Here is a 65,737-nt window from a genome sequence, read left to right as displayed (position 1 = left end):
CCGTTAAGTTAGATTGGCGCCAACTTTCGGAGTTCAGACGCATCAGTGGCGTTCTCTTTCTGTTCGGCGGTCGGCCACCCTCCACTGGTATTCTTTCTATCTCTCTCCATTGATCTATACATGGGTTCTCTTCTATGGGTATGGATATTTGGTTTGGGTATTTAGTGTTTGGCTCTGGGTGTTGCTTTAATATTGGGTGTGAAATCATACAGCAATCCAAGATCCATCTAGTTAAGGAGTGGTGATTTTGTAGGTTGGGAGCTGGAGAGGGAGAGAGAGGGGAGGGGAACAATTTTTGGGATGATGTTGTTAATAGCTGGAAGTTTTGCTTGGCTAGGACCGAATAGAGGGGAGGGGAACAATTTTTTTAGGTGTCATTCATTTTGAAGATTTTGGTTGTGGAAGGGCCGAATTGGGGTGATGGTTATTGATCAATTTTTTTTTTTTTTGAAATCTCTGGGTTTGCTATGGCCGAATGGGTTTATGGAGTAATATGTTTGTGATTTTTTATTATTATTATCTGTTTCGTTTGCTAGAAACTTTTGTTGGGATTGTAATGTTTTATGAGGTTTTTGGATGTTTATTGGATGAGTTGGTCTGTTTTTTGCTATTGAAATATAATGGTATTTTGTTGAAAAAAAAAACAAAGGTTTATTAAATGCAAATCACCAAGACTCAAAACAACAAGAAAAATCAATGTATGGTGCAGTCTACACACCCTAAGAGCACTTGTAATGAACTCACCAAAGTTTAGTCAGATTTTGGCTAAAAAGTGCACTTTGGTTATTTTAGCTACCCACTTTTCAAAGACATCAAATATCAAACTCTCTAAATATTCTCTACTTTAAATAAATACTTTTTTTTTTTATTGGTTTTAAAACAACCACTTTTAACTACCATGAAACCAAAAATTATTAGAAATTCAACGTCCATACAGCTCCAACGTCCATCTAGCTTGTGCATAAATGACAATAAAAGCTACCAATTAATGAAAATCATCTCTAAATGACAATTGATGCTCCAACGGGCAACGCCCATATATGTTCCAACGTCATTTTGTGAATTAATGACAATTGATGAGTATAGCTCTAACGCTCATATATGCTTCAACGCTCATTTTGCTCTTAAAGACAATTGATGATCAGTACAAAAACCAACGCCCATTTTATGCTAAGAATTAATGGAAGTGGTTGGGTGTTTGGCTCTTAATGACAATTAATGAGTTCAAAAATGAAAAACCAAAGCCCATACATGCTCCAAGCACATCATCAACAATATAGGCAATATATAGGGAAAAGAGGAAATCAACAAGAAGCAAAAAAATCCCTATCTAGATCAACCAAACTAGATGAGTAAACCTGCAAGTGGACAACACTGATTACATAGTCTATAAGAGATGAAAAAATCTCATATCATTTTTCTCCTATCTCTAAATCATCCACTTCTCTTCTAAAAAAATGTAAACTTTCAAAATTGCAACAGATATTGATAAACATCCACCATCAGCCATGAACAAAATAAATCACACTTAAGTTTACTAGATTCAAATAAAGTCAAGGCCAAAAATTGTAGAAAAGCTAAAGGTTGGCAATGATATCTCCATAAACAATCTGATGTACTAAACAGCAAGCAAGAGATTGGACACCCAAAGAAGTAAAAACTGATACCCAAAGCCAAAGAAAAAAAAATTAATAAGAAAGGAGTAAGGCCACAACTTGAGAAATAACATGAAGCAACAAGATTGAATCATATGAAGCCCTCAACTCCACACCCCCCAGGAAAAACAACAGATCCTTGGAAGACAATATTATCATTATATTTCAACTCCACAAAATGATCCAACTTCAAATTATATTTCAAAGCAATTACATGAATCAGTCTACCCATTTGGAGGTCTGTTATATCCCTACAAGCCCTTATCACAGAAAGCATTGTATAATTATCCAGCCACACCCCACACCGAATAATCTCCCTAAATGTCCCAAAACAGGTCATAATCACCAACTTTAGCAAACCCACCAACCATTACACTATTACTAGCTGGGTTTCTCTTTCTCATCCCACCAAATAAGGCGTATGCATCACCCAAAACCCAAATGTAACCAACCAACATATCAAATACAACCCACATCAAATCAAATAATGGCATAAACACACAATATTTCGCAAGTGGCACTATTCAGCAATCAAAATCATATATCGGGCTTTCAGTTCATTTGCAAGTGCTAAAATTCCAACTACTGATAAATCCAATGCAAATTAATCTTCCAAACGCCACAAAGATTTTCAAGATTCACGCCCTGAGATCGAAAACAGTCAAACCAAACAAAAAACCCACAAGATTACTCACAAAAAAACCATCCATACCCATGAAATTCCTATAATCTTTGAAAACGTAAAGACCCACGAATTTATGTTTATAGTAATCAAAATCACAAAGACTCACAAAAGAAACCCAATAAAAAGAAGAGCTTAACATACACAGAGTCAGCCACAGATTCAGTTTCTCAGATTTTGTCAAGATCTCTGCCTACTTATCACGCAAGTCGGCCACAGAGAAGAGGAAGAGAGATTCAAAACCCACAAACCAAAAGCAAAATACGAGATTCATAATCAAAATGCATAAACCAAATCATATTTGTGATTCAAAATAAAAACCCATAAACTAAATCAAACCTAGGATTTAGAAGGTCGCAAGAGGTGATCTGTGAGAAGAGGCACGAAGGAGCTCAACTTTTTCGGTTCAGGAGATTGAGAACGCGGGAAGGCTAATAAACAAATGGAAAATATGAAGAGACGAGAGGAAGATGCTTCAACAGACCAGACGAGCGATTTAGCTACTCAACAAATTTACTGTAGCACTGACGAATTTGTTAAAGACACAATTTTGATGAAACTCGTTTGATTTTGATGATTTCGTATGTTTGACGACTTCACTACAAATGCTCTAAGTAGGCTTGTCAACAAACTGAAGCATAAAATTTTTATTTTTATTGTTATTTTTAAGAAAAAAGTATCCATCAAACATCTATAGGAATCTGCAAGAGAAGTTAATTGAATATTTCTCAAAAGATGGACGAGTGATAGTTGTTTCCTACATTATCATAGTTTGTATAAATTTTTGTCTATCACTATAAACCATTAATTTGTGCATCTGTTTGTGCCTTTTTGGTTAACTAAGTAGATATTACTTCATCTGCTTTGATTTTTACTTTGCGAATCGCTGCTTTATTATGAGCTACTACAGCAATACTTACACTGATGGTGAAAAGTAGGATGCTATAAATTTGTACTTAATTCTCCCTGTTATACTTTCTTTCTCAATTTTTTGGAATACTATTTTTCCCCCTTTTTCCAGCTAATGAGATTTCTGAAGTTTTGAATTGTCATTCTGTGGCTGCTATCTTTGGTTATAATAACCTAGTATCTTTGGAAAGCTGTGTTGCTTTAGTTTTGCTGACACTAGCATTTTTAAATTCCTAGTTTATCTATCTTAACATTGTTTTGTTTCATATTATGTTCTTTTTCTTTTCTTTTTCTTTAACATCTTCTCAAACTATCATCTTTTTGTGCACTTGCCAGATTTTTGGGTTACTTCCAACCAAGAGTTTTTTTTTTTCTCTGCCCCAGCAAAGCGCACCCTGTTCCTATGACAGGGATAGGCAAAAGCGCTCCCTCTACTAATTTATTTTATTGCACACTTGCCTGAGTTTTTGCATAGTCTGATTCTTCCTCAACCATTTTAAACACTTCATTACTATGTTCCTGAAATTGTGTTGCAATTCCAACAGCTGCAACACGATCTTCAAAACTGATTGGAAGATCTGCGCTGCAGAGGAAGTGTGTCACTAGTGAAATGAAAAGAGAATCAAGGATAGGTAACTCATTCGATTAGTGAAAAATAAGGTTTTTACCTCAAATTAATTGCAATACGACCTAGTAAGTGCTCACATACAGCACCCTCTTCTGGGTTATAAGTAGCAATAAGAAATGGCTTGCATGGGTGCCTAAAGCTGATTCCCTCTCTTTGCATTTTGTTATACAACCCAAAGATTTTCACCCTAAACACCATACCAAGCCAACCATAAATTTCCCCTCTCAATCATCAATAAATCATTCCATGAATCACTTCCATATCCCCAAATCAAAAGCCAACCAAACACCCAGAGCACAACAAAATGAATCATAGCACCATAATTATCAAGAAAATATATTCCAACAACTTGCCACAAGTGCATGGTGGGATCACCAAAATTACACTTTGATCCCATTTCCTTCATACTAACAAAATTACATTTTGATCCCATCAATAAATACAATACACCTAAAATCTACACATGTACATTACAACATGTCAACAACAAGTACAATACATCATTTACAGGCCAATCGCATGGAATTGATGACATGTATCAGACGATAAATACTTAAGAGCTCATCACTAATAAATGTAGGTAAGCACCACATATGGTTGAGCATGTTATACACTTGATCGAATATGAGTCATACATGCACATGCATTGCAATCATCGAGTCTGTTGGGATTATGGCATTAGCTACGTCTATCATCCAAGCAAGTTTTTGAACTAGGTCGTTATTGATATTACACACTAATTGCTGCAAAAGATATAGTAGTACTTCTTGGTTCAAAGGGAGAGGAACCATTGACAATAGCCACCGTAGATCAACCTGAAAATAATAAAAAATACCACACAAGTTCAAAACCCTAAAATTGTTACAACCAAAATTCTCATCCACAACATTTGTGAGGGTAAGTAAAGCACATCTAAATGATCATATCACATCTATTTACCTTCTAAATAGCAAATGATCATCTAGTTGCTCCTATATCGTGTAAAACGTTGAACAATAACAATGAGAAGTAAAATAACTACAAATTTACCTGGGAGCATAGCCAAGACACAATTGACACATAATTTCTTTGTAGAGCTGCAGTGAAAGCCTCCTCATATTTGTGTTCAAATAGCAATGGTGATAACTCATATGTTCGATCTACAGGCACTCCAACCTAATGAACATACCCATTGTAATTAGTATAACCAAAATTCGTTAGGATTGAACGGATGATTGAAATTTAAGAAAAATTGAAAGATGAATACATTGAATTGACATTTTTTCAAGTTTATGAATATGATAGCAAAAATAATGAAAAAAAGAAAAGAAAAAAAGAGGTGAGGAATGAAATTTTTCGTAATTTTAACTATTTGCAACATCAATTTCCCGTCTCTCCAATATATAGAGAAGGTATTTGAAAAGAATAATGCTGTAGATAGAAGACAATAGAGGATGGTAATTGATTGCGCAAGAATTTTGGAGGGTACCATCAATCCATAGGCTAGCTGCCAAGGTTGATTAAGTCCACAAAGGCAACCTTACGTAGTCTAAGCAAACTGACTTTTTCCAAAAAAACAGAAAAAGTCTAATTATTATATAAAATAGAACTGTGAAATAAAATAAAGATTCTGTCAAAAATTTGGTGAAATCTGATAATAAAATCAGTATTAAAACAAGAAAATAAATATTTTTTAAAATAGTAAAAGAAACAAAAATCTTAAAATAGAGATTCATAGGAAAAAAATAATGAATTTTGGGTCTGAAAATGGCTTATTGGCGTTGATTTTTTTTTTTTTTTTTTTTTATCAAAATATTATGCCGCCATTATTTTATTTTATTTTATTTTTTTTTAATTTTTTTGACGCAGCATATATATATATATATATATATATATATATATAAGTCGATTGCATCACCTCGGAAAGCACCATTAAATTAAAGGACAAAAAAATTTAATGAAGCTGTCGTGGACCAGGGAAGGCATGGCAACTCGGGACAGATGCTTATTTGGCGTTTTAGCTTCTTCCAATCTGAAGATGATGAGATTCAGCGTTACATCGTATAAGTAGAATATATCCTGTGGATACAGATTGCTTCCTTTTTCATGTAATGTGGAAGTTGATTGATTTTCCCTGCTAACCCTACATTTCCCACTAATACCATAGAGTACAGTCATATAGAGTCCCTTTAGCTTTGACCGTTTCAGATAAAGATGTCCTCAACATTCGTAAGTCTAGCTTGCATGGTTCAAAAATATATATTGTCACTAAACTTGAGGTAAAACATATAGAAACTCACTTATAGAGTATTTCTTAATGAAAATCATTGAATAATTAAATACAATTGCTGCTATAATCGTCCATAATAAATATTTTAGTAACTAGACTCTTAAACCTGATAAATGACTTAAACAATGTCAGTTTGTTAAACTGCTGCTACTGGTCCGGACGAGGATGTGATGAGGCTAAAGAAAACCCTAAAAATTAATACTCATTCACACGAGACTCCAATCGAACTAGTGAATGACATCTTCTAGTTCATACACGGGTTCTGACCAGATCCGTTTGGAAAACGGTACAGGTTTGTTTATCCACAATATTGGTTCTGCATTTATCTCTTCTCCACGTCACTCTTTTATTCTTAAACAATTACTTCATGTTCCATTTATTTGAAAAAATCTGCTATCTGTCGGTCAATTTGCTCATGATAATTCTATATTTTTTGGGTTTCGCTCATTTTTTGTTATTAATGACTGCTGAACCAAGTCAATCATCCATTAGAGTCTTCTTAAGAATGGCCTTTATTAGCTGCTGCCTTCTCCAACCTCTTCTTCGTCTTCTCCATACTCTCTTGTTGGTGAAAGGATTTTCACTGATCAATGGCACAAACACTTGGGTCATGCACACTGCTCTACGCACCGTTAAGCAAATGATTTCCAAGTTTTCCCTTCCTGTTTTCTCCAAGAAGCCGATTGCTTCCAATGTTTCCTGCTAGCAAGCTAAAGCTCACCAACTTCCTTTCTGGCATCTACTTATGTTTTTAATTGTCCTTTAGAACTACTTTTTTCATATGTATGGTGTCCTTCCCATGTAGTTTCATATCATCTAATGGAAATAAGTACTATGCTAGATTTCGTACTTGCCTCTTTTTTTTTATCTTTTCCTCTCTCTATTGGGCGGCAAAGTGCTTCTTGTAATTGCCGGTGTTCAAATGATGTTGTTTAGTGTGGACCAAGAGGTCTCTTTGTTTTTAATGGATTTACAAAAAATCAATTAATAAAACAAAAATTTTATGGAGTAATTTTATATGTTTCTCTTGTGTTTTTCAAAATATGAGGTACATTTTGATCAAATTCAATAGTGATCAATAACATATCCAATGATAATTTTAAAAGATATATCATTATTAAAGAGATACAAGAGTAACTTTTAATATTACACAAGTTTATGTTATGATATTGCTAGACATAATGATAAAAGATTGTAATTATGCAAAACAAGAGGAGAATTTCAATGTATCATGTTTGGGTTTTAACTGGGAATAGTATATATAAGTTATAATTATATTCTTTTTTGACATAGTAAAATTAGTTACTCGTTCCTGTGAGCGTAGACATAGCGGCAAACCACTTGAATTCTCTTTGTGTTATTCTCTCCTTTTTCTCTTTTCGTTTCACTAAATCGCATGGTCTCAACAATTCTAATATTAGATATGAATAAGGACACTAAATCATTGATGATAGAATGTGAAATGTGAAGTGGATCAGACTGCCTATAAATCTATGCCTAAGGTTTGCTTTTTAAAGCTTCTATCATATCTAGGATAAGTACCAACATGATGTAGCGATCAACTTTAATGTGTCTTGAGTGTAAATTTTTAAAATAAAATATAAATAGAAAAAGTAAAAAAATAAAAAAAAATAAATAAATAAAAAGAATGACAAGAAAATTTTGAGATGGTTCAGCATTAACTAGCTAGACATCTACATCTACCCTTAAGAATTGCCAGGAAGGCTATAATAATTTTTACAATACAAATAACCTCGATCGATTTATAGGGAAACCATGGCGGTTTGGTAGAGAGATTAATCAATACAAGAATAATACTCAAATCTCTAAGATTTTATTACAATCAAAGCTAAATGGAAATCAAATCGAACCTAAATATGGAAAGTTTCCATTTTTTTTTATTTTTTATTTTTTATTTTTATTTTTTTTATAGATACTTGCTAAACAGATTACATAAAAAAGAAAAATACAAAATAAAACACGATTGGGCTGGGCAACCCAAAAACAAAGCTAAGAATAAAAGTACGCGGGGGCAATGCTTCCGAAGATGCGAGCCCTTTGGCTTGAGGCACGGATGCCACAAAGCCTGGGTCACCAGTAAAGGTGATTTGAAGAGTGTATTGAGTCACAAGGACCCAAACACCTCGATTACAGGGGTAAACATGAGAAAAGTAGAACAAGTAAGCCCAAAAAAACAAGAAAATAAAAACAAACACAACAGAAGAGCAGAAACAGAAGGCAGAATGGGAGCTGTCCCTGACGGCGCGTGAGAAACACGCGCCGCGAAGGGAGAGCCTCTCAGCGGCCAGAAACGCCGGCGAAGCCATGAAACACCGGTGGAGGAGGCGGTTGAAAGCGGGGAGGCCGAACATGGCAGCCACGCGCCGAAGAGAGCAGAAAACCCTCTGGAGCGTGAGCACCACGCACGGCCCTGCGAAAGGCGGTGGAATGAACGGAGACTGGCGGTAGATGACGGAGACGCCGAGGAAGCCGGTGGTGAGGAGCGTGTCATGTAGAGGTCGGGGAAAGAGCACAAATCTAGAACGGAAAAATTGAAACAAAACTCGATCCCAAAAATTACAGTAAACACGGTGGAAGATAGAGGACGTGGGCTGCTGCTGCGAAGACACAAACCAAGACAAGACAAAGCAAGAGCTGGAAAGTTTCCATATTCTAACACTGAACGAAGCCAACTTTGATATGAAATCAAGAGAAACAACTCTCTATCTCTAATATACGTCTGTTAGGGTTGATTTCTTCACAACTTGCTTGTCGCATAATTTCTTGAATCAGCAGTGTCATGTCTTTGTGAGAAGATCCCCCATCTTCAACTGCACTCTTTGCCATCTCCCCGAGCTCTCTTGCTCTTTTCCTCCTCTCTTCTCTTTCCTCTCCTTCATCCATTAGCATGTCTATGGCCGCCTTAACATTTTCCTTCTCCACCAACACCCCAGTCTTCTCCTCCTCACCCCACTTTACAGTATCCTCCACCCCAACTCTCACACCAATTTTTCGCACCTGTACTACTAATTTCTCATTCATAAACTGGTCTCCAAAGAGCGGCCATGTCAGCATCGGCACCCCGGCACATATTGCTTCAATGGTTGAATTCCAGCCGCAATGCGTTAAGAACCCTCCAACTGAAGGATGAGATAATATGAGCAATTGTGGAGCCCAACCCCGAATCAAAAGGCCTCTCCCTTTGATCCTTTCTTCAAATCTGTCTTCTGAAATCCACTTTTCCAATTCTTGTGAGCTTTTTGCTGATCCCCTTATGACCCAAATGAATGGTTTCTTTGACGCTTCTAAGCCCAATCCCAGCTCTATCAACTGTGAAGTTATAAGATTACACAGGCTTCCAAGGCAGGCATAGAGAACAGAGCAGGGTTCCCGAGCATCAAGCCACTTCAAGCATTCGTTTTCTTCAATGGAGGCTTTGTTACCTCTCTCAGCCTTATCTAAATTGTCCACGTTACAAAGCGAAACAGGGCCAATACACCAGACTTTATCTTCTCTCGCCTTCCTATATTCTTTGACATACTCTGGCTCCAACTCCTGGAAAGTATTAACCAGAACCCCGTATGAGGCAAGGTCAGCTTCTACCGTTTGGTTGCCAAATTTTTCTATTTCTGGATCGGCCGATAAAGCTAGTTGCGATTTGGTGAATTCAATATGATCAGGCAAGCCGGGCAGGACAAAGTATTCAGACTCCGAGGATATGGCCTCGTGAGGTTTGTGACCACGTAAACTGTGCCAGCACAAGAGACAGAAGCAGCCTACTCCGAGGAATGAAAATCTTGGGATGTGAAACTTGCGAGCAACATCAGCTGTCCACGGCAAGCACATGTCGGAGATTATGCAGCTTGGTCGTGGTGCCATCTTCTCAAACAAATTCTCCACCGGCTTTTGTAGCATGGTAGTTGAAGTGAAGAAATTCATGGCTAATTGTAGTGAAGGAAGCTTGTCGAGATTGTCGCACCCTTCTGGTATTCCTGCTTCTTCACATGGAAGATGAAGTGGGATAACTTGGATTTGTAGACCAGACTGAATTGCACGAGCAATGCTTTGTTCGAAACGGGCAGCATTATGTGTTGTGGTGACTACGGTGACAACCACACCACGCTGCGCCAGCAATTTGGCAATGTCCATCATTGGAATCATGTGGCCTTGGGCCATCAATGGAAACAAGACAAAGTGAAGCTGCTGAGCTTCAGAAGCCATGGCAACTGGTGGGAGGCAAAGAGACTGAGATAACAAGATTTAAAGGACTCTCCACCCGTTGAACTTTTGCAGGTGATGTAAGAGCTTAGATAAGAATATTTCTTTATTCGGAGATGATGTGGTTCACATAATCACATGCAGGGATATAATCGAGCCGAGTCGAGTTTGAAGATTTCAAGACTGGTTCATTTATGAGTTGAGCCTAAATAGTCGAGCTTGAATTCGAGCCGAGCTATAAATTGCATGTTCAAGCTCGGCTCGTTTAAAACTCGGGCGAGCTCAAGCTCGAGTTCGTTGAAAATGACATTCGAGCCGAGCCGGGTTACTGGATAAGCTCGGCTCAATTAGAGCTCGATGTAGACTATTAAATTTTTCAATGAGTAATCAAAGCAGAATTCAAACCCAAGTTTATGAACAACCTCTATACATTTATTAATAACAAAAATATATAATATGTAACTATATAAGGCATATTATAAAATATAGGACATAACTATAGTTTATAAGTAACAAATTAACAATATGTTATTATATATAAGTAGAGAGTATAAACTATGGTATATGTATAACGTGAACAAATAGTAAGTCTAATATATTCTATATAACTAAGTAACTAAAATATAAGTATAATATATAACTATTGTTAACCATGTGTAGTGTGATATATGTGTTTATATATATATATATGCTAACTATTTAATATTGTTATATTGTTATATACTAACTATTAATAACTTAATATGTTAATTTAAAATACTAAATATTGTTATCAAAGTATTATAATTAATATGTAATACTATATATATTATACTATATTTACTATTTACTAATATATATGTAAGATATGAACGAGCTAACGAGTCGGGCGAGCGATCCGGTCGAGCTTTAAACGAGCTAAGCTCGCGAGCCCCTATCGAGTTTTGTCGAGCGAGTCGGGTATGTATCACTTACAAATCGAGCGGGTTTCTACAGTAACGATCGAGTTTCTACAATATCGAGCTCGAGTTTGGATCGGGCTAAACCGAGCTGGTATCGAGCGGGCTGTCGAACGGACTGATTTATTTACATCCCTAATCACATGGCCACAGGCAGAAAGTTTGAATGTTGCGGATAATTTTCACTTTTCCAAACACACTTTTTAAACTTTAAAATGTATCAATTTAACGTATTCATTTTTTATTTTTATTTTTATTTTTTTAATTTCATTCTTTCATTAAAATTTTTGAAAATTATATTTCATTAAAAAAAATTATATTTTAAGAATTTTTACTCTAGGATTTTACATATGATTGAAATTTAAAAAAAAAAAAAATTGAAAGATAGATACACTAAATTAACACTTTTTCAAGTTTATGGATATGAATAAAAAAATAATGAAAAATAAAAGGTGAGAAATGAAAATTCCCTAATTTTAACTATTTACAACATCAAATCGCCGTCTCTCCAATATATACAGAAGGTACGTATTTCGAATATCGACATGCTTGAATATACACAGATAGCTTGAATCACCTGGAACTCCCGATGGTTTTCAGTCCCACCATTAACCAAAAATCCCTCTCCTTATAAGCAAAGAAACTTCAAAAACTCAAGAGAAAAAAAAACGATTTTTTAATGAAAGGGAACAAACCGGACTGATCCTGCATTTCTTTTAAGAACTTCATCCCCTCAACCAGACTTGTTTTTGCCCCACTAATCAACCCTCCAGCTCTGATTTTCTCTTCAACAGAACCCATCAGTTCGCATCAAAGCACGCGGACCGAAGCATGAGTGGCCCTCCTCTGCATTATGGCCTTGTTTGCCAAGCATGTGCAGTCCAATCGGGCACAAAAGCATATCCGAGCGAGTCCCCACTCCCCAAGAATCCAAAATCAAGGAACAAAAACTGCAAAAACGGACTGCAAATCTTAGAGGTGGGGCTTCGGGGCACAAAGAAAAGGAAAGAAAAAAAACCCATCAGTATGCATCAAATGACGCGGACCGAAGCATGAGTGGCCTTCCTCTGCATTATGGCCCAGTTTGCCCAGCACCGGAACGTAACACTGTAATGCAATATACTGTTTATGTTTTCTTTTTCTTTCTTTTTTTCTTTTTTTTTTTTTTTACTTTTTTATATTTTTTAATACTAATCAACATCAAAACATTCTCACATTCTTATTTTTTATATCACATCAATAATTTTTTATTACTATTCAAATAAAAATTTACTACAATACAAAATTTTTGTACTTTTCTATATAAATTCTTTATATTTTATATTACATCATTACTTTTTACTAATTTCAAAATTAACAATTCACTACTCTGTTCTGTACATGTCTTTACCAAACAAATCCTATAATCAAGTGCTTGAATTGTTTTGTTTATGAGAAATGGACATGAACGTTGCAAACCATCCTCAAACTGGCGTCAAGTTTGCTTGTTTTACTGTGTTTTAGAAAAATAAATTTAGACCCACCATTTTTTTATGGCATATATGTTGTAATTTTAACTACAGCACTGAAGCCGAATCATTTGAAAAAATTAATGCTATAGATCGCAGACAGTAGAGGATGGTAATTGATTGCTCGTGCGCTCTGAATGAATTTTGGAGGGTACCATTAATCCATAGGCTAGCTGCCAAGGTTGGCACAAAATGATTTCTATCAAATAAATAAAAAGTTATGTTGAACTTTCGTGTAAGGATAGTTACACTTGGATTATTATTTTAAAATGATTAATTAAATTATAATTAGAGTTCCGTACAATTATTTATAAAGTTTAATCTTACATGACATAAGTCTATTTTATAATCCACTCACCTAATATAATCATCTTTTCAATATAGAATTGAGACGTTACACTTCACAAAAATCCAATCAAGTATAGAGATTAATTATTATCCAAAACTCAACCCATAATTTGTTTCCACGTTTGGTGGTTTAAGAAATATAATGCAGCCAAGATAAGAATTTTAAAATGCATGCTTGAATGAAAAAGAAGAGTAGCAACATAAAGATGTAACCTTCATAGATAAAAAAAAAAAAAAAAAAAAAAAAAAAAAAAAAAAAAAAAAAATCAATATATAATATAATGCTATAAATTATATTTTTACCTAATAATTATTATACAATATTGACATGGATAATCGCAATTAACCTTTGAATTAATCGTCGTTAATATAGTGGATCATACTTTTTTAAAAATCCATAAACAATATGTTTCCTCGGTCAGTTTCTATTAGCTAAAAGTAATGGAAACCCATGTAAATTGAATTTGAGATCATGGGATCTCGCGACGCCGATTACAGTAGGATTGTTCTCACGTGTTATAATGGACTAAAAAATAACGGATAAAAGAGAAATACCATCACCTTAAAGAAAAGAAAATTACTCTGAAAATTCAAATTATTATTCTCAAAAATGATGTTTTGATTAAGTCCACAAAGCCACCTTACATAGTCTAAGCAAACTGACTTTTCCAAAAAACAGAAAAAAGTCTAATTATTATATAAAACAGAACTGTAAAATAAAATAAAGATTCTGTAAATTTTTTTTTTACAGAATTTAATAATAAAATCAGTATTAAAACGAGGAAAGAAATATTTTTTAAAATAGTAAAGAAAAAAAAGAGTAAATGTATAATAAATCTCTGAACCGACGCGTTATTTGAAAATAGTCTCTTACTTTTTAATTTTTAAACATTTACTTCGTAACTTTTTCGTATTTTTGAATTAACTCATTTCGTCCATTTTCTATCCAATTTTGTTAACTCTGTTTGGCTGAGTCACCGTTTGACCACGTCAGCATCGACAACTAAGCCTAAAAACGAAATCGTTTCAATATTATCTTTCTTTTTCTTTTTTCTTTTTTTTTTTTAATAATTTTACTTAAAAATAATAAAAAAAATTGAAAAAAAAGAAAAAAAGAAAAAAAAAAAGGGGGTGGGTCAGGTCACCATAGGAGTGGTTCGGCCACCCCATGGCCAAACCTTAGCCAAAATGGGGGTGGCCATGGTGGCCAAGAGCCAACCCCTTCTTTTTCTTTTTTCTTTATTTTTTTATTTTTTTTATTTTTTATTATTTGTAAATAAATTTTTTTAAAAAATAAGAAAATATTGAAATGGCGTCGTTTCAGGCTCAGTTGTCGATGCTAACGTGGCCAAACAGAATTAACAAAATTGGATAGAAAATAAACGGAATGACCTAATTTATAAACTCAAAAAAGTTACGGAATAAATGTTTAAAATTAAAAAGTGAGACCATTTTCAAATCGTACATCGACTCAAAAATTTATTATATATTTACCAAAAAAAAAAAAAAATCTTAAAATTGAGATTTATAGGAAAAAATAATGAATTTTGAGTCTGAAAATGATGCTGATGATCTGGTATAACTTTTTGAATTAAGATCATATATGCCATTCTTATACTCCTAACAAAAGTTAAGATCATAACTTTTTGAATTAAGATCATAACTTTTCGAGGTTATGCCATTCTGATCGAAAAGCACCATTAAAAGACATAAAATGTAATAAAGCTTTCGTGGGCCAGGGAAGGCATGGCAACTTGGGATTGATGCACATTTCACGTGGAGAAATGATTAAATTACAATTTTTACATAATTATTTTAAAATCACAAGATATATTGGGTGTGATGTACATGTGAAACCCACATACATAGAGCAATTATACTCTTACAATCCCTCTCACCCAATTCTCACACAACCCTCTCATATTGTGTGGATCTCATGTATGTGAGTCCCACATGTAGAACCCATACAAGGTGAGAGAGGAGTTGTGGGGGAGTTAGGTGAGGGTTGTGAATAAAACATTTTTCACGTATATAAGTTCCACCCGATGTATCTTTAATTAGTTGTGAGATAGTTGTGCAATATGGGTTGTGCATGAATCACTTTCCTTTGACGTTTTGGATTCTTCCGAAGGCCTTTTTGTTGGAGATGTCAGAGCCCACCACGTAGCATGTTTTTGGGTTTATCTGAAGATCGATGATGAGATTCAGTGATACAAGTTGAATATATCTTGTGGATACAGATTGCCCCGTTTGAAAATTCTTCAATCCTCTCTTTAAGAATTTTTTTTAATGATGAGAAAATAGGATTAATGTAATATAAAATTGAAATAATTTATATGAAAAAATAAAAATAAAAAATTATATTGTAGTGAGTTTTTTATTTAAAAAGTAATAAAAAAATGTTAATGTAATATAAAAAATAAAAAAAGTTAAGAATATTTTGAAGTTGATATTTTTTAGGAGAAATAAAAATAGAAATAGAAATAAAGAAAAGAGAAAAAAAAAAAAAAAAAAAAAAAAAAGTACATTTCAAACTGAACGAATGGGGTTGTCCAATGTGTACCTATGCTAAACCCTACATTTCCCACCACTACTATAGAGTATAGTCGTACTATAGACTCCCTTTCACTGTTTCAGATGAAGATGTCCTCAAAGATTCATAAGTCTAGCTTGCATGGTTCAAAAATATTGTCACTAAACTTGTGGTAAAACATATAGAAAATCACTCAAATGACTCAAAGCGGACTATCATATCACTTTAAGCGGGTTGTTAAAGTTTAGACCTATCTCCGAACACCACCCTAATTAAACAGGGCTCACTGAACCCCTCTCGTTCAGACGTATTTCAATCATCACTTTGAATGAAGCCTTCTGAAGCCTTTTTGTAAGTCTTCCTAAGAAGCTAGTTCAGACGAGTTTGAGACCTCATCCGAACGCCAATGTCAATACATGTGTTCTTCATAAATTTGAATGCAGTTCGGTCTACATTACTCTCTCTTCGTCTTCTTCTTCTTTTTCTTCTTTTTTTTTTTTTCATCTTGGGATAAGTCACAAGCCATTATTATCTCTTTCAACAAATTGGAAGCTACTGCTATTGCTCTTACGTGAATTAATTTCTTTGTGATTGTGCTGGTTGTCATACAAAGTCACAAAATCTTGTAATTAAACGAGACAAAAGAAGCAACTTTACATATGTAATGAAGAAAATTCCCTCTTACTCTTAACATACATACGTGCATGCAATATTACTTCTGATTTCCGCCACTAGCTTGCTTGTTCCATGATATCTTGGATTAGTAATTTCATGTTGAGGTCAGAAGATCCCCCTTCTTCCACAGCTCCCTTTGCCATCTCACTGAGCTCTCTACTTCTTTTTTGTCTTTCTTCTCTTTCCACTCCTCCCTCCATCAGCCTGTCTATGGCCCTCTTAACATCTTCCTTCTTCACCAACACTCCAATCTTCTCCTCCTCTCCCAACTTTACAGGATCCTCTACCCCAATCCTAACACCAATTTTCAGCACTTGCACAACAAGTTTCTCATTCAAAAACTGATCTGCAAATAGCGGCCAAGTAACCAAAGGAATGCCTGCACATATCCCTTCTATTGTTGAATTCCAGCCACAATGTGTTAAGAACCCTCCAATTGCAGGGTGTGATAGTATAAGTACCTGGGGAGCCCAACCCCAGTTTAAGAGGCCTCTCCCTTTGATCCTTTCCTCAAATCCATCTCCTTTAATCCACTTTTCCAATTCTTCTAACTTATCTCCTCCCCTTATAACCCAAATGAATGGTCTTTTTGATGCTTCTAAGCCCATCCCAAGCTCTATCAGTTGGGAAGGTATCAGATTGCAAAGGCTTCCAAGACAAACATAGACCACAGATCTTGGTTCCCATGAATCAAGCCACTTCATGCATTGGTATTCATCCATTGAGGCCTTATCTCCTCTCTGAGCCTTTTCCAAGTGGTTTTTGTTGCATAGTGAAACAGGGCCAACACACCAGACTTTACCCTTTCTTGCCTTCTTGTATTCTTTGATGTATGCAGGCTCCAACTCTTCAAATGTGTTCATAATTACTCCATAGGATGCCATTTCAGCTGCTGCCATTCGTTCACTAAACTCTTTCAAATTTGGAGTCAGCAGCCCTGGGAGCTGGGCTTGAGTTACTTCAACTTGGTCAGGCAAGCCAGGCACAACAAAGTACTCAGATTCTGAAGTTATGCTCTCTTGAACCTTGGAAATGCGTAAATTGCTCATGCATAAGAGACAGAAGCAAGACATTCCATGGAAAGAAATCCTCGGAACATGAAACTTGATAGCAAGATCTGCTGTCCATGGTAAACACATGTCAGAGATTATGCAACTTGGCTGGGGTGTCAGATTTTGGAACAACTTGTCCATTGGCTGATGTAGCATGTCAATTGCGGTGAAGAAATTCAAGGCCAAGTCTATTGAAGGTAGCATGTCGATATTCTCACACCCTTCTGGTAATCCTGCTTCTTCACATGGGAACTGGAGTTGAATTAATTGGATTTGGAGACCGGACTCTACAGCACGAGAAAAAGTTGTTTTGAAACGGGCTGCATTATGTGATGTGGTGACCACAGTGATAATCAAACCCCGTTGTGCCAACATTCTAGCAATGTCTATCATGGGGATCATGTGGCCTTGGGCCATCAAAGGAAACAAGACAAAGTGAAGGTGATGGGCTTGGGAAGCCATGGCAATTGATGAGTTTCTTTACATGGGGTAGCTAGGCTTCTTGCTTTCAAATATGCATGACAGTACAAGAGCCAGCCTCCAAGGGCCTTACTGGTGACGTAAGAGCCTACATAAGCATGCAAGTCTATCCAAAGATTATGCGGTTACAGAACAAAGTAGAACTATGTGGATGAGTTTGCTTTGATTAAAATCATCTTTTCTTATTAACTTAAGCTTTTAGGATAAGTAGTGATTTAACACGCTTGCTTAAGCATGAATCCAATATAGAAGTCACTAAAGGAATCTTGGTTCTTCCAAAGATGATGAGATTACAGATAGAACTAGAATTCTCTCCCTTTCTCTTTCGAGCTACATATATATGAGCACTATTTGATAAAGAAGATAAAGAATGGACCACAACTGAATGGACCACAAGTGAAAAGCTGCATTTTCAATTCACAAATCAATGCACGCGTTGATATTGAAAACTAAATTGTTATTGGACTCAAAAACTGCATTCTCCATACAATCATAATCCTCTTATAACTATCCGACAAGATTAAAGAGGCAAGAAATTAATTTTAGCACCAACCTAAAATTGACCAAATTGCATAAAGATGAAAAATCATGAAACTAGAAGATCGCTCAAATTATTATGCATAAGATGGTTTCGCTCGAGCCAACTTTGAGCGGATTTCTATCGAAGCATTATGTCTAGACTCGACTTCGAGTAGACTTCTAGCGGATTTCTAGTGGGGCGTTCTGTCTTGACTTGGCTCAAGCCAACTTCGAACAAATTTCTAGCAGAGCATTCTTTCTTAACTTGGTTCAAGCCAACTCCTAAAGAACTTCCAGCGGATTGCCCTTCACTCTGCTTTTGTCCTAAATCCTTCATTCCTTCAACTTTAAAGTGGACATTTAGTACAAGCCCTCAAAAGAGACAGCTCGGATTAAACTTTTGTCCTGTTCTTTCAAATCATACTTTCTTTATTCCACAACCTGAGGAAAAAAAAAATTTAGAGGCCCTTCAATGCTGAGGTAAGATGACCCACCTTCTTCAATTGCCATCTAGCTTTCTTTCTTTCTTTCTTTCCTTCACTTCTCCTCCTATCCTCAGGGGAAAGTGAGCAAGAAACAAACGTAGAATTAGTAACAACTGACGTTGACTTGGAGCTTCTGTCCTGCACGAGAAAAGAACCTGCTCTGTAACCACTCCCTGTTCCACCATCTTATATTAATTTGAAGACTTTGAGCCAATTCTTTTTCTTTTTATTATTATTACTATTACTAAAATAAGGACAAATCAATCACATAAAAATAGTTCAGGCACACTTGCTAGTCACATATAAATTTTTACATCCAAACTAACGGCGAAATATGACAGCCAGAGCAACTCAAAACATTTCCATAGTATAGGGTCCGAATTACAGTTAGTTATAGTTTAAAGGTTGACGTGAAAATAAGGTGATTTTGGGGGACCAAGTAAAATTTCCGTAAATCAAAAGCCTTGAGAGATCTTGAGAAAAGACAGACGTGAAATGAATTGCAGAGAAAGGAAAGCAAAATAATTAGTAGACAGGGGAATACTTAATGCCTTCTTAGTTTTTATTTAAACTCCCACAATGGCTTCATTAACAAGCATCAAAACATGATACTAATTACACTTTGTGTTTCTATTACGTTAGAACACAGGAATTTGTCGATTTTCCTTGGAATTTTTGGGCTACATCTTGCATACCCAGATGGATAGGAAAAAGATCTACAATATTATTTCTCATGGAGAAAATGGATATGTGGTATCGGCGAGCCTTTCTCATGTCATATGCAACTTTACACTATTGTTACATCTCCAACAAACCTAAAATTCAAACAGGACCTTTGGCACAAAATATTAGTGTACAAAACTGCAGTTACAAGCTTTCAACAAACGACTTAGGCTCACTATAGATACACTACAGAGAAATGTACATTTTTATGAACGTAGATACAGAGCTCCAGAAATTGCCTAATGTGCTTCAGTTGCAATCCTCACTTTCCCTTGTTCATTGCAATTTCTCATAACTCTTTTGTCACCAACGAGAACCGAGTCAATCACTTTTGTAACGAAAATGGGGACAGGTCTCAAAGCTCACAAGTCAACACATTCATTTTCATCCACGTTTATTTGTTGCTATTTCTTAGGAGACTCTGAATCGTGAGCCCTTCGACTAGAGTCAGTGCGATCAAGTCGATCTACTCTCCATGAGAGTGGATTGGAGGATTTTAGTAACAAACCCAGGGCCGAAGAGCTTGTCGCTCTAACAATTGCATCTGCAGAGCGGCTCAGTTTCCCTACCAAAATCCCAAACACCTGAAAGAAGGTATAATTTTTGTAAATTTGTTCAGTTATAACACCTAACATCTGGTACCTACATCCAAGAATACCTGTGTATAGTAACGAGATAAAATGGGCTGATCATCTGAAAGAGAGAGCATGCTACTGGAGAAGTAAACAGCATTTGCCTGAATTATTGGCCACGGTGCATCAAAAGCCTGCCTCAGCACACATGGAAACAACTCAGGTATCAATGTGCTTCACTTTTAAGCAAAAGGTAACACGACCCTATGAAACTTAAGTATTTTCCCTAGTTCCAGCAACATGAACTTTACCTCAAAGTTGATAAACTCATATTTAAGAATTAAAACTAAAGATATTGCTAATGATTTTGATTACGCACAATAAAAAGAACATGAATGTTCCATGTTTTCTCATTCCTGCTAATCCTAAGCAAAACATTCATAACCGAAGGAAACGTGTACAAGATGGCTATAAGGCAACATAATTCATGACTAAACCATGCATACCAATCAAGAAATCTTTCCATGACATACTTCAGTCAAGATACTAAATATTATATATTCTTCGTCATCCTCATACAGGGCATATAAAATGGCCATAATATGGGAGTGGTTATGTTAAGATACCGAGAGCCATGAATATCTGAAACATCTTCATTAACAAGAAGCTAGAGGTGCCGTTAACTGAAGATGAGTGATCAAAGATAGTGGGTGTTTTGTTACAGAGAACAATGACTGCACGAAAGGGGATTTGAGAAATTCAAGTTTAAGGAATAAAAAAAAAAAACAGCTCTGGCGATTCAAGAAAATACATGAAGCTGCATGACCTAAAATAAGATGCGGGATTTGACAAAAGCAGGCAAAAAAAGAAAGATTTAATTGTTCCCTAACCTTAATAGGATTGACGCTAGTCTGAAATTGAGTTAACATTGCATTACCATCAATTACCAAATGACCCAAGACAATATCACTTCCTATTGAATATGAGAGCATTTCAGCGAATGTGAACCTGTATTGTTGATGCCATGTAAGTATCAACTCTGGAGGTAAGATGTTGAGTAAGTTGCTTTGTAAGATCTCTGACAAAGTCCTCATAGTCACCTCTGAAAGGGACAATAAACTATATTGGACTGTTTTCCATCATAATGAAGCATAGGATGGATTTACATTGTTTCAGAACTCAATTGTTTAAAGATCTCTTAATGCATACCGGTGATCAGAATTGAAACAATGTGTGTTAAACATGGAAACCAATCCTTGTGTTTCCAACAGGGGCGAAATCCGTTTAAAAGTATTCTGTTAATCGGGGAGAGAGAGAGAGATAGGGTCAGTCACATTAAAGAATCTCCAAGTAGGGTTCATGCGAAGAGAACAAAAAGGATTGTAAGAAAATACCCGGCATGCCTGACGGACATTAATGTCATCATCATGAAGATGCAGAACCAATCGGGGGATGGCAGCATGTACCTGAGAATGGTAAAATGCAACAACAAAAAATGTGAATCTCAAGGTCATACCCATATGCACTAGAAATGATTGACCAATGGGTAAGAAAGTGCAAAAAAATCATACTATGCCATGTTTTTTTGATAAGTAAAAATTCATTAAAAAGCGCAAAGGGGCGCAACCCTAGTACACAGGAAGTATACAAAAAGAGCCCCTAATTAGAGGAAATGAACGAACAAGAAAGTAAAAAATCAGCAAACGACATACTCCCCGGGCTATGCACCGACACCCAAAGATATAACATATGAAGCACATTTCTACAAAGAGCCCCCACCGGAACCTCCACATCCTCAAAAAGCCTAGAATTTCTCTCACGCCACAGGCCCCACAAAACACATAAAGGAACCTGCTTCCAAATCCGGTTAACAGTACCACGACCCAGCAAAGTACCCCACCCACTCAATAAATCCAAGACACTACTAGGCATAACCCACTCCACCCCAAACAAGCTATAAAAAGAACTCCAAACAACCCGAGCCACGTCACAATGAAGAAGAAGGTGATCAACGGATTCCCCATGCTTCTTACACATAACACACCACTCTACCACCACAATACCACGCCTACATAAATTGTCATGAGATAAAATCTTTCCTAAAGCCGCAGTCCAAACAAAGAACGCCACCTTCTTTGGAACTTTAACACGCCATATACCCTTCCACGGAAAAGAAGCCGCCTCGTGACAAACTAAAGCTCTATAGAAAGTCTTCACTTCAAAATTCCTCCTCTTAGAAAGAGTCCACACCACCCTATCAACCTCCCCATGACAAACCCGAATAGAGTATAAATGCTCATAGAAGGACATCACCATCTCCACCTCCCAATCCTGAGCATAGCGCGTAAAAAGAACATTCCAATGAGTCACACCTCCTACCACCGACAAGTTATACACCACCCAAGCATCAGGAGAACGCGCGATAGTAAACAAAGCTGGATAATAGAGCTTGAGAGGCCTATCCCCACACCATACATCATGCCAGAAACGAATATGAGACCCATCACCCACCTCAAAACGCAAATACTTCACAAAATTATCCCACCCCCTTCGAATAAACTTCCAAACACTGACACCATAAGGTCCCGTCACCGGTAGTGAACACCAACCTCCCCTCACACTCCCATATTTCACCTCAATCACCGATCTCCACAACGCATCGCGTTCCTGAGAAAACCTCCAGACCCATTTCCCCAATAAGGCATGATTGAACTTAATAACATTACGAATGCCCAATCCACCAGCCTTGATTGGAGCACAGACACGATGCCAATTTACTAAATGAAATTTAGACTCATCCCCCATACCACTTCACAGAAACTCCCTTTGGAGCCGCTCCAACTTCTTAGCTACACTCACAGGAATAGGGAACAGAGATAGATAATATGTAGGAATGCTAGAGAGAGTACTGTGAATCAACGTCACCCTACCACCCTTGGATAAATAAAGTTTCTTCCAGCCGGCCAACCTTCGTTCCACCTTCTCAATAACCTCATTCCAAATAGAAATAGATTTGAACGGCGCCCCCAACGGCATACCCAAATAGGTCATCGGCAGAAACCCAATTCTACAGCCCAAAATATGTGCCAAAGACTCCACATCTTCCACCTCGCCAATAGGGACCATTTCAGATTTGCCTAAATTGATCCTCAACCCTGACACCGCTTCAAAACAAAGGAAGGTACATCTCAAATTTCAAACATGTTCGGCCTGTGCTCCACAAAAGATTAAGGTATCATCCGCAAACAGCAAATGATTCACCACTAAAGCTTCACTATCCCTGATGCCCACCAAGAAACCCGACAGCAAACCTTGGATCATAGACGCATTCAACATCCTACTAAGCACTTCCATAACCACCACAAACAGCAAAGGAGAAAGAGGATCACCTTGCCTAATCCCCCGCGAGCTCTTAAAGAACCCTGTAGGGGAGCCATTAACCAAAATGGAAAATTTTACAGTAGAAACGCAAAAATAAATCCATTCCCTCCACTTCTCCCCAAACCCACACCTCTGAAGCATGTAAAGTAAGAAATCCCAATTCACGTGATCATATGTTTTTTCCAAATCCAGTTTTTATTTCAATCGCTCCTTGAGTTTTTATTTTAATCTTTTATCTCTTTGAGTTTGTCCCCCCATTATCAAACGATTCTTCTATCTAATTCCATATGGATTCTGTCAATTTTTTTTACGAGGCTCATATAAAATACAATTCTACCTTTTTTCCAAAAAAAAAAAAAAAAAAAAGGGGGGGGTGGCTCACGACCACCCCTGTGAGCCACCCCATCAGTTAGGGGGGTGGCTCTTCATTTTTTATCGTCTTCTCTTTTTCTTTTTCTTTTTCCTCCTGAAAAAGGGCATAACTGTAATTTTACATGGACTCCGTTGATAAAACAACAGAATCAGAAGGCGGACAAACTCAAATAGCTAAAAGATAAAAATTGAAACTCAGGAAACAATTTGAAGAAGACTCAAAACTCATGGACTAACATAGTCAATTTCCCTACCTAACTCTAATAACAACACGCACACACATAATGAGTTAACATCTTATCCATCAACAGAAAATGAATCATAACTATGTCCTCAAGATACAAAAATGAATAAATAAACAGATAATATGAATCATTCATAAGCTAGACTGATAAAATGCTGCTGCAAATCCACAAATCCAAAGTTTCTCTACTAGAAAGACTAATGCCATGGATAAATTAGCTGGTAAAATCACACTGGGTAAGAGACCTGTTCAAGAAATGCCTCATGCTGTGCCCCAAATCCATAGTTGCTTAATGCTCCAAATGCTGCAAAAGCATTGGCTCGCATCTTTGTGTTCATGCATATCTGTACCAAAAAATATTGAAGATTATCCTACTGTTTAGCGTTAGATAGCAATAGGCACATTTCAAGCTAGCATCCATGGTATACATGGAAAATGAAATGCAAAACATTGGTCAAATCAACTCTCATGTCCCAAGCTGGATACGATTTGCTTAATTGCAGTAAGACAACTATGAACTGATTTATTTTCACTAATGCTGAGCTAGCAAGTAATTAAGCTGTAGGTCCCAGCAATTCGGTGGAATTTCAAGAAGCTTCATAGCAAGTTATTACATTATAAAATTAAGATATACTGCTGATTTCCTTGTGTATCCAAATGACAACACAAAATTTTTAACCCTGGGTTGGGTTAGCGAGAGAGTTCCCAGTCCACTGAGTGAGAATCACCAACATGGAGATACTACAAACAATTCAAAACACTAACAACCTTGATATGAACCAACCCCTGATATCCGTGACTATCAGCAACGTGATGAAACGTTGAAAAATATTCCAGTGTTATTCCAGAATTTTTTTTTTATTTTTATTTTTTGATAAATATCATATAATATACTTTCAGCAGAAAAAAAAAATTATTAAGTGGGATGGGGAGCTTCATGCAAGTGAGATTTTAATTTTTTTTGTTTAGTAATGTATATTCAATCAAAGCGCAGAGGGGCGCAACCTGAGTACACAGGGAGTATACAAGAGAACCCCTAAAATATAGAAAAATAAGCACAAAACTCCAAAAACTCAGAAAAATCAGAGACATGCAGACTATTCCAGACCACTTTACATGTATATAGGGATTGTAGCATCATCTTCTTTATCTCTAGCAAACCACTATCACAATCTTCAAAACTCCTTGCATTCTGCTCTCTCTAAAGACACCACATTAAACACAAAAGAGCCAACCTCCAGATTTGCAAAGCATGACGAGTTCCCAATTGTCCTCTCTAACTTCCCAACAAAATCATGCACCTTTCAAGGCATAACCCAATAATCAACACCAAACAGCTGAAGAATCGCATTCACAATTCAATTGCAAATTCATAAGGAATAAATGATCAATAAACTCCTCACACTTTTTACATATACAACACCACTCCATTACAATAACATTCATCTATCGTAAATTATCCAAAGTTAAGGTTTTCTTAAAAACCACAGTCCAAACAAAGAACTATACTCTCGGGGCGCCTTAACTTCGCAAATACTCTTCCAAGGGCTATTGGACCTTACATTATTAGATTATACCTAATAATACGACTTAACTTCAAATGTTTTCCTTTTAGATGGAATCCAACAAACTGTATCCTTGCCTCCATGCCTCTTTCTTTGAGAGTACATCTCAAAGAACCCCGAAACCACTTCCACCTCCCAATCATGCGCCGGTCTAGTAAATATAATATTCCAACAAATGTTTTCATTCTATAGCTGCATATTATTCTCCCACCCACGCATCCTTGCCACAAGCAATAGTGAATAATTCCATAAATGAGACCTTCAAAGGTTGCTCCCCACACAAAAAATCATTCCAAAACAGCACACGAGATCCATCTCCTACCTCACATCTCACATAATTAGCAAAACCGTCCCCTGCCCTCCTTATACATTTCCACACGCCCACGCCATATGGCCCCTAACCTCTTTATTGTACTATCATATTTAATACTCACTACCTTTCTCCACAAAGCCTCTCTCCGTCGCATACCTCCACATCCACTTCCCCAAAAGGGCTTGATTAAACTGAATCATATTTTTCACCCCTAGACCTCCTGATGTTAGCGAAGTACAACACCGTCACACCCCACACCCAAGAATGCTAGCCAAAACCTCTGCATCCCCCACATTGCCTTCAGGAACAATCTCTAACTTAGACAAGTTTATCTTTAACCCCGACACAGCTTCAAAACATAATTTTTTTTTTTTAAAAAAAAAATTATTCTCAAATTTCGAAAGTGCTCCACATTAGCCTCACAAAAAATTAACTTATCATCGGCAAACAACAAATGTAAGACCACCATCGCCTCATGATTTCTCAATCCCACCGAAAACCGTTTATCCATTGTAGCAAACATCCTACTTAAGGCCTCCATAATAATCACAAACAAAAGTGGCAATAATGGATATTTTAATTTGGAAACATATCATCAGCTAAAGAACGACATAGTGATAACAATGGAGATGTCAAGAACCAAAACAACAATTTTTTTAATTAATATTTCAAAGAGTAGAGGGACGCACTTGAAGATTGCGGAGCCGTAAAGAAAGATTAAGCAAAATGGGTTCCACTGCTGCATCACTGGGTGATGACTCAAGTATCTACATGTCAAAAGAAAGTGCAAAACAAATGAATCAAGATTGCAGGGTACAAGAAAAAAAACCAAATATTCAACAGAGATTGTTCTATGAAACGCGAGCATGCAAAGAAGGGAGTTCACCTTTAGCAAGCATGACACTGCAGTTAACTGCACAAGTTCATCTAAATCGTCGAGTAAAGCTAATATTACACCCAGCACTTGAGATGTATACTGCAGAATATTAATAGATGGAATCTGCATATCCAGAATTTGGAAATGTCTTAACATTTGGGATGAAAAGAAATCAGAAACATATGCAGATGCATATCCAGTTTTATAGAAATATAACACAACATGCTTTTTGGGTATGGAGAAGCTATAACAATACAGCTCGCAAAACCAAATTAAAAACCACAATTCTCTAAAGCTTCTGTTTCTCTAGACATGAAGCACTTAACATCATAAAAATTTATCTACATAAATCCATTTTCTTCTAAAACAGTAATTTTGATCTTATGCCAAAACATATAGAGGCTCAATGTAAGTGTACTTGGGTGCCCCTGATCCTGAGCTCCTGCAAGTTGCATGCGAGTGTAAATGTGCAAAACATATACAGCTCCAGTATTCAGCAAAAGTAACAATTCCCTTCTGTCACTCAAGAAATTATAACAGAAGATAATGGTGCAAACCAAATTTTAATTTTTTTTTTTAATAATTCAAAATAAATAAATGAAAAATAAGCATACAAATAGTTCCGATTTATCCCCATGTAAATGAATGCCATGAGACAATCTTAAAGTTAGTATAACATATAAAACCTGTACTAGTCCTCTCAAACACAGGCGTCTAACAGTTGGAGTGTCATCTGATACATGTCGACACAACACCTCCACCATCTCCTCCAATAGGGCACCAAATCCACCACTGCATTATTGAGAATTTTAAATATAATAACTTGACATCATAGATACAGAACTATTTAACCATCATAACGAAAAGGGGAGAAAAAAATATTAAGCTAACAATAAGCAAATGATAGAAACAGCTTAAAAAATCACAAATAATTGAAATTCGGAAATAGCTTAAAAAAATGCTCAACAGGCTCCAAAAATTTAGTGTGGCCCTACTTGATATGAAAAGAAGCCAAAAGGGACAGACAAGTCAGAATATAAGAGTAGGGCCTATGAAATACTTGAAATAAATCACATGGGGCTAGGCATCTAGCTACATGGTACGGAGTTCGTAAATATAAACAATAACAACATTGGAGAAAATTATCCCTTCTTGGCCTAAACAAGCATAATCCACAAAAATGCTGAAAGAGATATTCCCAAATTAATCAAGCCCTTCACCACAAGAAACATCTTCCCCTAGCGAAGAGACCCATACACAGACACATGCAATTCTTCATCGATCACTTGATGCGGTGGTCCTATTCACCTCCCCACATTCTACCACTTCAAACACACATGGTCTACCAATTTCCAACCCCTTTTCAAGAGCAACAAAGGGATGCAATCCTAAACATCATATTGGGAATTAATGAGCCCATTTGGCAACCCACTCTTTTTTCCTTTCTTTTTTCTCTAAAAAAATAAAAAATAAAAACTCCTTTTTTCACATTACCAAACAACTTTCTTCACTTTTCTCTCACAAAAAATTCAAAACTTCTTTCACCTTTATATCGCATCAATCAATTCTTATTTTTCTCTCAAAAAACGTCAAACTTCTTATTTCTCATTACCAAACAACTTTCTTTACTTTTCTCTCCCAAAAAAAATTGAAACTCTTTTCACCTTAATATCACATCAATCAATTCTTATTACTATTCCAAAAAAATTGAGAATGGTTTGCCAAACACACCCTAATCTCACTCCATCCCCATCTTTTCTCATCATTATCCTTACCTTCCTAACATGACAAAAGTTTGAATAAAAAGAAAAAAGAAAAAAAAAAAGCAACGGGCAACTGCAAGATGAATAGCAACAATCACAACATCCACAAGACAATTAGAATAATAGCAATAGCAATGATAGCATTCTATACAACCAAAAAAAAAAAATCGAAGAAAGAAAGAGAGCACCAATGTGTATGTAGACCATTTAATATATACCTATAACGAACAAATTCTGACAATGCAGCAGCTGCAGCTTGCCTTTGGTATCTTTGCTGTCGATTTAGGGATTTACTCAAAATGATACAAATACTTTCAACCTACGCAATTAATCACAAGATTACAAAACATTGGAAATATTTTAGAGTAATGCTAAATAAAGCCGCAGTTGGTATGAATTATAACTAAATATTTGGTCAACCTTGTTAGAATAAGGTTCAGTGAGGTTTTCAAAGTTAAAAATGTCTATGACCAACACCATATAAGCCCCAACCACTTTAAATGGAAATAATATATGCAATGAAGCTTTATGCATTAACTTTGATGTCACCTCCAGTGACTTCAAAAGAGGAATACCTCCTATGACAGGTTATGGAACTCAATACAGGAATATAAAGGTTTCCACTACCAACTTTGTCAAACTTTGGCTGCTTCAAGACTAGAATTGAATCACTTTTATTTGGAAGGTAAATTCAAGCATGCAAATCATAAAGAGTATATTCTAAGAGATGGAAATAAATTCCAATCTATTGTGTCTTTCTCTTGCAAACCCTTCATTTCTTATTTGAGTTCCCCATCTCCATCTTGCAATATCACTTCTCGGCTGGAGTCATGATCAAAAGTGTCAAAACCCTGACTTTCCCTATAGCTCCAAAGAAGAAAACTGGTGTGTGACTAGATGTAAAGGAAAAGGAAGAAAGTACAAAGTCACATGTCCTATTATAGGGGAAAATATATTTTGGCCCCCCGAACTCTCATAGGCAGAGGGAATTCGAGAGCTGGATTTAATCGAAGAATGTCGCTGTCTTGAGGAGGACGAAAAAATTCGTAGGGTGGATATGGCGAGAGAGATGGAGAAGACCCTTCTTTTTGAGGAAATGAGCTGGAGGCAAAAGTCTAGAGCTTTGTGGTTAAAGGAGGGGGATAAGAATACAAAATTTTTTCACAGGGTGGCCAACTCACATCGTAAATTCAATCATATGGATTCCTTGAATATTAACGGTATAATTTCAAGAAATCCTACGGAGATTAAGGAGCATTTAGTTAACTTCTACAGTAAGCTGTACTCAGAGAACTGTTCCTGGCGGCCTAGGGTGGAGGGCCTTTCTTTTTTATCCATTGATGAGGAGGAGAGCACCTGGCTAGAAAGAGCTTTTGAGGAGAAGGAGGTGTGGGATGTTATCAGGGACTTGAATGGAGATAAGGCGCCGGGCCCTGACGGATTCACTGCGGCTTTCTTTCAAAAGTGTTGGGGATTTTTAAAAACTGACATTATGAATGTTTTTGCAGAATTTCATGATCGAGGCAAGTTTGAAAAGAGTCTGAATGCTACCTTTGTCACTTTGATTCCCAAGAAGACTGCTGCCATGGATGTGAGAGATTTTCGCCCTATTAGCTTGGTTGGGGGGATCTACAAGATTATTTCAAAGGTTCTTGCAAACAGATTTAAGTCCGTTGTGGCCAAGATTATCTCCAACACTCAGAATGCTTTTATTGGTGGTAGGCAAATATTAGACTCTGTGCTTATTGCAAATGAATGTGTGGATAGTCATATTCGTTCGGGGGAACCTGGACTTCTGTGTAAGCTGGATTTGGAGAAGGCTTATGACCATGTGAACTGGGATTTCTTGCTTTATTTGTTGCAGAGATGTGGTTTGGGGGAAAGATGGAGGAAGTGGATACGTTTTTGTATATCTACGGTGAGATTTTCTATTCTTGTAAATGGAACCCCAGCCGGTTTTTTTAGTAGCTCTCGTGGGTTGCGACAAGGAGATCCTCTTTCTCCTTTGTTGTTTGTGGTGGTTATGGAGGCTTTGAGTCGGATGTTGACTGCCGCTTTGGATCAGGGTAATTTGACTGGGTTCTCAGTGGGCTCCAGGGATACCGAGGCCGTAGTTGTGAATCACCTGCTGTTTGCGGATGACACTTTGATCTTTTGTGGCGCTCAAGAAGAACAGATTCGACATCTGAGATGTATTTTCTTATGTTTTGAGGCAGTTTCTGGTTTGAGAATTAATTTAGAGAAATCAGAAATCGTCCCTATTGGTGGAGTAGAGGATGTCGAAAGGCTGGCTAATCTTCTTGGTTGTTGGGTTGCTTCTCTGCCTATGACTTATTTGGGTTTGCCGTTGGGTGCTCCTTACAAGTCCACTTCTATTTGGAATGGTGTTATTGAAAAAATGGAAAGGAGGTTGGCGGGGTGGAAGCGGATGTACTTGTCAAAGGGTGCTCGGTTGACTCTTATTAATAGTACGCTCTCCAACATCCCCATTTATTATTTATCATTGTTTCCTATCCCAGTGAGGGTGGCTAATCGTCTTGATAAAATTCGTAAGGATTTTCTGTGGGGTGGCATTGGTGACGAGACCAAATTTCATCTAGTTAATTGGAACAAGATTTGCACACCTTTGCCTACAGGTGGGTTGGGAGTTCACAATTTCATCCAGTTCAATCGAGCTCTCTTGGGTAAGTGGTTGTGGAGATATGGTAGGGAGAGAGAGGCTTTATGGCGATTGGTGATTGATGCCAAGTTTGAGAGTTTAAAGGGGGGGTGGTGTTCGAAAGAGGCTTCGGGTTCATTTGGAGTAGGTGTATGGAAGCATATTAGGAGGGGGTGGGAGGAATTTCGTAACTTTGTTCGGTTCGAACTGGGGAATGGATCAAATATTAACTTTTGGCAAGATAGGTGGTGTGGGGATAGATCCTTGGAGCAATGCTTTCCAGCTCTTTTTAGTATAGCAAGGAATAAAGATGCGACGGTAGAAGATAATTTGGTGGTTCATAATGGGGCTATTCAGTGGAATGTTCTCTTCACGAGACATATTCAGGATTGGGAGGTGGATATGGTCATTTCTTTCTTCGATCGTCTATACTCCAGTTCGGCTCGGCATGGGGAGGGTGACAGGATAGTGTGGAATCCCTCTAGAAAAGGTCTATTTGAGGTGAGATCCTTCTACAAAGAGCTTATTAGGAAAGGTGGCCCTGTTGTCCCGTGTTTCCCTTGGAAGAATATTTGGCGTGTTAAGGCTCCAACTAGGGTGGCCTTCTTCGTTTGGTCAGCTGCTTTGGGCAAAATTTTGACGCATGATAACTTGCGTAAGAGGAAGGTGATAGTAATTGAGTGGTGTTGTTTATGTAAAAAGAGTGGGGAGTCTATTGATCATTTGTTGCTTCACTGTGAGGTAGCCCAGGCTCTTTGGAGCTTTGTCCTTACCTTATTTGGGGTCGAGTGGGTTATGCCACGTACGGTGTTGGAGTTGCTGAGTTGTTGGGGGGCGGCGTTTGGGGGTGGTCTAGCTATTGAAGCTTGGCGGTTAGCTCCTTTATGCTTGCTGTGGTGTATTTGGAGGGAGCGGAATGCTAGGCTATTTGAAGATGTAGAGACATCTATGGTGGAGCTTCGGAAGCGGTTGCTCAATACTTTATATTCTTGGATAGCGCCCCATCATAGTTTGAGTTCTTTTACTTATGTAGAATTTTTAAATTTATTCCCTGCTCATCCCTGTTAGGGGTTCTCTTGTATACTTCCCGTGTATAAGGGTTGCGCCCCTTTGCGCTTTTTAATATAATTGCAATTACTTATCAAAAAAAAAAAAAAGTGTGACATTTAAATAAGTCAAACTACTATTGCTTGTCAAAAAAACCACTATGTCAATGCCAGACATTAAAATGGATGGAACTTTTGTCTTTCTTCCTAAAATATATTTTTTTTCTTAAATAATAATAAATCAAAAATCAAAATTAAAAATAAATAATAAATAAATAAACCTAAAGGGTGGCCGAACCACCCCATGAGGGGTGACTCGACCACACCAACTGAAAAAGGTCAGGTGGCCGAACCAACCCCGACAACTATGGGGGTGGTTCAGCCACCCTTGTGTTTTGCTCAGCTTTTTTTCTTTAAGTTCAATTTTATTTATTTATTTTTAATAATTATAAAAGAAATGCTACACACTCCCAAATGCACATTCCCTGATGTGCCAGTAAAAATTACCATTGGATCCAAAATCCAATATTGATCCATCCAAAATCTAATGATGATTTTTACTGTCACGTCAAAGAATGTGCACCTGGGAGTGTCAGAGTGAGAGTGTGTATAGCATTTATCTAATTATAATAGGACAATTCCAATATTTCAAGGGTCAAAAGTGGGAGTATTTTAGGAAGAATTTCGTCAAAGTGGTCACATGGTACTTCAACATTTGATGCTAACGGAGGTGCTTTTTTGACAAACGATGGTAGTTTGATGTATCTAAATGTCACTCTTGATAGTTTGGAATCATAAATGAAAAAAGGATGGTAGTTTGGGTCCTTGGGAGGCCAAAGTATATTTTCCCCTTTCTCTTTTCTTATAAAGCAACAAGCAAGGTGATTAATCACCTATTCTTCTATTGCCAACTAATCTATTTCACAAGAGCTTAACCATACGTATGAATCGCTTTTTGGCCTATACCCGGTCATTGATTTCTCATAATTCATTTCCTTCCGTTTGTTATGGTTTTCAACTACCAAACTAAAAATAAATGTAAACAAAAATGTATAATACGCTTAAAGAGTATCCCATGTGAATTCCATTACCTCTTTCGGTCTCTTTATAGAAATGCAGCCAGCTATGTCTCCAATAAGATTGATCCACCTCTCATTTTCATTTTGCTCTCCATCTCTGGCTAAAATCTATATACGAAAAAAGAACCAATCATCTTTCCTTCCCTTAATATTACGAACTCCAACAATTCAAGTATAGATTACAAAGCACATATGTTTGTTTACCTTTCCCATTTCAAGGTCTCCAACACATTCACAGAATGACTGAAATGCAGTTAGAAGAGCCCTGCAGAAGTTGAAAAAAAGGGGAGTTTTAAAATACCAAACTTAAACAACTGTGACAGTACATGATGAGTTTACCAAGATATATGAAGCAGTACATGATATGCCTTACCGTAGTGGTTCATGCTGACCAGTGCTAGCTAGACCATGACAACTACCCAATTGGAGAGTAAGTTCTGCAAGAACGGAAGCATACTTTTGTTCAACAGCTTTCTTTCCGACTTTACCACCACCTCTGCATTAACATGAAATGTTACCAAATTGTTCAACTGTATAATACAGTATAAACTTGATGAATACAGCTGAAATAGAGACCTGAAAAATGCAGTGAGAGAAAAAATAGCAGCTTGCAGAATGTCATTTTCTATCTGACCATCAACAAGATGGCCAGAGTTCTCTCCTTTCCTTGAATCACCTTTAATAATTGGAGTCTGGCTAAGAACAAATATCACATGCTCCAGGAACAAAGGTGAAAGCACTGAATGCTGGGAAAATGCCTATTAAATAAAAGTTTAAAAATGGAGAATCGAAAAGAAAAGAAATGATAATAAAGAAAGTCAAACAAGACATACAATAGGAATATGTATGCACATGGAGATGACACAATTGCACGTTTACAAGAGAGGGAGACATGAAACACAGGAAACACTATTCACTGTAGGTAAACTGTAGAGTTAGAGTTTGAACTCAAGACCTCTGTTCTAATATTTCATGATTTTCTAGATCTTTTTTCTTCTCTTGGTTGGGTGTATCTCTTGTATACTTCCTCTGCAGCTGGGTTGTGCCTTTGTGCTTTTTCAACGAATTTCAGTTTACTAATCAAAAAATATCATGTTAAATCACCACTTATTCTAAAAGCTTAAATTGATAGGAAATGGTGAATTTAATCATCACTTAAGAAGGGAGACGATTGGTATGTTAATGAATTTGCGTTGAGCGGAAGATCGTGTAATTGATTATTATCTAAGTACTCAATTAAGGATGCTGCTGATATCAGAAACAATTTAGTATAATACTCACCTAGGGTTATTGGTAATATCACAAATAATACAAAATAAATAACGAGTCTTACAACAACAATTTTCATACCGTAGATCAAATAGAACTTACATAAAATGCATCCTGCATTGACCAGCCACCGCGTAATCTAGATATGTCCTTTGTCACTATATCCCTTCCAGCAGCAGCCAATACTTCATTAAAAACAATTTGTGAACTAGTGTTCTCAGCTAGAGATGAAATCTTTTGGAAGTCAAGGATATGCTTAAGAGATAAAGAAACTACAGGAAAAATAAAAAGAAAAAAGGCAACTGTATAGTCAATCCAGCCGAGCCAGACAGTTGAAAAAAAAAAGGTAAACAAAAAAAAGCTGCCAACTATAACATCAAACAGATTAATGAGTCTAAATGAAAGAAGGATACAGCACCAAGAATTTCCAGGCGTAAATGCTTCTCAGTTACAGTAACTGTAGCAGAGAGCAAAGATTGGGTGGTCCTGTTGGCATATAAATTATCAGTCCTACTAAAATATAGCAATCCATCTTTATCAGAAGATACATGTATACAAGTTCAAAATTCTAGAGTCTTTCACTATTATACAAATTTTTAGTAGAGAAACCTTGAAATATCACTTTCACTCAGCTCATTTCCCCTCTTTGTAACAAATTCAATGATAGCTTGTATAACCCCTTCAGCTGACTGCTTGATCTTATCACATATAGCTGATGTGCAACCATACAGGGTAGCAACAAGCTGCAAGAGACTCAATAGTAAGAAGAACCTATTGCAGCGCCAGTCCTGAATTTTCAACTGTATTTAACATAAACAGCTCCTCACCTCATCCTTTGTTAATAAAATACAGACAGAGGAAATAATTCTGTTGAAAACCTCTGATGGATCAATAGATGTATCCTGGTTACATATAGAAAAACCAAATATCATCCTCTTCAATAAGATAATGGATAGACAAGAAAATGAATAAAAAGAGTTTCGAATGAACCTACACTCTTCAAGATGGCTATAACATCCTCAAGGGAGGACAAAGCACCATAGGACATTTCCATATCCATACCAAAATTAGAAGCTGCAGGCCTTGGAAGTGAAAGAGAGATGCTGAAGAGTTGATCAAGGATCTAGCCAAAGAAAAATTGAGAACTTTTACCAAATTTAAGAGAAGATCAAAAAGAATAATTATGGAGCCTATAAACTTCCAGCTATGATGGTAAGTAATGCAGTACAGAGAATCAACTGGAGACCTTTAAAGTTGCTTGCCAATCACTTACCAGTGCAGAAACTTTTCGAACTTCAGAATCAGTATCTGCACAACGTGGAAGATACATGACAACCCTATCCCCCAAATACAACGCTTCACGACTTGGCAATACAAATGCCGCTGGAAGTTGGAACAAAAATAAATGGTATAAGATAGTGAAAGAAACAAATAATTGGGAAGCTCTCAGGAAACGTCTTTACATGGTAAGTTGGAAAAATTCCCATGTATAGCACGGTCAACTTGCTTGCCATGTGTGCAACTTCCATGGCAGCCCAGCGTACAATATCCACTGATGCAAACCATCCTAAACTTGAAAAGCATCTCATACACTGCACGACAGCCTCTTCTCCTTTGATACTCCATAGGTGAAGAAACATATTGATCAATTTGTCTCAACATATGTAATAGTTGCTCTGCCCGACTTCTCCCATCTTCTCCACTAAGTGTCAAAAAATTTAATAATCAGAAGAGGTCTATATATGGTCTCAAAAGAAAAACCTATTAGCATAAAAGGCCAGTCAAAATATATACAGTTCTACGTAAATGGAGCAAACTATACGACCCGCTTCTCTTCACTATTTCAGTAAATATTAGATCAGTAAGAAGGGATCACCTATATGTTTGTAAAAGCTACCAGGTGCAGAGAGAGAGAGAGAGAGATTTCTTAACATAAAAGAAACAGCCATCGTGTTCAAGCTCAAAAGGCATTATTATGTAATGCATTTGACCCAAACTTCTAAAGACAAAGAAACTATAATGTTTCAGAAGAATAAGCAGTTCAGGAAAAGCATAGCCCTCTTGATTATTGAATACCTTGTTAGAAGAATTGCACACAAAAGAGTGATAAGGTTGTCAATAAGGGGATTGACAACATCTCCCGGATCATTTGGCAAAGCAAAGAACCCTAAGGTGGCCTGTCATATTTGTCAAAGATTCATGACTCAGAAAAATTTTACCGACGAATAAAATTCCCATTGCTAAAGGCATGTAATCTCATTTAACAAATTTGGTACCTTCATCACAAGGTTTCGTGTTTCAATAGTTAGTTTTGGCTCCACAGAAACCAAGGTGGTGCAGGCACTTAAAGCAAGGGCCTGCAGAAGCACCCCAAAAAGAGGAAAAATCAGAAGAGTTCCTACAAAAGCTCAGTAGAAAACATATCTGTAGACCTGGACATAATAATTTGACCAAGTAATATACCTGAGTGTGGAGAAGTTCAAGATTGGAATCAACAAAGCCTTCATTGTCATCTTGATCCTCTCGGCCCATTAAGGTCAATGTATAATCAAGCATTTGGTCCCTTCTTTTCAAAGGAAATGATGCACCATTATCCGCAGCATTAATGACAGCACGACCTGCATTATCAACATTACAATAATGCCATCATCTTCATAAGATTGATTATAAGCAAAGAGAATATGACATCATTTCAATAGTTCAAAACACGTCCTACAGAACATGTGACATAATACCATTAATCAGTATCAAATTCCAACTGTAGGGTACTGCATGGCTTATAACACAAATGCCAAGTGATGTGTAATTTGACAAAATTAGGCAGCTCTTATAAAGAAAGGGGCAATTTTTACATTCACTAGAAGAAAATTCAACGGGTCCCAAAGACAATGTAGGATCAATAAAAAGAATCTGGAGGCTATCTATGATTTCTTATTGTTTCTTGAGAATGTCAAAGATTGACTCAGCTCTAAACTCCTATCCATGAACCCTTTCAAATGCCTATGGGCCTTGCACACTTCCCAAAATATTTTGAAACTCAAAATGGCAGCATGTAATCCTCAATATATCGCATGATCCACCCAACATATACATTACACAAGAGCCACTGTTGATATATCCATTACACATGATCTACCCAAAGCTTTCCATTGTTGCTTACCATAAAATCTTGAGACAGAAAACAGCATGTGATATTTTTCTTGCACAAAGCGGCTAAACCTTAGAAATGAAATTATTTTCCACTCTTCAAGTGCCAAAAACTAATCACCTCTCTGCCTTATTGCAAGTTTCATAGTGATTTTATATTTCTCAAGATGGTATAGCCATAACTTCAGATACATTTTAGTGTCTCTCCCTCACTACCCCATGTGTGGGTGTGGGTGTGGGTGTGGGTGTGTGCATGCACTCTGATATGCACACACCACATAAACAAGCATGCATAGCAATATATTGATGTATATCTTCTTCATGATAGTTATGGAACGTGATGCTTGATAATAAATCACACATTAATTTCAACCCTTTTTCAGAAGGGGTTAACATTTGCACTTTTTTTATTGTCATAGTAATATTATTGTGATTTTCAACCATTAAGATATACTTGTTGAAAGCAAATCAATTTCTTCTATTTCTCAACCTTACATACACATTAGTGAAAGCTTTAGGTGATAATCCCTGCTTCAACTCAAATAGAAGAAACAATTGAACAACCTGATGATGCTATGGGTATAGACATCCAGTGAACAACTCACTGAGAGTACCTCACGAGCACAGTATCCTTGTACCATACCCCAACCTCTAATGCAACCCCATAAAAGTTATTCCAACCAAGTCCATCACCACAAACCTTTCTTCAGATTTATCAAAAGAAAATACAAACAAATCAAAATTCCATGCAAAAAATTAAAGTTCAAATTTACAAAAAAAAAAAAAAAAAAAGGCAGCTGAAATCCATTCGTAAATTTTTTTCTTTGATATCAAATAAGTGACAAACAGGCAATATCCACATATCCATGATTACCCAAGAATATAAATACAATACATGTGTAGAAAGAACAAAAAGAAAAAAATAATTGCAGCCTGCTGCAGGATATTGAGGCGTCATATTTCACATAACTTATACAGACCTAGTAAATCAATGGCAGTGATAACAGCCTGCTTTGCTGTAGGATTACGAACATGAAGAAGCCGTGAAAGCATATTAGTCCCCTGCAAAAGGAATAAACTAATTAGAGACAAGGCAAACCAAATACATTAATCCAAGAGTGTACTCAGATCTCCATGATGAAGCATTAGGAGAAAAGACAAGATATCATACAATAAGTGCATCTATCCTGGCTTCGATAACTGTTGATGGAGCATACTTTGCAGCGTATCCATACATTAGAGCCAAAGCAGCATGTATATCATCTGACTCTTCTGTTTTAAAGCTATCGGAGAAAAAAGATAGGAACCTGCAATAGATGAAGTAATGAACTTGTTCACTCGAATATCCTTAATTGATATACAATCACACAGACATAAGCTGTAACGATCCAAAAGAAAACGCTAGCCACATCTGCACTATTACCCCTAAAGGACTAGTCAATTTGGAGCTTCCCTAAAATCACTTATAAACCTCAGTTTTACCTATTAAGTAAGCAATGTGGGACTTAGCACCCATGAGCATCAATTATAAACCACCCACTCTCTATGTAGGCTACTCATCTTTCCAATATGGGACCGGGGTGTCACAATCTCCTCCCCTTAAACCTCTTACGTCCTCGTCAATGCCATGTCATGCGGTACTGTCAGTATCGCATGGCATTATAGCTTGGCTCTGATACCATTTATAACGATCCGAGGAAAAGTGTTAGCAACATCTGCGCTATTATCCCAAAAAGACCAGTTAATTTGGAGCTTCTCTATAATCACTTGTAAACCCTAGTTTTACCAAATAAGTACGCAATGTGGGACTTAGCACCCATGAGCATCTCTTATAAACCACACTCTCTATGTGAACTACTCATCTTCCCAATATGGGTCTAGGGTGTCACATAATCACACATAAATAAAAAGTGGGAGGGGAGAAGAATATTAAAATTCAAATGAAATGTATGTATGTTTGTGTATATATATATGTGTATAGCCAAAAAAAGAAAAGGCAAGAATACATTTCCATCTTATAAGATAGGAACAAACCTTTGAAAGATACTTTGCTCAACATTATCTAGAATATCTTTCAGTTTGTCTAGCACAGTATCCAAGTGGGATGCTGCAACCTGGAAGTGGTCAAAAGCAATAAATCATAAATGCATTACAAAATGGAAATAGTAGACAACACAAACTGAACTCTAAGGTACCAATCCCATGGCTTTGGCCAAACCGAGCCTATTCATTGGAATTGCAATGTTAGCTTGTTTATACATCCAATCTATCTTATCACGAACATAAGCCCTGTCATTGACCTTTTGAAGAAGCACACCCAAGCACCTGCAAAAAAACAAACCATTTTATACACAACTCCCTAGATCGAAGGTGGGGTACCTCACTTGGATTGATAATGGCCAGAAGAGGTTTCCTGGAAGTGCCAGTAAATTTAGAAACAAAGATTTATGTGCAGGGAAATACCCTATACATCATGTATTCAACAAACACTTCACAACTTCAATGAGAAGAAAATGAGAGATTAATGTCTCTTCCAGTGCACAAGAAAGCAATATCAAATTCAATTGTGCATCCTTGAATCCAGAAGAGCAAGACTGAATTAAAAAGGGTTTTTTTTTTTTTTTTGGATAAGTAATTAAAAAGGTATTGATACCGGTGCAGAAGTGCAGAATGTTCATCATCAGAAGTATAAAGCTCATATTGTTTGGTGAATGCATTTCCCAGAGATATCACCCAGTTGGTGTCTTGAATTACATCCAAAGATTCTGTAAGAAACTGTCACCCAGAAACAAAGAGACACGTTGAAGATAATTGTAACAAGTAGGTAACTTAGTTTCCCAGCACATATCTACTTTTGAAGGATCTTAGAAATATGTAAACTCAGTCTTTTGCTAAATTTTTTTTTGATAAGTAAGAAAACTTTATTAAAATAAGCGAAAAGCGCTCCTAAGTACACAGGAAGTATGCACAGGAACACCCAGCTAGCCCACAGAAGAAAACCCACAAGAACCTACGCACACACAAATCCCGAAGGCCCCAAAAACCCAAAATCCAGAAGAAACTCTCCCATAAAGCCCAAACTACAAAATACATCCCAGAAGATACCCCCACCCAAAAAACATGAAAAGACCCCCAAAACCTTAAACCCGAAATACAAGCAAACCCAAAAAGAAGTATACAGATTATACAACTTTCAGAAATAATTTAGACCATTTTGCTGGAACCTCTTTGTTGCTTATTTGGAAGAATTGGCTCCAAGTTCAAATGCCGTTGAAATCAAACTCAAAAAATGAGATTTACACGTCATTTCCAACATCCCTCATATGAACTATAATGGAATTATAAGATGCTAATCAACTAAGCTGATGAGAGGAGAAACAGATCATCTGAACAATTCAAAGGTCAAAAGAGACTTACATTTATTATCATGTCATCCCAAGTCTCTTGATAGGAAGAATCCTGCTTTAGGTCTTCCGTGTCACTAACATATGCCTTCATTTTCGGAATCTAGAGCTTAGTAAAGACAAAAATTAATTAGATTTTAATGCAAAATCATTTTATGTTACTTTTTTTTTTATAAGTAATTTCAATTCAATTCATTAAAAAAGCAGAGGAGTGCAACCCTAATACACGGAAAGTATACAAAAGTGCCCCAAAAAGGATGATATAACAGAGCGCAACAAGATGTGTACATTAAGAAGCTTAACTGCAATGGATCTTGCCAATTTGTGAATGAACGGCCAGGACACATACTAGGAAATCTAAAATGTATCAAAATCCTGTCACAATTGACAACGATCTCCCTGATCCCACAATGTACTTCCATAAGTGAACATAACCCACTTTAACCCAATATCATGGTTAAAGAGATCTACTAATGTTTGATATATGGTTGGCACTTTCATTTATATATAGAAATTTTATTCTATTTTGGCATCAAATACATAAACGCGGCCACAACACTTCATTAGTTTTTTTCACTCACCACAGAACAGTTTGTATTCATTAGAAAGCTTAAATCAGTGTTGTGCGCATAGTAATATACCTCATCTTGCCAAAACATGTTGATATTTTTTGGGAAGAGAGGAGCCAGAAAACAAAGGACCTGCAAGTCAGTAAAAACAAGTAAACAGATATTTCGTCAATCAAGAATGTTTATTCAAAGACAAAATATGTTAAGGAGCATGATAGTGAAAACAATATCATATATCATACATAATACACATAAACACACACAAATCATATAATTTCAAATTTCTAACCCAAAGTTCCAACCGTTGAATACTAACCATATAAAACGTATCCAAATGCTCCCCCTTACATTGAATACAAAAAACCTCCACTTCTATATGTTTTGATATATATGCACTTTAGCGTTCCACCATTCCTTTGCAAGTTTGATTTAGAATTGCTATGGCTAATAGGTATTCAAAAGAGGTCATTCCCATAAATTGTTTCGATATATGACTAGGACGAGAGAAAGTGAACTCCCTCAATTTACTTATTTTTGTTGACATATAGAAAGTTCGTTTTCGAGGGGTTCGGGTTTTGTTGGTTCTATTGGGTTTTAGTGGGTTAGCTTTGGTTATTCCTGTGTACTTAGAGGCGCGTTACGCTTTCTTTAATAAAGTATTCTTACTTATCAAAAAAAAAAAAGTTCATATACATATTTTACACCGGTCATGGACAACAGTTGCATACCGTCAAAATCTGAGTTGCCAGCTGCTCCCTTGCCAAAGGATCATGCAAACGCACCACAAAGCGAGCAAAAAGCTCCTAAACACATGTGCACCACTCATATTGCTGAAATTACTGTAATATAGTGGACAAGGAAAGCAGAAACTAAATACATTACAAACACCAGCAAAGATTCTACCTCGGGATTTGGTATATCGGAGCGAGCTTTACACTCACTAAGCATAGTATCGCTATTAGAAGATCTATGCCTGCACAATTCTGAAATACATCTGCAAACCTGTAAAAGTGGCAAGTGTGTTTGATATTATGAAAAAAAAAAAAAAAAAAAAAAAAAAAAAAAAAAAAAAAATTAAACACAATATAGAACATCAAGCCACCATTAACACTAATTGCATCATAATTCAGACATTAACAATTTCTACTCCCAACAAGAAAAGGCAGGATCACATTTAAGAAGAAACCCACATAAACACCAGAGGCATACATGGAAAGAAACATTGAAAGCCTGAGAACAGAAATCAATTTCCCTGCATGTAAGGAATATGCAACGAGTTGTAGAAAAAGTCTTACCGTGGCAGCTGCTCCAGTATAATCCCGTGGAATAATCATCTTCAACAGAAAAGGCCAAAGAATATGCTGTACAATCAAATAGTATAAAAAGAAAGAGGTTAGAGTTGGTTTAGCATTACCAGTCATGAAGAAACCAAGAACCCTTGCTAAAGGTGGACTCAACACTAAAACTCAACATTGTAGAATTTCCAATAATGGAATACCTCCATTTCAGGAATTGTGATTGTCAACAAAAGAAGACCCTTTTCACAGATAGCTCTCAACTCTGTAGGACGAACTGCCCCAATTTTCACCTGAGAAGAACAATGAGCTACTATTAAATGGCTATAATGGACAGAGGCAAGTAGATTATGCAACAATTCTGACAACTTAAGGTAACTCGAAGTTTCGAAGATTACAAGAAGACGAGTTCAGAGCTACAACTTTGTTTTCTTAAATTACTCTTTCGAATGGATCTATATTAACGCCCTTCTCAATATCTCTAAGTTTGTATATTTTTATGCTCTCTTTCATTCATCGTTCTTGATCTAGTTGGGTGTTTCTTCTCTTGTATACATCTACTCAGGTTGCGTCTCTTGTGCTTTAAATGAATTTGCTTTACTTATCAAAAAAAAAAAAACATCAGGTAACATCAGCCATCTCTCCCATTAACCTGACTCAAAGCACTATCTATTTTCACTAGAAGAACTTACAAGCACAATATCTTGGAAACTGGAAACAATGTGACATCCACTAGTATCGGGTTTAGCAACATCAACAACAAATCATCCTTTTTTTTAAGTATATGACCTCATCATTAGGGCCATCTGATATTGTGAATATGAAGTTCTCTTCAGACAATTAAATCAAATCAATAAATGAATTTCAAGTTTTATTAACAAAAAAAAAAAATCAGATTTAAACCTCTGATCTCTTGTACTGGAAAGGAATATTTGTGCCGCTAGACCCAAAGACTTCCTTGGAGCTCTGAAGCTCGTTTCTATCTTGATCTGGTAGAGAACAATGCCGCACAAGATATTCAACAAACAACTCCCCAGATGGACCAACCAAGTAACAATGCAAAGCCATAACCACGATCAACTACCGCCAAACCAAACAGAATTTAATAAGAAACAGGAAAATTTTACTAACAGTATCAGAAGAAAAAGGAAATAAGAAGAAACTCTAGGACTATCAGATCATAACAACCTACCTCTGCAAGCGCCTTTTGTACACCTAAATTTTGTTCATCTAGCAAAAAATTTACAGCTTCAACAAGTAAAGGCCTTTTACTGTGCCATGCTTCAGACAACCTGCAATAGAAGTTATAAGAAAGGCAGCTCCTGTAAGAGAATAAATTTTTTTTTTTTTTTTCATAAGTCCCTGTTAGAGGATAAATCATTATCACAAACAACAGAAAGAGAAGGAACCTGGGCAATAGATGCTTTAAAACACTAAGTGCACCAAACGTCAAAGGTTCTTCCTTCAACCTGCATTTCTGGTTGCAGGAAAAAAAAAAAAAAAGTATATTAAAATCTTAATAAATCTTAAAACTCCTGCAGGAAGAGGGAACCAACTTATAACTTTTCTTATTTTAATAAGAAAAGAAAACCATAACTCCGACCAACTAACAAGTGCCAAATAAGATTATAATCTTTGCAGGAAAAAAAAAACAAGGAGGCACTTTCGAAATCTAAGCTGGAGAGGGGACTCACATTCAGAAGGAACATGAATAAATCCTCTGGATATACTAAGCCAACCGTCAGAAAGCAGCGCTGGACCTCATTATATGTCTGTCACAAGTAAAAGTGCATTTGAATATAACATTCTAGATGGTTAGTGCAGGATTAGAAAAGCTATCATCATCATACATGAGGGACAGCACATTGACATGAGAAACACAGCTTAAGACAAGAAACAACAGTTTATTGAAAAAGCGAATGTCAGAAACAAAAAACTCAGGCTGGTAAACATGAACCAAATAATAACACGCCGCCAACCCTACAAAGAAGAAACAGAATGAAACTATAGGAATTCAACAATTTGGAAATTTGGAAAAAGTAATACATCCCAACACTAACTAGAACAAAGAAAGTTATTGAGTTCAGTTGGCAAAACATTTTAGAGGGTGTTTTTTGTTTGAAAAAATGTTTTGATTTGACATAAAGATGAAAGTAGTTTTGAATATTTTGTGAGTGTTTTGTGTTTTGAATTATTTGTTAATGCTTTTGCGTTTTTGGTAGAGAGCAAAAGGCTTGGACAAAAAGTGTTGCCAAACGGATTTCAAGGAATTTACACAAAACTGAATTTTATACCTTCAGAGCCACTGAGAAATCTGAATGCTCTTTGCTATCGCCATTTATGCAAACCACTGGGAGAAGTGTTGATAGAATAACTGTGAGGTCCTGCAAGCCATCCCAAGAATAAACCATCACTAAATAACTTATTTTTGCATAATATTTGCAACTTATAGGAACAATCAACAATTTCTGCATAGAAAAGAAATTGTAACAGATAACAAAAAATGCTATGCAGACATGCAAGAGTTTATACCAAGTATAGGGTAAACACAGCATCCGCTAGATCCCACAAATACACAACGGTGAATTCTACACTCTCCCCAGCCTAAGAAACCACCTATATCTACTTCGGCAATCAAAGGTTTTGCCCTTCCACATAGGTCAACATGTCAAATTTTAAATGGAAAAGACCACCATTTCATCATAAGATAAAATCATAAACGAGATGATAGGGCACAATATAGCACCCCTTACTGAGAATTTTTTTATAAGTAAATAGCTGATGAATCAAGTTTCTAGGAACATTTCCTACAGCTCTCTTAAAATATTGCCACTTCTCCCAAATCACCCAAAACAAATAAATTGAATCCTCCCTTACTTTGAAATATGTTACAAGGCCCAAGTTACCTAAAACACAAATTACTATAGTACACAGATACGGTCAGGAATACGTGTGCTTACGTCGGATGGAATGTGTTAAATAAGCCCCAGCATCTATCATAAATATTACTAGGGAAGACAATCAAGCAGAATGAAGAGTGCATTACCTCAAAATCAAGCAAAGGAGGACCACTTTCTGACAGCAAAGAGGCATTTAAGAGATTGTGGAGACTACACGTTGCCAGGAAGGCAATATCTTGATCTTTTTTATATCTGATTAACACAAAACAGAAAATTGCAGTGTAATCCCTGTTGACTTTCATTTATTTGCATGATATGGATGATGGTGTTTGTATGTGCATGTTTCTTAAATGCATATGCACAACACGAATTCACAAAACTACTACACAGACAATAGGAATAAAAAAATTAAAAAAAGAAAAAAAAAGAAAAATGTGCAGCATTGTAAATGTACAGCTTGAAGAATTACTAATTATAACCAATCTTACAATTCCAAAATTGTAGGGACAAGTCTGGGTAAAGCTGCCTTTAATTGCGTACGGGTGACAAGGCCAACCATCTGACCTAAGGCCTCCACAGAAGATATGCGCACCTATTCCAAAGAAACTTAAGTAGAATAACAACATCAAATCGCTCCAATTAATTGCTACAAATCTAAGCAAATAAAAATAATGGAAGACATAAGTAAGACATATAACCAATCAACCAGACAAAAATTAAAATATCATTAGAAAATGAAAACGCAAAGTCATATAGGTATAGTACAAACATAGTATTTTTTTTTTTTTTTTGATAAGTAAGAGAAATATCATTAAAAAGCGCAAAGTGCAATCAAGTACACAGGAAGTATACAAGAAAGGCATCTAAGAGGAAGTAGAAAACAATACAAAGAAATCATTAAAACTAAATGTTAAAGGTGCGAGGAACGCAGCCGACCAAGAGTACAAAGAATGAAAGAAAAAGGAGATGAGATCCTCAATGGTTCTTTCTTTGTCCTCAAACTGTCTATCATTGCGTTCCCTCCATAAGCACCACATAAAGCAACAAGGGACCATCTTCCACACGACAGCACTCCGGGAGCGACCACCCGTCCACTAGCAAGCGAATAAATTTACCACCCGAAGAGGCATAACCCAAGACAGACTGAAGCGACTAAAGATGGCGATCCACAGAGCGCGTGCTACCTCACAATGGAGAAGAAGGTGATCCACCAACTCCCCATTCATTTTGCACATGCAGCATCTATCAATCACTATGACCCGCTTCTTCCTAAGATTGTCCAAAGTAAGGATCTTCCCATGCGCTGCCGTCCAAGCAAAGAAAGCCACTTTCGAAGGAACTTTGGTCCGCCAGATACTTTTCCAAGGAAAATGAATAGTCTCTTTGCAAATCATACATAGAGAATTTTTCACACATACATAGAGAATTTTTCCACGAAAATCATGCTTTTTCTAGTGAAGACTTAACTTTTCATAAAAAATAAAATAAAATAAAAAAATCTTTCAAGATCCAACTGCAAAATAAAATTAAATTAAATTAAATTAAAAAATGGTATACATCATCTAAGAGTGGAGGTACAAAGGAACGAAGACATGTTATTTGAACTCTTGTGGTCTTCTTCAATTCTTGAGGCATGCATGACTCAACATTAAGCAGAAAAATGATCCATTAACAAAGGGAAAAAAAAAAAAAAAAAAAAAAAAAAAAAAAAAAAAAGAAGAAGAAGAAGAAGAAGAAGACAACACAGCAAGAAATAATTTGTCACCACACAAGTTTTGAAGAAAAGAAAAAAAAAACATGTTCTGTCAAGATGAGATAGGGGACTGAAAACAAATTTAAAAAAATAATAATAAATAAATAACTTATGCCAAGGTATAGTTGTAACTCAAGATGAAGGTTCAAAAAGGACATAGAGCAATAAAATGGTAAGTAGAAAAAGAACAAAAACTTTATTTTGCACACCTTTATTTCCCGCGAAGCTGCCCAAACTCTCAATAAAAGCTCAAAAGCAGAATTCAGAAATGACCTGCACTAAATGACATATGTATTTAAGACAGAACATACTGAAAATATGATATGGGGGAATAGGCAAACAAAGTAGTAAAAGCACAAATTGATCTCACATGACATCACCACCGAGAGGTGTATACGAAGGAAAGTCCACACTATATTGCCATACAGCCTGACACCAGCACTTGAATGCTGGAACAGAATGAAATATATTACAACTTGGCAGGCTAATACGTGTAAAAGAAAATATTAAATATATCTTGAGCAAAATCAGCTCCAACAAAAAACAAAAGTTGTAGAGTATTCTAATCACATGTTTGTAAGATAACCGAAACGAAAATATCAAATAAAATGTTTTGCAAACAAACTCCCTAAGAACATCTCATACGATCAGACACAGAGCAGTGTAGTGATGAATGGCAAATGATGGTCAGTCATCCGATGTGTTCATTCATAATTTTTTGTATGCTCATCACATAGCTTGCTGCTCACTTGCTGTCTACTTTTCATTGCTCAAAGGGTGGGAATAGACACAACCATTTCTCATTTATCAGGAATGACCAGTATCAGACAGGCTCATGTTGGCTGGCTATGCTCTTTTCATAGGAAACTTTCCAGAAGGTCTTCATTTATTTTTTTGGATGCCCAGGAACAACTCCTAGGTCAATCAAGAAGAACGCAGGGATATAACAAGCAGCAAGATTCTCCCTTTAAGGCCAACTATAACAAGCTCACAACTCTAAAAGACACAAATGGTATGCTCTCTGTTCTATTTGCTTGCAATGCTATTTTTACGAGCACACTTTTACTTTTGCTAGGAGTATTAAGCAAAATTTTGCATAGAATTACTTAAGCTCAAACATTCGACCTAGAACCTTACTTCAGAAAAACAGTGGATCAAGTTTACCATCGTGAAGCATGCAAGTTAACCATGAGATAGCTAGAAACTTACGTACACTAATTTTTAACTAACAGGCTTGGAGATGAAGGTGTTCTAAGTTCAGGATTGGGAGAACTGACCACAGGTTCTGATACAGCCTCGGACATATTTAATAAGTGAAGCTAGATGGTAAACAATCTACAAGCCTAAGCCAATGAACATATGAACTTTTTCTTAAGTAGTGTAATTCTTATTCAAAATTGCCAAAGATAATTGGAACCAATGACATAAAAAGAGGTAATTATAAAATTCTCTTTGAAGGTTTATTTTGGTGACTAATACTGAGAGCCATATTGAAATCCATTTCTTTTCCTTATGGATCGCTAAAAATTTTGAATAAACAATTTTCTATAATGCAAAGAACTTAGCCTGTGCAATCTGGACATGATGTATATACTAGTTTGGCCAGTTATAGAACACCTAACAAATCATGCAGTTTGCCAATGTAAAATCTCATGATCCATTCATTTGAATCCTGACTATAGATACAAGAAAACATAGATCCTAAATAAACCAACAAATCACATAAAATATATCAACTAAGGTATTTCATAGGTTTTGCATCTGGCATGAAATGTCCCAATGATGAGTCAGAGAAATTCACCACACCATTTGCAAAAATTGGCCGGTGGGCATCTCTCACATTTCCAAGAATAGGCAGAACTCGTGAAAGTACACCTTTCAATCGTGGAGTGAACTGCAACACTTCAATAGAAATAAGAAGTACAGAAGACACTTCAGTTTAAGCAGAAAAGTGAAATGACAAAGAAACATCCAAAGCTGCTCTAAAGCACAAAGAACAGAGAAGTCTGATGATTAACCATCAGCAGCAGCAAAATCTGCAAGTATTTGAACCATAGCTGGTAGAGCTGGATTTGACCCTGACAAATGAAGAAATATTTCTTCCATCATCTGCCAAACCAAAAAATCAGTAGTCATTTAATTGCAAATAAAAAAAAAAACAACAACAACACACACACACACACACACACAATGACAAATATGGAAAGCCTGAGTGTGGGGAGAGGGAAAGAAGAGGGGGAAAGGTGGGAGATTTGGGGGGTGGGGGGGTAAATTAAATGAGGACACATTATTTGTTATAGAAAGAATACCAGATGAAATGAGGACACATTCTTGGGTTTTTCCCTCTGTTTTTTGGGTTTGCTTGTATTTCGGGTTTAAGGTTTTGGGGGTGTTTTCATGTTTTTTGGGTGGGGGTATCTTCTGGGATGTATTTTGTAGTTTGGGCTTTATGGGAGTTTCTTCTGGATTTTGGGTTTTTGGGGCCTTCGGGATTTGTGTGTGCGTAGGTTCTTGTGGGTTTTCTTCTGTGGGCTAGCTGGGTGTTCCTGTGTATACTTCATGTGTACTTAGGAGCATTTTTCGCTTATTTTAATGAAGTTTTCTTACTTATCAAAAAAAAAGAATACCAGATGAATCATACCAATCAAAAGAAAAATATCGGATGAGTCATGAAAATAAGGACAGGATGAGAAAGTAATGTACAGAAAAGTCATAGCAAGTTAGGAAATTATATTCACAAAGTGTGGAAGTTATATGTCACTATGGTTCTTAAAAGTAGGGTTGGCCTCTAAACCCCCCCCCCCAAAAAAAATAAAAATACAAACCAATAGATCATATATAATATACCAAAGCTATATGCTAAGACGATGAGTAAATACATCAAGCACACAGTGTAGCAAACACAATCTTTGCTTGAAGATGAGCGCTTTAACTCTGATTCCCCTCCTAAGAAGGTTAAGGAGATAATAAGGAAAAAGGGGAAAAGAGAGGTCAAGAATCTAGAATGTTCTATTAATTTCGATGCTAAGGGAGTGGGTTCTAGCTGACTTAGGAGTAAGAAGTTGGGGGTTTGATGTAAAATTTCTTTTTGGGTTTTTCGGGTGTTTTTTTTTTTTTTTTTTTTTGTGTCCTTTTTGTGTACTCCCTGTATGCGTAGGAGCGCCTTTTACGCTTTTCTAATATATTCTGCCTATTACCTATCAAAAAAAAAGAAGTACAACGTGCTGATTTAAACAATCCTATCAATCAAACTACCAGCATTTCTAAACTGTTCATTGACAAAATGCTACTCTGAGGTATTTCTTCTATTTAAAATAATTCCTGAAATTATTTGAAAAGCTCCATCAATTACGGCGATGATTATGCAACCTCCCAGCATCGGAAAGGCAAAGCTCAAATGTTCTAGTGTTGAGTGCCTTGTGGGTCTTAGGTCTTTTGGGGTTTTAGTGTCTGGCGGGTTTATCGGGTCTCTTTCCTTTTGGGTTGGTTTGGTTGCTCTCTTGTATACTCCTTATGTACTTAAGGGCCCCTTTACGTTTTTTTTATAATAAACTTTTTTACTTATCAAAAAATAAAAATTCCTGAAAGTTATTTTTGCATAATTTGTTTAACTGAAAGAAATTCAAGAAATGATTCTTTATACTATTCCGAGTTGCTTGCTCTTTAATATGATATAAGAAAATCTTCCAAAATATACGAAAGTCAAACTATGAAGAGAAAAGTGGAGGATTTATACACAATTTCAATGCAGATAATAAAAGTAGTAGGATATCATGTAATAATAATAACAATAACAACAACACAATAATAATAATAATAATAATAATAAAATACTTGAGGAAGGCAGATTTCAAAGGTTGTGAAAGATTTCAATTGCAAAGAACCATTGTTGATTTGTTGTACTCTTATAATAAATATGGTTTCCAAGAAGAAAAAGAAGATCCCAGAAACCTATCTAACCATCATCACCTGATAGGTTTCCAAACTTGCCATCATTACCATCGTTGTCTATGTTGGTCTATGTCTGAAGTGTCCAAATCATTAAAGAAATGATGCCAAGTGTTTAGACCCAAAAAAAAAAAAAAGGATTAAACAAAATTATTGGCGATAGCTTGCAAGATGAAGCCAAATTAACAAACATCATCAGCATTTTGGATGAAATCTTAAATCCTTGCAGAATCCATTGTAATGCTAAATATATCATGCATTCTCACACCTTTCACCTTCAACTTTGAATAAGTTGTCGCTCTTTGAGTGTGATACCACATGGCATTTTTAATTACAGTATTAAATAATTTGGGAGTAATACCTCCTAGCATTACAGGCCAGTTGGTCCCCTTTTTTGTTTAATGTCTAACGCATAGCTTCCTCTTCTGATAATAAATATTCCCTAACGCATTCATCTTGTACATGGAAACTTCAATACAAAAACTAAACTTATAATATAGAAGGGGAATAACATGCCATCTGCCATTCATCTTGTACATGAAATTTCAATTTAACAGAGTCTGCTATCTATAATATGGAAGGGAAAAGTTAGCAAATGTATTAGAATAATGGTATGTTTCCTACTGTAGAACCTGTTCAGAATAAGCAACAAATCAGGAAACTTACTAAGTCGGGCAAATGTGAGCCTATTGAAACAAGTAGGCCTGCTGCAGCTCTTTGCCAGTCAGCATTTAGCTCCTGTATCAAAGAGAACAATCAAAGAGAATTAACAAAGCTGTTCCAGGGACAAGTCAATTGACCATGACAGGATACTTGTAAATCTGAGCAGCCTCCCAAATCAGAAGCTTTAATGAGCAATCTATTGTATTGCATAGCATGTTGGTGACGATGGCCCCATAATTGCACATTTGACACAATAACCATAGAATTCCTAATATTCAAAGAGTCTTAGAATTTTCAATACTTCTTCTGGAACCAAACACAGTAAAGACTCAACTTAGACTTCCTGGAAAACTCCAGACTTGACTCATTTGATGATGACTTTTTGACTGAATTATTAGTAATGATCCTAGACAGCCAGATACTTGTAAAGTTTGACTCATAAACTTTCAAAAGTTATGTTTCTTAAAACAAGGCTCCTTTTGTTAAAATTTTTGCTTTCTGCCTTTTTTTTCTCTTCTCTAAACAAACATGTTAACAAATAACCCAAACACAAACACTCCTAAAAATACAAAAGCCTTTCATGCAGACTACATAATTCTCAAAACAAAAACTTTAACAAACACCCAAAACACAAAACAATCTTCAAAACAGAAAAACACTTTTCACCTTTATGTCACATTGAAATACTTTTTCAAACCAAAAAAAAAAAAAACACCCCCCAAAACAAATTAACAAGCATGCCCACATTATTCAAAAATATCTTTATTCTTTAGATTGATTAGAAGTTTTTATCCCCATTATCGTGTCAAACATGAATAGTAGAAAAGACATGCATGTTTGAGGCAGTAAAATTGTCTTCAATTGTGAAGACAATTCTCAACCTAAGCATCTACTTCTCTTTTTCAATAATCAAGGCTGTCCATCAATAGTTTAGGGCCGTCTAAATTGGGAGAAATTCATGGTATAATTAATATAAACATCAAAGAAGCATCTTGGGTTTTAAAAATAATGAAAATCTATTTACTTTTAGAAAAAAAAAATGAAAATGTAATCGTCCAGAAATAAGTACAAAGCACAATATTCAAAAGACATGGGTCAAGACTAACAGTGCGTTTGGCCCTACAATTTCTTAGGCCAAATGCGCGTTTTTAAATAAAATCGCAAAAATTGTCCTGTTTGGGAGTGTGTTTGAAAAAATGGTGGTTTGAAAACATTGAAAAATACACACTTTCAAACCACAAGCAAGGGGTTCATTTTAAAAAACGCATGATTTTAAAGGTCGAATTGTGGTTTTACCAAACGCTTAATTGCATTTTAAAAAATTGTCTTCAATAACTTTGTTTTGAAATCTATATTTATTCAAACCCCACATTTTGAAACAGCTAAATCAAAACGGACACTGAAGCATGACGTAGTCAAAAAATAAAAATAAAAATAAAAAAGAATTGATGATGCAGGAGTCACAGCTGATATTGAGTTGTCATATGCTGATTTGATGGCGCTGGAATATATATATTTTTATAAGTAATTGGAGAAGTCAGCGCAAGAACCGGCAGAATTACGAGTAATTGGAGCAATATCTCACAGTGTGCAATAAAACGGAAATAACTTTTGCTACGAGTATTAGAATCGCACATAAGACCCCAATCCATAAAGCTATTTTCGGCCCGTACGTCATGGCCACCAAGCTATGCTCGGCAAGTATCGTTTTCAGTCTCAAACTCTGCTGTTTTTCCCTCTGAATCAGCATTGTAAGTTTTTTTTTGCCATGTTAGGGAATATTTATGTTATCATTTTAGAAGAGTTTTTGGTGTCAGATTTTTCCAAGATTCCTAGTTCGATTCTTAGTTTTATTTTACGTAATAATTAGACTTTTGCTATTTTTGGTAAAAGTTGGTTTTCTTTAGCTATTTAAGACCGGCTTGTGGCTTAGTTCAGTACTACGATTTTGAGAATAAGATTTCAGTATTTTCAATGATACACTCTGTTTCTTTCAGTGATTGGGGTTTTCTCTACCCTTTTCGATATTTTCTCTCCCAAACTTTCCTTACAACCTTTAATCCGTAGTTTCAGATTACTAGCCTATGCCAATCCTTAGATTTGTTCGGCATCACCTGATTACTCTTTTTCTTTTTTGAAGTTACATTACCTGATTACTCTCACCGGCTTGAAAAAAAAAAAAGGCATGATTATTTTCATCTCCCAAACTGTTATGTTCTAAAAGGGAAAGCAGACTAGCTTGTTTTGCCTTCAAAATTAACGTATAACCTCAGTTTCATCTTCCAAGTTAGAGCATTAAACGCAGTTCTTTGTCTACTTTGCACACAAGTAACACAAGCAACTCCATTACTCAGACTCTTTTCTACCAACCTGCTAAGCTTCAAAGTTTTTAACCCTAGAGCCAAAATGTTACTTAGCTAGAACAAACTGAATTTCTACGCATAGTAATTATGATGAAAAATCTCCTCAGGGTTTACCAACTTACCCAAGTGAATAATTAATATTTTCTCCAGCTAAATTATGGTTTAAAGCTGCTATACCAGCTCAAATTGCCAATGCAACAATCAACATATAACCCAAAGTAGAAAATTATAGTTTTAGCCCAATGGAGATAGAGAATCGAGCAAAAAAGCACACCTTGGAGGAGATCATCTCGGCCGTGGCAATCTTAGCCAGCTTGACCATGAAAAGAGGATCTACGTCTTTCTTATCCAACGCTCGAACTCCGAATGCCATCACTCGAAACACCCCGGCCATGTTTCCGAAGCGCTAGAACATGGAACAAACCCCTAATCAGAGAGAAACAAACCCTAATTCCATCTTAGAATCCAAACCAAGAGAGAATTGAGTACCCGGCGTCCCCCTCGCGACACGGCCCAGCAACAGTCGAGCACTAGAAGCGGGTTCCTAGAATCGAAAAATTCAACCAAATCACTCTTCCAAACACATAATTACACACACACACACACACACACACACACACAGAGAGAGAGAGAGGTACAAGGCGGCGATGTCCTTGAGAGAAGCGGAGGAGGCCTCTCTGACGACCGGGGATTCGTCCGCGAGCAACGAGACGATAACCTGAACAGCCTCTGAGCCACCGAACAAAGCAAACAAGATCAGAAATCAGAGACTGGGAAAAGAAGAAGTAATTAAGCGAATTGAAGATTAAAGGGGTGTTGCGCAGACGAGAGTACCTGGCGCAGGGATTGAGTTTCCGGCGCTTGAAGACGCCATGGAAAATGGGGATCGGAAGAACAGAGGAAAGACAAAGAAATGAGAAAGTGAAAGAATAACTTGAAACAAGAAGAAGACGACACCGTGGTTGGCCTCAGAGGGCAGATAGATACAGCGCAGCGCCGCTGGTCCTTGAGGGACCCACAACGAAATTTCCGACGGGAATTTTTAAACCTAGAGAATTGACTTCAGTTCAGTGTTCGTTACTGTCCCACATCGATAAAATAACCAAGTTCTTGCGGTTAGGACAGCTCGCATCGAGCTCGGTAACGTGAGCTTGCAATCTAGTGAGACGTTAACGTATCTGGAAGTATTGGGAGCTCGCTTTTCAATTGATATTTGATCCGCAGATTGCTGCCCGTGTTCCCCCTTCTACTACTTATCCAATATCCACCGACAGATTTAGTGAAAGGTTTCTTTCCCAGTGTAAAGTGTAGGACTTATGAAATTCTTAACGGTCTTTTTTACCCTGTTTTTCTAATGCAGAATCTTTTATAAAAGATGAGAAAAATATAAGTTTAAAGACCATTTATTCGATAAACCTGTAAAGTACATGTAACAAAATGCTATTTAACCCTTGCTTTTACAATATGCCTTTCGGAAGATGTATTCTGCAATCATTTGGTAGTTGACCCTTTCATTTTTTTTATTAATATTCTTTTTTAAAAAAAAAAATTATTTTTCTTTTTTCTTTCTTGATTAATATTTTGTAAGAATCTCCTCATTCGACTATTTCCTTTTTTGATTAAATCATATAAATTTTGACACCGAATTTGTCAACACTAAAAAGCTAACACAATTCATTGGGACCAGCCAACCGTGAAGCCCGAGTATTACCCAATTTGTATGGAGGGAGCGATTGGTCTTGGTGGCATTTTCATCATGGTTTAAAGTTTGAATCTTTTTAAGTGCAAATAATTCATTGGGGTTAGCCCACCAGTAAAGCTGAAATATTATCCAATCCGTGTGAATGAAAAATTTTGTATAAGTCTAAGATTTATTCGACAGAATTAGGTATGCAAAGTGGTCATGCCTTAAAAGAGTTACTTGTCATTAAAAAAAAAAAAAAAAGGACGTGTTTAACATCCAAAACCCGCAAGCCCGACCTATTTCATAATTCATAGTGTCTGCGGCACAGTGTTTATAAGAATCAATATCAAAACTGGGGATTATGAAGAGAGAACAATTGAGCTTGTTAGTGATTTATCAGAGTAACTGCACTCACATCCTCAAGCACAGAAAGATCTCTGGCAAGATCAAGCCATGCATGCACTGTAAATCATAAATTTATTCGTCACGCCCCAAGACAAAGAGAGGAAGCAGATTCTCAACATTTTCTCAGTCAAAAGATATACACCAACAGTAGCAAAATGTTTGATACCAAAGTTTTCTTCAAACAAAGTAATGTCAAAGTAAAAAACGAAGGCGCAAAAGCATGAATTCGATTTCAAAGACATATCCGGCAGTGTTTTTCATGAAACCTTTTTATCCATATATTAGTGAAATTGCTGAACGTGTTGATGTCATCTGGAGGCAGCGAACAATGATTGTCAACGGGTGCTTGTTTAACAGTGTTCTAGTCCAAGTGCAAAACTCTGCCGACTCTGCCATTATCTAAAATTGCTTCTTGGAAAGTTAGAAACCATCCATGATTTTTGAAAAAACAGTAGAAGGGAGAAAGAGGCTTATTGTCCCACATCGGTAAAATTGAAGAAAAGCTTTTTATTTATAAGTCATTGCACTTAGCACTGTTAATGTCGAGCTTGTGAGCTTGTAAGCAAGTGAGACAGCAAGTTGATTAGTCTTCTTTCTGTATAGACTCAGAGTAGAAGGAGTGTGTATCCCAGCCCCCAGTCCATCACGGCTGTGGAGTGTTATTAGTCTTCTCTCTGGATAACGTCTGTCGAGACGCAGAGGTGAAGGAATATGTCTCCTAGCCCATCGGGCTTAGGAGTATATTATTTTGGAAGTAGCTTTTAATCTACCAATGGTTCGATTCTGCTCTCAAACTATTAAAAATATTCAATTTGTTGAAATATTTCAATAATACCATTTTCACGTGTTATTTTTTTAATTAAAAAAATAATATAAATTAAATTTAAAAAACAGAGAAAAAAATTAATAAATAAATAAAAGGGGTGGCCGGCCACCCGTATATATTTTTTTTTTTTAGTTTTTTTCTTCTTTGATTTTTAAATTTTATTATTTTTTACTTGAAAAAGTGACAAGGGTATTATGAAAATATTTGGACAAATTGAGTCTTTTTAGCACTTTTTGGTAGTTGGGGAAGTTAAGAGTCTAAGGATTAATAGTTTGAAAGCCAATTTTTAAAACAACCAATAGTTTTAGGACTTAAATGTAATTTTCTCGTCGCGAAATTGTAAGACATGGAGCTGCTTCGGCACTTTTTGGTAGTTGGGGAAGTTAAGAGTCTAAGGATTAATAGTTTGAAAGCCAATTTTTAAAACAACCAGTAGTTTTAGGACTTAAATGTAATTTTCTCGTCGCGAAATTGTAAGACATGGAGCTGCTTCGGAAATAGTGCAAGCCTTAGGAAAGGTTTAGATGAAAGATTATTTTGTATTCATCAGAGATAATGTAATTGCTAGCTGCTCTATTATAATTTTCACAGGTGGGATGATAATCACAATTGATTCACAACCATTTTAATGGATGAAGACATTGCAATCGAGATTCATCCCAGCGTGCTGCTTGGCTGCTTTTACCCAATTTTTTCAATGCAAAATCTTTATAAAAATGAGAGAAAATATAGAGAGAGTGAAAATGAGACTTGAACAAACCAAATGCAACTAAATAAAGCAATTAATTTGTACCTAAACAAAAAACTCATTTGTTGATAAGAAGGATTTGATTGGGGTTAATATGTTGACGGATGGATTTAATTAACTTAAAGAATGCCATCAGGACGCAACAAAAAATAAGGGTCTTATTGGTGAATAATCAATTATGTTACTTATAACGGTTTTATTGTTGATTGTCGTTAGGTTTTTCACCATTTTCATTGGTTAGCTTCCTACCACGATTATCTTATTTTTATCTATAACAACCATAAAATTATGGATGCTATTTTATTTTATTTTATTTTTATCTACAATAATTATAAAATATTTGAGGGGGTAGAGGCCTCTACAAAGAATAAAAAAAAAAAATCAAAATATTAAAGGGCCGCTAGTGACAACCACTACGATGTTGATCTGATAGCCACCACAAGGGCCATCAAACGGATTTGATGGCAACCATAGGGCCGCTAGACAGATTTGGCGACGAAACATGAAGCTGCAAAACAGATCAACAACCATCGTACCAATTGCTACTCTTTTTATTATTTTATTTTGGGACACGTGGTAAAATGTGTTGTGCAACCTTGTTATGCACCAATCACAACCCTTTTATTTTATATCTTACAAGCACATCCATACCTAAAAAAATGAGCCGTCTAGTTATTTTTTGAAAATATTTTTTTAGGTTCTTTTGAAAAGTGCCAGTGACAAAGACTAGATCTAAAAATCTGTTTAGATAATTTTCAATTTCTGAAAAAGAGATTTTAAAATTTTTCCAAACATGCCCTAGTTTTGCTACCTCTGTTCATGTAACATTAACCCTGTTGGAGACCAATTAGGGGATACATTTTGTATTTCAGGCTATACATGCGCTTCACGTGAGGAAATCCATCAATTAGAATGGAAAATATGAAGATTTCTGGTTAGTGGCAGTTTTCAAAAGACAGTGAGTCACTAATGTATAATTACCCCTAATTATATGGAGGTAACTAATAATTTACAATAAAAAAAAAAGTTACAAACTATACAAGACTCCTCTATACACTATAAGAAGATTACATTATATTCAAATGATGATATCTTCATTACAGATGGGAAATCAAGCATCATGAATTCTACATTACTGGGTGAGTGGATCAAAAAGGAGAACCAATTGGAGCGGTAAGGCCAAGGTATCGCATTATCCTAAGCCGTCGAACCTTCTTAGCCGATATCATTGGACATGTCACCTCCTGCAAATGAATGTAATTAAACTGTTAATATAGCAAGAAGTGCTTTACCACAACCATTCTGGTAATGGCAACTCACATCAAAGTGTAGTTTACGCTTTCGCTCCCTCTTGCCCCTCCCTCTTTCAAGGAAATCATCTGCTCTGCTTGAGATTGATGAAGTCCATTTATCTGTTTGAAGCAGAACCAGAATTTAAACTGGAAGGGAGTAGACATAGCTTCACAAAAATGACGATTTTTCCAAGTTAAAAAGACAACTGATTTGACATTACATCTGCGCCTATATAGAATCATACCAAATAGAAACCAAGACTTTAGGACCTAGAGGATGCTTAGAATATGCAGTTTTGAGGCTCAAAAAACATGTTAAAACTCACAAGGATGTGTTCTAAAAGCCAAATTTTAGCTAACTCCCCACTTTAAGATACACATACGCATCTTAAGTCACCCCAGTCCCTAAGATAAGAAAATCCATTTTAGTTATGACCGTGTACTCAAAAACTAGAGCTCATGGTGATCTGTAATTCGAGAAAGATTAGAATTATTGATTCGTCGAAGACTACCTTCCATCATTGTAAAAGGAATGCTGCTGATGCTCTGTTAGCTTTAACATTAAGGAGACAACATTGAAAACTTAAAAAGGTGTCTACAATACCCATCAAATGCAAGAACAAAAAGTGAGACAATTCCTTTACACCAAAGAGGCTATCCCCTTTGCCAATTCCACCTGATGGTGACTTCAAAAAAAAATAAAAAAATTCCACCTGATGGTAATACAGATTTAAGATCCGCATAAAGAGAAAATGTTATTGGCCATATGGGTACAGTTGACCTTATTTGATAATGGTAATTCTATTTGACTTTCCAGAAAAAATGTGAACTAAGATATGTTAAAAAAAAAAAGTGATACGATTTCCCATGTTAACCATAAACAAGACTTCCTTGTATCTCTTTTTGGCTTTCAACAGATTTGTTTGAGAATATGAAATCTTAAGGCAGAGTACAAATTAAAGTACATACCAGAGAACTCATCTTGTTGATCTGAGTGATTGGGCCCGTCGGAGCTTTTACACAACTCTCTGCATGAACTCAGATATTCTTTCCTTTGTAGGGCCTGCAATTAGAATAGAATACAAGGGAACGCAATGTTGACTTTGCAGATAGCACAAAAAATACGGAATTATAAAGCATAAGGCATTTTTGCTAAATATCAGTTTACTTGTTTTAAAGCATCTTGAAAATCTTCCATAGGGTTACAGCTCCTTTCTTGGAAGCACTGGAACAAAAAACACCCGGCCAGGATCTTAGGTATAGATTAGAAAATGAACATTAATCAGAATACATATTGATAGGCATAATTAAAATAGCTTTAGATGGGGGGGGGATATGCTTTTCCCACAGCTCTACATATTGAACTTTTTGCTCCAGTACAATCAATGCTGCAACATTGTTGCCATCAATCAGCATATCTCAATCATACATTACATATCACGCTATAGACTACGGAAGAAAAGTTCCATTGTTGCTCCCATCCAAAACTACCCCCAAAGAGAAAACCCCCTTCAACAGGTGACTTGCATTACAATGCCTGCTCATTCATCGAAACAATGCATTGATGAAAGATTGGCAATTACTATCATTATCACAGGAAGGTGAAAAAGGGGGGAAAAAAAAATAAAGGCAGACAGGCTGAACTATTTAATAGTGTCTGTGGCACAGTTTACAAGAATCAATATCAACACAGGGACTTATGAAGCGGTAACAATTGAGCTTGTTAGTGATTTAACAAAGTAATTGCACTCACATCCTCAAGCTCAGAAAGATCTCTTGCAGGATCAAGCCAAGCACTGTAAATCATAAATTTATTTGTCAGCCCATAAGACAGAGAAGAAGCAGATTCTCAACATTTTCTCAGTCAAAAGATATGCACCAATATTAGCATAAAAGGTTAGAATATTTACAAGTCGTGACTTCCATAAAACTCTACCAAGACATGTCCATCAGTATCCTGGTTCCTTGAGTCAGCTAGATTGGATCTTTCATCCATGATCTGAAAATGTGAGTTAACTTTTTGTTAATCTAGAAGCACTGGCTTTTGAAATGAAACTAAAGAGATATGATTCACGTGATGGGTTAAATATCTTATCTTACCTAAAGTTATTTTAGACATCAACCATTCTGTTCACAAGACAGGTCAGATACTATTTAAAGGGATGGGCTCTCAAACAGGATTGAACACAAGAATTCTTCTTTTGGTTTGAAAAGTGAAGGATACCATTTTTGTAGTTCAAAAAACAATCATCCGCTTAGATCCAGCATAACCCAAATGTATAACATGTTTCCTTTCAGGCTATAAAGTTTAATATATAGGATGTCACTAAAACTCCGATCTCCAAAGCTTCTTGATGAGGAATTAAGCACTGTTTTTGAGATATGAGAAAAATGTAGATTTCAAAGATTTAAGTTTGAAACACGTACTCATCAAAAAAAGAAGAAGTTTGAAACACAAGCAGAACAAGCCTTCAGAAATCATCTGAATGGACATGCCTTGTAAAGATTCCAGGGGAAAAAAACGATATCTTATGTGACACTTTAGATGAGGTAGCCCATAATTCACTTCCATAAATATAACCCTAACTTATATTAAGAGGCTGTTCCTGGTTCCTTTTTTTTTCTTCTGATAACCGGGTTTTCCGGGGCTTTGCCCCGACATTCCTTAAACCAAACTAGAGAGAGAAAATATAACATGTAAAAAAAAATAGACAAATAAGAAGGGCGCCACAAGACAATAACAGTAACATACCTCAGCAGGCCACCACATTTGGCAAGCTGTTTTAGCCCACACAATACTTCCTGGTTTTATACAAAAGCCGTTGCTTTCTGTAACCTGTGATTTTTTGGGGGTACATTCCAATGATCTAGTACTATCACTTGTTTGTTCACTGACATTTCTATATAAAGGGAAAGACAATCAGTGTAATTTAAAATCGTTCAAACTGAAGATATCTTGTATGACAATGGAATGAATATGTGCTGGACAAACCTATCGCTGCAGTAGTCAAAAAGTTCATTTTGGGCTACTGTTTCCACTTCTATGAGTGGAGTTTTATAGTAATTGGATGAGAATCGCAGTCCTCTATTCTGTGACTTGCTGCACCGAAACAGAGAATGCTCAGGCATTTTTTTTCCTTCAGCATTTCTGCCATGCAAACTATTTAAGGCGACATTGGATGATCCAACTTCACCAAAGGATGACCCCTGTAAGGAACCTGTGGACAAATATAGTTCCAGACAAAAGTTAATCGAACAGCATAATATTTTGAAACTTCATAACAAAGTAATTCATTCCTGAGACAGCTGCTGTAAAGTTGAACAGATGAGACAGCAATGATGACATAAAGTTACAAAACTTAAGCAGTGTTGCAAACTTAGATAATCCTTAAAAATCTATAAAGTACTCAAAGAAACAGCTTAAGTATCATCCTCTCAATTTTTCCACTAACAGAGATGCATAGATGAGGCATTAAAGACTTTCTTTTTATAAGGCAGTCCCTTTTGTTCTCTGACCCAATTAGAAAACATGCATAATTTGACTGTAGCACCAATGCTTTTAAGCAAAACATTAGCAACCTTCAAATCCACATTGACTATCACTTATTCCTTCCATCAAGAAGCGCAAAGAGTATATTCAAATTTGGTAGATGAAATATAATCAATTGCTATTCAAACCCATATACGGTAATAAACAATTCAAAAACCTTTAGCACACATAAATCCACCAGATTAAGAAGAAAAAGCATTAACCCCCCCAAATCAGCCTCATAAGTATCTTCAAACATAGGACAGAATTCAGGAATTTCTGAGTTGCCAAGGTATATTCATGGGGACACAACAATGCCACAAAAAGAGATCTCGCTTCTTTACAATAGAGAACATAACATAGGAAATTCACTGAGCTACACAGATTTGCTACAAATCCTACGCATACCATCAGAAAGATCTAGTTGAGAACAAAAATCAATGCAAATTCAGAACAAAACTCAAGCTTTATGCGAATAAAAGTTGTATCACTTGGAAAAGAAATGAGATTTACTTTTATAGGATCGAAAATTCAGCTGAATTCAATGCCACAAAAGCAATGACAACTTCCAAGAACAGCCCAAGCAATTCACAGAAGCTGAGATATTTCATTCCAGAAAACCAAAAGACCAACTCAGTTCCCAATAAAGCAAATGATAATGCGATACATTGGCACAGAGAAAAGCCCAAAACAAAGAAAAAGAATTTGATTTCGAATCACAACAACAATGAAAACTTAAAACAAAACGCACCCACACACACACACCTGAATTGGAGATAGGAAAGGAATAGAAGAAGGAGAAGTCAGAACGGCGTTTGGGTTTTGAGCTTCTGGGCTGTTGAGAATATTTCTTGGGTATATTATCGATTATGTGCTCTGCTATCTCTGCATTCCGTTTCTTCTTCTTCGCCATTGCTAAACAGCAAAATTCAGAGAGAGAGAGAGAGAGAGGAACCCTAGAGAAAGGAAGAGGAAATCTGCATATTTGAACCTCAAAAAGAACTCCTGGGGTTACAAATACAATGGGCCAAACCTTCGATCACTCTGCTCTTTTCGCTCTGTAACGCTATTGGATACTCTATTACTCTTCCAACCAAACTAACTCTGAATTTGAACATGACTCTTGGATATTTGATGATCTGCCATTACTTGCACTAGAATTTATCTGATTTTTCGTAGAGTGCGGAGTAGTGGAACTACTGAACTATTTATCATAAATTCATAATGTTTCAAAAGTGCCATGGAAGACAATTTCATTAACTTTATAACTTGTTGCTATTTGTCTACTAGAATAGACTTTTGGGTTAACGATTCAAATGATAAGATTGAAATACTGTTGAGGACTCTCTCTTTTCTTTTTCTTTTTTTTTTTTCTTTTTTTTTTTTTTTTTTTAGGGATTTGGCCCGGTGTAATTAGCTGTCTAAACTACGTATTGCATGCAATACAAGCAATTAAAATGAGAGAGCATGTATTTGGGCACCTCTTCGAACAAGTGGACGCCACCCTTGTTCGGACAGATACGTTGCCTTATGTTAAGGTAGGTGATGAGTAGACACCTTCTCACATAAGTTGATTGTATTATATGCAGTATAGATGGTTAATTATTCTCGATCCTGATTAGAGCTGTAAATGAACGGAGTCGCTCGCGAACAAGATCAGACTCGATTCATTTATTAAAATTAATAGAGTTTAAACAAAAAATTTAGGCTCGATTGTTAAACGAGTCAGACTCGTATAAACTCAGCTTGAATCGCATAAGCTTGTATAATTTTATTTTTATTATGTCTATAATATTTTTTTTAACTTTATAATGAGAACATGTTAAGTAATTAAAATGATAAAAATAATAATTATCTTCGTAATATAATCAATATAATTTGAATTATTGTAATCGTGAGTCTTCACATAGATATATGTGTATATGAGTGTGTATGTGTGTATGTAATGAATGTATATACATACTATAAGATAAAAATATATAAACTTGATATTAGATTGTTTAAAGCTCAAGTTAATTTATCTAATTATTCAAATAATAAACATTAACAATAATTAAATAACCAATAATTAGTATGAATTTACCAAAATAAATAAATAAATAATCAATCACAACATTTACTTTTTATACGAATTAATAAACTAATTGAATAGTTCGTAAACAAGCTTGAGCTCGTTAGAAAAATAAATAAATAGAGCTTGAAAAATAAATAAACTCAAACTCATATCGTGTTTAAAAAAAAAATAAAACAAACCGACTTAACCATTTAATGCTTAGCTCGATTCAATTACGGTCCTAATTTCGATTCTTTGGAAAGTAGATGAATATTCATCATGTAGAGGATGTAGTTGTCACGTTCTTTCTTACAAAGTTTTCCTTTAAATTAACAATTGTTCTTAAAATATGTGATTCTCACGTGCATTTCATAGATTGTGGAAGAGGAATTTTCC

General features: G+C 36.1%; 4 protein-coding genes across 6 annotated transcripts; all 4 read right to left on the bottom strand.

Moving 5' to 3' along the window:
* Positions 1–7,792: 7,792 nt before the first annotated feature.
* LOC133873833 (UDP-glycosyltransferase 73C11-like) lies at positions 7,793–10,412 on the bottom strand. Its single transcript, XM_062311607.1, has one exon. The coding sequence runs from the start codon at positions 10,362–10,364 to the stop codon at positions 8,850–8,852; it is 1,515 nt and encodes a 504-aa protein (XP_062167591.1). The 5' UTR covers positions 10,365–10,412; the 3' UTR covers positions 7,793–8,849.
* Positions 10,413–16,288: 5,876 nt separating this feature from the next.
* Positions 16,289–17,959, bottom strand: LOC133872417 (UDP-glycosyltransferase 73C25-like). The gene has a single exon (XM_062309921.1). The coding sequence runs from the start codon at positions 17,875–17,877 to the stop codon at positions 16,420–16,422; it is 1,458 nt and encodes a 485-aa protein (XP_062165905.1). The 5' UTR covers positions 17,878–17,959; the 3' UTR covers positions 16,289–16,419.
* Positions 17,960–19,601: 1,642 nt separating this feature from the next.
* LOC133872372 (protein SHOOT GRAVITROPISM 6) lies at positions 19,602–56,074 on the bottom strand. Of its 3 annotated transcripts, XM_062309870.1 has the most exons (51): positions 55,639–56,074; positions 55,443–55,533; positions 55,294–55,348; positions 55,079–55,210; positions 52,445–52,516; positions 49,849–49,939; positions 49,637–49,732; positions 48,201–48,279; positions 48,040–48,103; positions 46,566–46,669; positions 46,224–46,329; positions 45,472–45,561; positions 44,872–44,949; positions 44,587–44,654; positions 44,370–44,469; positions 44,081–44,257; positions 43,381–43,470; positions 43,178–43,243; positions 42,786–42,884; positions 42,611–42,685; positions 41,955–42,014; positions 41,327–41,416; positions 40,563–40,684; positions 40,105–40,234; positions 39,944–40,023; positions 39,081–39,216; positions 38,890–38,971; positions 37,226–37,380; positions 37,039–37,119; positions 36,839–36,939; positions 36,226–36,464; positions 36,036–36,145; positions 35,757–35,885; positions 35,590–35,664; positions 35,372–35,505; positions 35,176–35,248; positions 34,865–34,996; positions 34,070–34,251; positions 33,867–33,989; positions 33,698–33,758; positions 33,506–33,601; positions 28,928–29,028; positions 27,633–27,738; positions 26,956–27,069; positions 26,759–26,836; positions 24,437–24,535; positions 21,589–21,660; positions 21,404–21,489; positions 21,203–21,296; positions 20,281–20,388; positions 19,602–20,206 (listed from the first exon to the last, which is right to left on the bottom strand). In XM_062309870.1, the coding sequence occupies exons 1-51, from the start codon at positions 55,676–55,678 to the stop codon at positions 20,027–20,029; spliced, it is 5,202 nt and encodes a 1,733-aa protein (XP_062165854.1). In that variant the 5' UTR covers positions 55,679–56,074; the 3' UTR covers positions 19,602–20,026. The 3 variants fall into 3 exon arrangements, with proteins under 3 accessions (XP_062165854.1, XP_062165855.1, XP_062165857.1); XM_062309871.1 differs by lacking the exons at positions 52,445–52,516; positions 55,079–55,210; positions 55,294–55,348; positions 55,443–55,533; positions 55,639–56,074 and having other exon boundaries at positions 49,637–49,724; positions 49,849–49,924; XM_062309873.1 differs by lacking the exons at positions 49,637–49,732; positions 49,849–49,939; positions 52,445–52,516; ... (2 more) ...; positions 55,443–55,533; positions 55,639–56,074 and having other exon boundaries at positions 48,040–48,108; positions 48,201–48,258.
* Positions 56,075–59,519: 3,445 nt separating this feature from the next.
* On the bottom strand, positions 59,520–64,527 carry LOC133873556 (uncharacterized). The gene is made up of 9 exons (XM_062311278.1): positions 64,054–64,527; positions 62,752–62,977; positions 62,512–62,659; positions 61,670–61,758; positions 61,513–61,555; positions 60,928–60,984; positions 60,729–60,822; positions 59,788–59,879; positions 59,520–59,711 (listed from the first exon to the last, which is right to left on the bottom strand). Exons 1-9 carry the CDS (start codon positions 64,199–64,201, stop codon positions 59,616–59,618), a joined length of 993 nt encoding a protein of 330 aa, XP_062167262.1. The 5' UTR covers positions 64,202–64,527; the 3' UTR covers positions 59,520–59,615.
* Positions 64,528–65,737: the final 1,210 nt, after the last annotated feature.

This window comes from Alnus glutinosa, chromosome 7, assembly GCF_958979055.1.
Source record: "Alnus glutinosa chromosome 7, dhAlnGlut1.1, whole genome shotgun sequence".
Taxonomy (NCBI): domain Eukaryota; kingdom Viridiplantae; phylum Streptophyta; class Magnoliopsida; order Fagales; family Betulaceae; genus Alnus; species Alnus glutinosa.
Note: the sequence above shows the minus strand (reverse complement) of the source record. Positions and strands in the feature narration are given on the sequence as shown.

What these genes read in the sequence shown, in the direction of transcription:
- LOC133872372 (XM_062309870.1), bottom strand. Translation starts at nt 55,678, where the DNA reads ATGGCGTCTTCAAGCGCCGGAAACTCAATCCCTGCGCCAG. An exon ending in AAACTCAATCCCTGCGCCAG is followed by an intron (nt 55,534 to 55,638) that starts GTACTCTCGTCT and finishes TCGGTGGCTCAG; the next exon opens with AGGCTGTTCAGGTTATCGTC. An exon ending in CACGAAACCTTGTGATGAAG is followed by an intron (nt 36,940 to 37,038) that starts GTACCAAATTTG and finishes CAAATATGACAG; the next exon opens with GCCACCTTAGGGTTCTTTGC.
- LOC133873833 (XM_062311607.1), bottom strand. Translation starts at nt 10,364, where the DNA reads ATGGCTTCTGAAGCTCAGCAGCTTCACTTTGTCTTGTTTCCATTGATG.
- LOC133872417 (XM_062309921.1), bottom strand. Translation starts at nt 17,877, where the DNA reads ATGGCTTCCCAAGCCCATCACCTTCACTTTGTCTTGTTTCCTTTGATG.
- LOC133873556 (XM_062311278.1), bottom strand. Translation starts at nt 64,201, where the DNA reads ATGGCGAAGAAGAAGAAACGGAATGCAGAGATAGCAGAGCACATAATC. An exon ending in CTTTCCTATCTCCAATTCAG is followed by an intron (nt 62,978 to 64,053) that starts GTGTGTGTGTGT and finishes ATTTGTCCACAG; the next exon opens with GTTCCTTACAGGGGTCATCC. An exon ending in TTTTATGGAAGTCACGACTT is followed by an intron (nt 61,556 to 61,669) that starts GTAAATATTCTA and finishes TATGATTTACAG; the next exon opens with TGCTTGGCTTGATCCTGCAA.